Source organism: Chenopodium album, chromosome 20 (assembly GCF_948465745.1).
Source record: "Chenopodium album chromosome 20, dcCheAlbu1.1, whole genome shotgun sequence".
NCBI classification, from domain to species: domain Eukaryota; kingdom Viridiplantae; phylum Streptophyta; class Magnoliopsida; order Caryophyllales; family Amaranthaceae; genus Chenopodium; species Chenopodium album.
In genome coordinates, this window is record NC_137853.1 from 35,952,861 (window position 1) to 36,024,064 (window position 71,204).

At 33.0% G+C, this 71,204-nt stretch overlaps 8 protein-coding genes across 9 annotated transcripts in view; 2 read left to right on the top strand and 6 right to left on the bottom strand.

Annotated features, from left to right (window-relative positions):
- The window catches only part of LOC145598399 (LRR receptor-like serine/threonine-protein kinase FEI 2), an 8,577-nt gene extending 4,820 nt beyond the window's left edge, over window positions 1-3,757 (bottom strand). The window contains exons 1-7 of the mRNA XM_081654745.1: window positions 3,449-3,757; window positions 3,203-3,338; window positions 3,020-3,091; window positions 2,852-2,923; window positions 2,624-2,695; window positions 2,441-2,512; window positions 2,267-2,338 (exon numbers count right to left, since the gene is read on the bottom strand). Of these exons, the coding sequence (XP_081510871.1) occupies window positions 2,267-2,338; window positions 2,441-2,512; window positions 2,624-2,695; window positions 2,852-2,923; window positions 3,020-3,091; window positions 3,203-3,338; window positions 3,449-3,530 (578 nt within the window). The 5' untranslated portion in view covers window positions 3,531-3,757. The remainder of the gene's footprint in view (window positions 1-2,266; window positions 2,339-2,440; window positions 2,513-2,623; window positions 2,696-2,851; window positions 2,924-3,019; window positions 3,092-3,202; window positions 3,339-3,448) is intronic.
- Window positions 3,758-6,803: 3,046 nt separating this feature from the next.
- On the bottom strand, window positions 6,804-10,940 carry LOC145598102 (lysine-specific demethylase JMJ29-like). Its single transcript, XM_081654408.1, has one exon. It carries the CDS (start codon window positions 10,711-10,713, stop codon window positions 7,051-7,053), a length of 3,663 nt encoding a protein of 1,220 aa, XP_081510534.1. The 5' UTR covers window positions 10,714-10,940; the 3' UTR covers window positions 6,804-7,050.
- A 9,082-nt stretch (window positions 10,941-20,022) lies between these two features.
- On the top strand, window positions 20,023-22,899 carry LOC145598395 (protein NRT1/ PTR FAMILY 2.11-like). Its single transcript, XM_081654742.1, has 4 exons — window positions 20,023-20,225; window positions 20,778-20,995; window positions 21,128-21,681; window positions 21,867-22,899. The coding sequence occupies exons 1-4, from the start codon at window positions 20,138-20,140 to the stop codon at window positions 22,765-22,767; spliced, it is 1,761 nt and encodes a 586-aa protein (XP_081510868.1). The 5' UTR covers window positions 20,023-20,137; the 3' UTR covers window positions 22,768-22,899.
- Window positions 22,900-25,487: 2,588 nt separating this feature from the next.
- On the top strand, window positions 25,488-28,194 carry LOC145596658 (protein NRT1/ PTR FAMILY 2.9-like). The gene is made up of 4 exons (XM_081652877.1): window positions 25,488-25,744; window positions 25,824-26,041; window positions 26,536-27,095; window positions 27,231-28,194. Exons 1-4 carry the CDS (start codon window positions 25,615-25,617, stop codon window positions 28,147-28,149), a joined length of 1,827 nt encoding a protein of 608 aa, XP_081509003.1. The 5' UTR covers window positions 25,488-25,614; the 3' UTR covers window positions 28,150-28,194.
- A 1,191-nt stretch (window positions 28,195-29,385) lies between these two features.
- LOC145596655 (ATPase 11, plasma membrane-type-like) lies at window positions 29,386-35,804 on the bottom strand. Its single transcript, XM_081652873.1, has 22 exons — window positions 35,657-35,804; window positions 35,372-35,505; window positions 35,114-35,233; window positions 34,818-34,916; window positions 34,594-34,731; window positions 34,371-34,505; window positions 34,100-34,279; window positions 33,770-33,976; window positions 33,561-33,680; window positions 33,353-33,472; window positions 33,146-33,268; window positions 32,949-33,053; window positions 32,702-32,846; window positions 32,425-32,589; window positions 32,057-32,295; window positions 31,886-31,918; window positions 31,696-31,777; window positions 30,870-31,030; window positions 30,513-30,719; window positions 30,223-30,405; window positions 29,954-30,132; window positions 29,386-29,685 (listed from the first exon to the last, which is right to left on the bottom strand). The coding sequence occupies exons 2-22, from the start codon at window positions 35,423-35,425 to the stop codon at window positions 29,589-29,591; spliced, it is 2,892 nt and encodes a 963-aa protein (XP_081508999.1). The 5' UTR covers window positions 35,426-35,505; window positions 35,657-35,804; the 3' UTR covers window positions 29,386-29,588.
- Window positions 35,805-48,869: 13,065 nt separating this feature from the next.
- On the bottom strand, window positions 48,870-55,547 carry LOC145597644 (uncharacterized). 2 transcript variants are annotated; one of them, XM_081653859.1, is made up of 2 exons: window positions 54,718-55,547; window positions 48,870-49,706 (listed from the first exon to the last, which is right to left on the bottom strand). In XM_081653859.1, exons 1-2 carry the CDS (start codon window positions 55,326-55,328, stop codon window positions 49,268-49,270), a joined length of 1,050 nt encoding a protein of 349 aa, XP_081509985.1. In that variant the 5' UTR covers window positions 55,329-55,547; the 3' UTR covers window positions 48,870-49,267. The 2 variants fall into 2 exon arrangements, with proteins under 2 accessions (XP_081509985.1, XP_081509984.1); XM_081653858.1 differs by having other exon boundaries at window positions 48,870-49,709.
- Window positions 55,548-56,110: 563 nt separating this feature from the next.
- LOC145597124 (putative aspartyl protease At4g16563) lies at window positions 56,111-57,610 on the bottom strand. The gene has a single exon (XM_081653291.1). It carries the CDS (start codon window positions 57,608-57,610, stop codon window positions 56,111-56,113), a length of 1,500 nt encoding a protein of 499 aa, XP_081509417.1.
- A 2,490-nt stretch (window positions 57,611-60,100) lies between these two features.
- Window positions 60,101-64,678, bottom strand: LOC145596497 (calcium-dependent protein kinase 10-like). The gene is made up of 7 exons (XM_081652672.1): window positions 63,901-64,678; window positions 62,944-63,087; window positions 62,154-62,306; window positions 61,885-62,000; window positions 61,617-61,784; window positions 60,842-61,072; window positions 60,101-60,731 (listed from the first exon to the last, which is right to left on the bottom strand). Exons 1-7 carry the CDS (start codon window positions 64,535-64,537, stop codon window positions 60,558-60,560), a joined length of 1,623 nt encoding a protein of 540 aa, XP_081508798.1. The 5' UTR covers window positions 64,538-64,678; the 3' UTR covers window positions 60,101-60,557.
- Window positions 64,679-71,204: the final 6,526 nt, after the last annotated feature.

Consider the following 71,204-nt stretch of genomic DNA (forward strand, 5'->3'; position numbering starts at 1 on the left):
GAAAAAGCCATATTATGTAGTGAATATTTTTGGGGCAACTTGTGTAGTTTTGGCCTGTTTTGTTGACTTTAGTGTGCCTTACCATGGAAGAGAATGGACAACAAAGTTTTTAGTGGTACTCCCTCCGTCCCTAAATTACATTCCTCTTAGGAAATTTACACGGGAATTAAGGAGGGAAGAATAAGACAAATAACAATAATTAGATAATGCAACGGGAAGTACAAAGATAGAATAATTATTACTCATGACATGTCATCAATCCTTTGCAAAAAAAAAGGACCAATCACATGCTCCTAATTGAAAATTTTTAACCAATCATATTCATTGTAATTTGGCACAAGGATTATGAGTGAGATTAGGAAAGGATGAGTGAGAAAGCATTAAATATAAAACAGAAAAAGGGAGTTGATTGATTAAAAAAAACTTACCAAAAATAGAAAGGAGGAATGTAATTTTGGAATACCAAAAATAGAAAGGAGGAATGTAATTTAGGGACGGAGGGAGTATCATTTACTTGCTGCCATAGTTGAGAGGAGAGAAGCACTGAGAGTTTACAAAAGCAGCCACTTCACATTTTTCAAGTGCGCGGTCCCGGAAATCAACCCTGATCGAAGTTCATCCATGGTCCGATTCAGCTCAAATTTTGACTGCTTGTCCGGAACATCCAAGGCTTTTCAACAATGTGATTGTCATTTGCTACTACGGTTTGTGATCACATGGTTTGTGATTTACGGTTTGAGATATTCTCAATTTCATCATCCATAGTTTAGCTCTTCTGTTTGTTGTAGTTGGGTAAATTAAGTACCCACATTTAAGACTCAGAATTGTGATTGTGTACCATCCCATAAATATAATAAAAGCAATTTGGGTAGAGTCCCTCACCGTTCCGTGGTTTTTACTCTTCTTATTGAAGGAGTTTTCCACGTAAATATTGTGTTTTTCTTGCTTGGTTAATTATGCTTGTCCATATGCTTTATGTTACCGCGTCTATGTGTTGATATTGTTGGAGTTGTGTTTATCTTCGAGATATTGCTGGGTTAGTGTGACTTTGAACAAATTAGTAGCTAAAATATGATTGTGCTTGTGTTAATATTGTTAGAGTTGTGTTTATCGTATTAAAGCCACATCTTTATTATTGAGTTCTCGTGATGGAATTTAGTTTGAATGGAACTATCTTATCTTTGGAAGAGGAAGATGAGGAACTTGTGGTATGTCAAGAATTAACCAGAAGGTTAAAGTGAAGAACTCCATAAAAGTGAATGCAAACTCAATTAGTATGAAGCCTTTTGGGAAGGTGCCAATGCGGGCTACACCCAAAGCGGACAATATCATACTAATGTAGGGCGGAGTGTGCGTGCAGCCCAACAAGGTAGGTGACCCAGACCCAACAACCTCTTTGTTTTATACTGACCATTAGTTTTTAGCTAAATAAGTAGTTATTGAATCTTAACCTGAAGGAAAGTTGAATTCTTTTTATCATGAATGCCTAAATAGAGCAAGTTGATTTTATTATGTCAAAAAAAAAAGGGGTTCTTGTGGAACTTTGCATTGATGAAATGTCAAACTCTATTGTATTTGATGCTGGGATAATAGGCATGAACCACATGTTAGTTAAAAGAAAAAAGCATCAATTTAGATGCATAAGTTTTTAGTCATATCTTGAAATTTGGGGTAGGGATTATTGATTGCTTTGGGATAAATTGGTAGGGATAATTAACTCTGAATTTCCATACCCACTAATAATTAATTTCACACATTCTTGTCATTCGAATGTTTTGTATACAGTAACTAGATTAATAGTTCATCATTCAATTCCAATATCTCGGATAATTACAATCTAGGTTTACTAGTACTCGCTGATGCTAGCTACAATCATCCCAAACATGTGGTATATATATAAAGCTACTAACAACACTCGAATAAAACATTTGTTTTTTTACAGCTTAAGTGGTTGACTACTTGTGGCTGCTCATGAGAAAATAGCTCCATATTGTATCATTGTGAATATCCTTCCTCTCTAACTTATTTTTGCATTAATAACAGCACTGAGGCTAGATGTATGGTCAATCAGAAAGTCCTAGTGGAATAATTTATTTAGAGTCTATACATCAACAAGTTCAGAATTGTCCTGCTTAGGAGTAGCAGGCACCAAAGACACAAATACAAACATAATCAACAGAAGAGCCCAAGAAAAAACAATAGCTATCCTAAGCAATGATCTTTCACACATGATAAGTTAATTATAATATGAACGAGCATAACATACGATTTATTTCCAAAAGAGCTGAGAGAACCAAAATCTGGTATCTCCCCTGAGAAGAAATTTGTTGACAAGTTCCTGTGGCAATGTAGAGAATATAATATGCGAAGTAAGTATTTAACAAAGTAACCTGAATTTGGTATTAATTTTCAAAAATCATCAGTTCATCACAGAGCTTACAGATAGTGTAGCCTCCTTAGCCGCCCCAGGGAGGAAGGTATAGCACCCTTTAATGAATTACTAGACAAATCCCTGTATCAACATATATAAGCATTGTAGTACTGTATAAAACGTAAAACAATGCAAGATTTGAAAGCTAAAATTATTTAAAATTGACAAAATAAGCTCAGATTGTAATCTTACAGTATGTTTAGAAAAGAGAGATTTCCAATCTCAGATGGTATGCCACCCTGCAGATAATTGGCTCTTAAGTACCTGGAATTGAAAGACAGTTATATAATTAGACATTGTCCAGCATTTACTACAATCTATGCTATCCGGGCTCTTCATTTTACCTCAAGTACCCGTGTCATATCCTCAACACTCGAGAAAACTTGACCACAATAAGCAAAAAGAAAGGGTTTCACTTACAATGCTTTGAGCTCAGTACAATTTGCAATTTCATGAGGAATAAAACCATGCAGGCTGTTCTGATGAAGTGCTCTGAGCCACCATTTCAAAAAAATTATAATCAAAATTTAGGTTTTACATAATATAACAGTAAATTAAAACAAAATCAAAATTTAAAGTAATACTCACAGTCTTTGAAGTTTAGTAAGCTTCCCAATGCTTGGAGAAATTATCCCCCCAAGTTGCATATAAGGTAAATTTCTGAAAAACCCCCCAATATCACAAACATTACCAAAACAAAAATGGGGAAGAAAAAAAAGTACCAAAAATGAAGAAAATTAAAAGAAGATGAAATAAAGTAAATAGACATACATAGAAATGACAGTTTGGTCTTCAGAATTACAGGAAATCCCGATCCATTGACAAGGAGTATCATCAGTATCTCTCCAATTACCAAGGGCATTATTGGTATCATTCAAAACATTCTTCAATTCAAGCAAAACCATGCCTTTAAATACAAACAAAAACAACCAATTAATTACAATAAATTAAAACTTATAAAAACAATTAATGCAACAAGAAATCACCAAAAAAAAAAAAAAATACTGTAAATTTTACCATCTGGTGTGAGAGCAAGAGTACAAATGCTGAAAAGGGTAGTCACTAAAATAAGTTTAAAGATCAATATCAACAAACCCATTTGAAATTTCTTCTTCAAGATTGAATTTTTAACCTTCAATTTGATACTTCTTCACTCATTAAATATGAAAAAAGAAAAAGAAATTCACTAATGTGAAGAAAAAAAGTTTCTTTTTTTGGGGGGACTAGTAAAGTTTTGAACTTTGGACAACCATGATAACTGTGAAGAAAGAAAAGAGTGGAGTGAGTAAGTGTTATCATGACAGTAGATTTTTCAAAAAAAAGTTAAATTAATAAGTTAAAATAAAGGAAAATACACAAAAAATAAGATAAAATAATGAATAATTAAATGGGGTCCTTAAGTTGAGTAGTCTATAGCAATGGGGACAGTAAAATGGGGTAAAAGACACTTGGGAAGTTGTGCTTTGCAGGGAGGAAATAGAGGGTGACTGTCTCTATTTTGATTGGGTTTTTCAAATGGCGGGATTTTTTTAATTAAATACCAACGTTCATTGATTCAAATAAATAAAATATATTTGTAGTGGTGTTACTATTTGAATAATCATTATTATTAGGTTCAAATATTGGTACGAAGTATTAATGTATGTGTTGAAATTTTGAAACCGGGGGAACTAGAAAAGAGATTTGGAGTTTGGTGATTGTATCTTAGATTTTTTGTCTCTTTGTTGTTGGTGGATAAAGGATTCTGAAAATAAAGATTGTTTCCCTTTGTAGTATTTAGTGGGATAAAAATGGTTACTTGAAATAAAACGAATAGTACTCCGTACAAACTTCTTTCGTTATAATTGCAAATTAATGGGCGTACAGTTTTTACAGCAAAGATTTTTTTTTTTTTTTTTTTTTTTTCATGTGATGAGAAAAAAAAAAAATTGAGATTAACGTTGGTCAACTAAGGTAATTTTGTAATTCATGTTATATTCATCCGTCCGTAAAAAATTGCCCTAAACCTTTAACTTCACTTTTTAAAGAAGCAAAATCTAATTTATATACATAAAACCGCACATATCAAACTAAGAGATAGAGAGGTTAGTGACAAATTTTGCCAAATAAAGTAAGGAGTAAGAGACAATCTTTTAGGAATGAAGCGAGTAACTATTTTACAGATTTTACAAAGAAAACAATTGTGTTAAAGGCACTTTTTGATGTAGCACAACTTATTTGTGAGTATCAAAAGATCAAACCTTTTGAGCTTATTTAGAAATTAGAATATTGTGTTCTACGAAATGTGACCTTATGTTGTTAATACGTCGAACCATAATCAAATCAGCCTGAAATAAGTTGATTGACTCATCAACCGACACCCCTATAAAACCCAAGCAAAACCCAATAAGCCATGAAATGGGTTACTCCATTGGGGCCATTGGCTATTGCTTCCTTTGAATATGAGTCCAATAACAAACACCAAACAAACTAACTACATACTGGAAAAACTTAATTTCACTATGCACTTGTTTGCACACATTCTAACAGCCTTACCGCATTCTGTCCACACAACTAAACCAAGCCCAAACAGCCAGCATCACCTTCGGTCTCGAAGAATTTGTCAAGTGGCTGGCCTGTTACTTCAGCCGGCATTAAATGTTTAACCAGATACAACTATCAAAATTCCAAAAACTCATGATACTCTCTAGCCATAGCAAACCTGGTTTCTAATTTCTATGGGTCATAAAGAGGTGCTTCTAGGCATCTAGCATCATGCTCTGATAATTTGGAAAAAACAAAAAAACGGGGCTAACAATTACATGCTAGCTCTAAACCATACTGTATAGTTGTATCACTTGGAACACGTCACTTAAGGACAATCACAAAAAGCGCAAAATAGCTGAGGCAAATACTTGGCCACTTAACAGTTAGCAGTATCTATATCCAAGATAGTACTAAGTTTGGGTAACATAATCTATATAGTTGTTCAAGATGCATCAGATGTAGCCACATTTGATAGTTAACATTCAATAGTCAAAACTATTTCCTAATATTAAAGTGAGATGGATGCATAATATGCAAGCAATAACACACGTATGGCTGAATAACGAAAATGGTTTTCTTTTGAATCAGTCAAATGAATGCAGCATCTATCAATACAGAAATAAGAAAGTAGTGATTCGGTCATATTCTAAATTTTGATTTATTCATGCAAAAGAGTATTATTCAATTTCTCAGAAGTTCAGTCCATGGAGATTGAACTGACCAAACTAATCTGGTAGAAAGTACCTGACAAGAATTAGCTTCAAGACTCCTATTTTAAGATAGAGAACGTAGCAGATCATCAGTGCACCTAAGATCGATCCATCTAGCTCATTTCTGGAAAAAGGAAACACAATCAAGAACATGGAACCTAGAAAAGTAAGGACGGGAGCTCAATAAAAGAGGAAATTCTAAGCGCAGACCACAGTAAGACTTACAAAAAAAACAGAAAATAGAAGCCAAAAGATATATCAAGGAGCAGAAAAAGAGCACAGAAGGCATGAAGCTACGTAAGTGAATTGCCTGTTGGGTTCTGTTCTACCAAACACGCCCATCCAACCAGATTTATAGAAAAAGGGCAAAGGTTGCAGCAAAATTATAGAGCCAATGTAATATCAAAATTAGGGTACAAGATAAGTTGTCTGCTATGCTTCAGAAGAAAATTAGATACCGTTACCTCAGATTAATTGTACCGGTTTTAAAAGAAGCAAAATGCATTGGCTGACAGAAAGTGGTTTGCATAAAATTCTCAGCTTACACTGTAAGACTACCAAACAGATCCATTCTACTCATTGCTGAAGGATAGGAAGGCATTAAGCAACTCCATACCATCCCTGTCCCAATAGATACCAAGACAGGGACAGGTATAACCGTACAAGTAACTGCACAAAAAACACAATTTTTCATATGTTTATTGGTACACTAAGTATAAAAACCAGGCAGACGTAGGCATCCTAAGAAGGACAAGGCTCATATTCCATAATAGATAAATACATGAATACTCAACCTAAATTATAGAATCCGCACACTGAAGTGGCTGCTTCAATAGGCATGTCATGACACTAGATAAACGAGGGTAGATGTTGGAATTGATGCATGCAACTACTGACTACCCAATTAATGGCATCAGAAGCCAAGCAACACAGACCAGAAGATATCAAACTCGGAGCAGCCACAAAATTTGGTCATTCTTGAATGAAATCAATGTAAATGTCATAATCTTTTACATGTAACAGCTACTAAAGCTGAAAATGAAAACTATCACAATACAACCTCTACAGAGAGATATTGTAAACATTAAAATAAAACATGGACCCAAATATACCATCAAAGGCATAAAACAGAGATCTGGAAAAATTAAAGCACACAATCTAAATTCATGAGCTAAGGTAATTTACAAAGGGAAAGGATAAAACGTAAAAGGATTCTGAAATCTATGAGAATATAGCATGGACTTGAGGGATTCACCGAACTCCTTACATAGATTACAAACACACATAAAGGTAAGGTCAATCCTGAGAAAATTCAAGTATGGACCTAGAAAATAAGAATGCTACAAAGAAAGAATATAAACTAGCTGAATTCTGAAATCAAGGTCAGGATTTCAAGTCTTCAAGAGCCTTTTCCACAGCATAAAGAACCATCTTCTTTATCTCTAACTTATCCTCCTTCGCCTTGTGATTTGGGGGAAGGACTCGAAACTCTTCTGTCAGACGCACACATTCTGGAACATTTTCAGGTGAGACAAAATCCATAGCAACCTTAATACAGGACTTCAAGTTCCGAACCTGATGGGGACAACCAGCAGGTATGAAGACAGCTTCGCCAAGCTTTTGTACAAATGTCCATGGCTCAACTCCATATTCCTCCTTTAGCTTCCTTTTGTGCTCTTCAGTCAAGTAGAATGTTTGATCGTGAATTGGATGCACAACTTGCTGCACAAGAGACCCATATATGTGCCTGAATTCCTTATAATGCTTCTGTAGATACTCTTGCAGCTTAGGTGTGTCTTGTCTCCGGAAGATATCCCATAAAGCAGCACCCCCGGATTCTATCTCTTCGTTTAACTTATCATCACTCCTTGGCTGTGCAGTCGGCAAATCTGTGTCACTCTCCCCATCACCACCACAACTGGATGTACTAGTCACTTTCACTGATTTCCGGGAATTTACAGCTTCCCCTTTCTTCTTCCTGCCTCTTTTTCTCCCAGCAGCAGGCTTAACCTCTTCAATCACATCATCATTCATTTTATCATTATTGTTGCTGTAGTTTTCATCATCAGCTTTTTGCTTCACTTCTATCTCAACATGCGTTTCAGAACCTCTTCCTTCATGATTTCCGGTGCAAGATGTATCTCTTCTAGGCCCTTCAGTGGAGCAAACAGCCACAGCATTTTCTTCCTTCACGCCTGTAAGGCCATCAAATAGCTTATTAGAGTCCACAGTCACTGCAGATTCTGCTGCTAATTTTATGTCCCTCGAAAGCAATTTTTTATCATCTTCCAGCACTGGTACATTTGAAGGATCTTGGTTAATTAAAGGATTACCATACTGAAGCTCCACTCTAGGGGTACCATCAACACCACATTCCCCATCAAATATTCTAAGCTTTTCTCTGTCAATTTCAGTTACATTTCTCTGCCCAGATGTGCATGCAGACTGGCAATTATTAGGAAATTCAGGAGCAGCATCAAGCGACTGACTACTTCCCAAATCAGTCACACATCCATCTTCATTGGCAATTGAACGACTGCCATTTATTTCTTTAAGATCTTGGGCAATGTGCTTCTGCTTCAATCGTCTGATCCTCTGGAGCTGACTAGCATTAAGCTTCGTTTCTGCAGTATGTGTCAAAATGTTCACTGCATCAGACATATCACAGTGTAGTTTAGTCACTGAATCTCCTCGCCCTAGCTCTTGTGCAACACCATAAGCAATATAAGTCTTTGGCCCCAAATCTGGCTTCAGATAGTCATTTGGCAACTTGGAAGCGAGATTAAGAATGCCACTTAGGTGATGAGTGTACTCCTTGAATGGCAAAGCCTGAACAAATTCAGCACCATGCCTTGGTAAATTTTGATCAAATTCAGTAGATGGTGGCCAGTCTTTCAATTTCAATAGCAAAGGCCAGTAGTAGGGATCAAATTGACACTTTGTATACCCATCAAAAAATTTATGAATATTGATATCTAACTCACACCAATTAAGGCAATTGATGGCCCTTACATTCAACTGCCTGGCAAGCTTTGGATGTTTCAACTGACGAAAAGCACGCCACATGACCATTGGCTCCCAACTCAAGCCACTTGTGGTCTCAAGAACGTCTCTGACAATGATAGGCTCAGCTCTGGCCCAATGCCATTGAAAATGTTCCAGATCTTCATTTTTTATGTCAATGGCAGCAGGGTAGTACAGATAGTTGTCATCAGAATCTTCTCGGGAGGCTGCTTTCCTTGAATTAAAACCTCCATCACCCATAGAACTGGTGCAGGAGCAGCCTTGTGAAGTAATTGCATTCATACTAGCAACATTGCAGGTTCCCAATACTTCTTCTACATTTTTAACCAGCTCTGAAACTTCTATTGGAAATATACGCCTTAGTTTCAGCACCCCATTTCCACACCCACCAAGTCCCTGTGGAGGGCAAGGTATGCTACCATCTTCATTTGATTTCCATTCTACTGACACTGGCTGAGCTGGAGTGTTAGTATTTTTCAAGGGTTCTGCACCAGCATCATTGCTAATATCATCAAGAACGCTCTCCTCTTTCAAAGGTTCCGAACCCGTATCCAAGCTAAATTCAGGAATGTTTTCAATTTTCAAAGGTTCTGAGCCAGCATCCATAGTAACATCATTAGGAAGGTTTTGGTTTTTCAAAGGATCAGAACCAGCATCCACACTAACATCATCACAAAGGTTCTCATTTTTCTGAGGTTCAGCACCAGCATCATCCAAACTAACACCATCAGGAACACTCTCATCTTTCAAAGGTTCTAAACCAGCATCTATGATAACACCATCAGGAACATTCTCATCTTTCAAAGGTTCTAAACCAGCATCTATGCTAACACCATCAGGAACATTCTCATCTTTCAAAGGCTCTAAACCAGCATCTATGCTAACACCACCAGGAATTTCCTCATTTCTCAAAGGTTCTAAACCAGCATTCACGCGATTATTGTTAGAAGTTTTCTTAGTTTTCAAAGGCTCTGGTTCTCCTCCAAGCATGTAACTATATCCTCTATCCACAAAATCCACAACCACATCCTCACCACCCCCTCGAAGATTACCATCCCGAATTTCCCGGCAACAAACAAGACATAAATCATAACAACAATCCACACAACTCCTATGCATATCAGCAATTGAAGTTTTACAATTATTACAAAACATACGTTCATTAAGAGGACAATCAATGCGTTCAGCTATTACCTCAGATGGCAGCACACCTCGAATTCGAGCCTCGGCCTCTTTCTCCATCAACTGCTTCAAATAAGGCAAAACAGTTTGCAACAAATACAAAGAGTGTTTCTTCTTATCATTATCACTAATCTTCATCTCTTGTTTCTTCAACATACCTTTAATCACCCCTTCTAACCTCAAACAAGCTTTGCAATTACAATTCCCTCGACAAACCGGACAAGATTCAACAAAATACTCCTCAGTCTTAGTAGGATACCAATTTTTGATACAAATCAAACAAAATCTTTTCCTTGTACATTTACTACAATTCACAGTTCTTCCCTTATCATTCCTCTTACACTGATGACAAGTATTCGCTCCAACCTCATTCCCATCTCCATCCAATACCTTCTTCCTAACTTTCTCCATTCCCACTCCCATTCCCCTAGTTTTCCTAACATTCCTATTACCCATTTTCTCTGAGGCATTTTCACAAACACCTTCAGTGCATTCAACTTTCTCCCCAGAATCAACCCCTTCTAACCCAATACTCAATAACCCTCCTTCAATCTTCACTTCCCCATCAAAACCCACATCACCTTCATCATTTCCCCCCTTTCTCTTCCGACTTCCACCCCCATTTTTCTCTCTCTCTCCTCCATCACCACTTTCTTCCTTCGTCTTCGGCGGTCGGCCTCGCTTCCTCACAGACGGCCCCGACTTCGGCGGTCGGCCGCGTTTCCTCACCGGAATCTGAGTGTTTTCCGGCAGATTCCCGAGGGTTTCTACCACCTTAATCGACGGTTTTCGACCCCTTTTGGAAGTCAACGGCTTAGTGTGATCTTCTACTGGATTCATGATGAATTGGGTAGTGAGAAATTACAGTGCGATTGAAAATGAAGGAAGATTGAAGATTTGATTTGGTGAAAATTGAAGTAGAAGAAACATGAAAACTGGATGTTGCAAAAATTCTAACCGATTAGGGGAATTGGTTTATTTCTTGGATTTGGAGGTAGTCGTGAACTCGTGAAGTCGCACCCGGTTTTGTTTCCCACTGTTTAAAATACATCGTACTCGTGTTACCCAAAAAGACGATTTGTCCTTAAAATTTTTTGTCAAACGTGAGTTTTCGTAACCGATTTTCACTTATTTGAACTTATTTTTAACTTAAACGAAACTTTGATATTGTCCCGTTTATATATTTTACGAGTAAACTAATCTGTATGAAATTTTGTAATTATCCACCTCAAAAAGCACCCTTTATTGAAGTGACCACCTATTTTTTCGAAAATAAAAAAATCACCTATTAAAAACCAAAACCAATAGATAATATAGATATCACCACTCTTCTCCTATTCCGGCCAATATTCCGATTTACCCAATAGTTTTGTTGACTTCCATATGATACAGAGTAAGATCTAAATAGGAATGTAGAATAATTGAGAAATGAAAAGATAGTTGCAATACTTTATCTTTACTATTTGATATTGTAGTATACATCAAAATTCGTATTAAGGTCTTCTAAGGTGGACACCACACTATCCCTCTTAGCTTATATACTTGATCTGTATTTTAATAAGTGTTACACTTTGACCGACACATAGTTTAGCCAATTTAATTGATTTAAATAAAATAAGAAATAAGTGGGATAGATGGAGTATTAAAAAATTGTAAAAGAAAAATAGTGGAGTTAATAGTTTATTGAAAAATAATGAATATGAGAGAAAATAAATACTCGTAATAAAAAAAAATACTACGTAATAAAAAAAAAACAAGTAATAGTGGATTTGGGTGGGGACTATGAAAGGAGAAAAATATAACATTAAAATATACGGCCGCATTTGGTAAGTGTAACACTTATTAAAACATGGAGGGATAGTAGAGATGATATATAAATATAGATAAGATTCTTCATTATTACAAAAGTTAATTACAAAAATCAACTAAGGAAAATCCTAGCAAAGGATATTATTTAAAGAGTTGTAAAAATATACTCCCTCCGTTTTGTAATAATCATAACACTTTTGACTTTTTGCTTACTTTGACTATATTTTTTATTACTCGTAATACATAATAAACATATGTTGCCATTGAATTAGTCTTTATTTATATTTCCATTATATTACGGAGTAACATTTTGTCTAATAATATATAATTACAAATATTAATGTTCAAAGTTGAACATTAACATATGCGCCAACTAAAGTGTTGTAATTATTATGAAATAAGGGGAATAGTGAAAGCATTCACCTAAAAGAAGACAATCATGTATAAATGCTGGTCAAATATATCACAAGTGTTTCTTATTAATGGAATTACTACAAATTCATATACAATCATCAGCAATGAGATAATATCAAGGAGGATTTCTATTAACAGCCACATATTCTTAAGTTCTTTTACATCTTAAACTCTTAAATCACACTTATTTTTCTCTTTTTTTTTGAAACAAGAAATATTTTTCTCTTTTAAAAAAAATAATAATAATAATTAAAAGCTTATCCAATGATTTTTAATATGGAGAAAACAACAATTTTCTCTTTTGTATGTCTCCCGATTAGGATTACAACTACTCATGTATGAATGGTTTGGGCGCTCAATAAAGCTAATCAAAGTTAGCCCGGTCCGCTGGCCCAACCCAAATTTGTCCGGGTTTTGGTCAACTTTTTTAGTTGTCGAAGTGGCCCAGTAGTTTTTACTTTACTCTCTTTATTTTTTATAAGGTAAATATACAAGTAAGAGACTCTCCTTTGATCTTACCTAATTTCTCGGTATGAATAATTGAAAGGAGTTGCGGACTTTATATTATAAGCATCTATGTATAAAGAAGAATAATTTTCTATGCCTGATGTTCAACTTTTTTTATAGAAGCAACTTCATGTTGTTGATGAAATTTCTTGATCTTCGAACTTTTTTTATAGTAGCAACTTTATGTTGTTGATGACATTTTGAATCTTTCCCAAATCCACGGAGACATGAAATATTCCATTTACTTTTAATTGTGTTTATCACTAGTATGTTATCGCCTTCTACCCTAATTTTTGAGATGGATGCCTTGGTTGGTGATAATTTGTACATGGAGTGCTAGTGCTTCTAATATGTTTGTTGAGGTAGTTTCTAGGTTCAAAGTAAACTTTGTTAAAATTATGCTATTTTTGGAATTGAAGTCAGTTACACTCTTGAGAAAGAGTGAATTGCTTGGTAAGGTTTTTACGGTTTTATCTAGGTATTTTGCTTTCACATGACGACTAAAGTTGCCTAATTATGCCACATAAAGAAAATTCATCAACTTTTGCTGGACTAGCATACCATATCGTCTTCAGTTTTCATATCAATTGACATTTTTTTTTTTTTTTGGAAACCTCATATCAATTGACATGAATATAAGATAAAGCATCAAATACCAAAATAGTATATGTGCTTGACAAATTATACTTTATTCAAAAACTTAATTAAGTGGATGTAAATCAAGGATAATTGGTTAAAGTCTCGATGGTATCAAATACCTATAATTATAAAATTTCATCTACATGTATATTATTACTCTTTGTCACCCTCTTTCTCTCTTTTTACTAGAAGATTGAATACTAAATTAGGATATTCGTCTGGGAATCAAAATTTTATGATAATATTTTGATATGAAACAATATTTACCCCATCTACTCTTAACCAACGTAGAAAATTAACATGTCTAGGACGTTTAGTACTTTTTCTGACTCTTTATAGTTGCAACACTTCCCTAAAATGGAAATGTTATAATAGTTGCAACACATTATAATTAGAAAGTATCTCATGACCCACTAAATTATACTCTCAACAATCTCTCTCCTCCATTTTAAGTGTTATAAATCATATGAGACCTTTTCTTAAATAGCGTTAAAAAGAGTGTGTTGCAACTATTTAAAAACAGAGGAAGTATATTATAACTAATTCCAGCTTACATAGCATTTAATCGACACAAAATAGGACTAAATGACTCACTATTGATGGTAATTACACATGACTCGAACGGTACAAACACAAACAACAATTGCTTACCACATCTACCATTATATTAGGAAATATCTCTTAAACTTCGTGATTTAATTATCTTGAAGGATAATTATTTTGAAATAAAAAGAATAATAATACTCCATAGTTTGTATTACAACTTTTTGTTAACTTAACATTGTATTACATGCTGTTGAAAAAAATATTTAGAGACTTTTCTTACGATGGTAACTCTTGATGCGCTTTGTATCATTGACCGTGGACAATCCTAAAGCTACAATCAAATCAAAGTGTTGCCTAAAGCTACCATCAAATCTAATTGCCTCCACCAAAGAAAGAGACGTTGCAAGAGTCTTTAATTGACCCGTTTCTTAAGGACATTACTCCCTCTATTCCTATTTTTTTTTTTTTTTGCTCCATTTGACTTTTCATGATCTTCAAGGCGTGTCTTCTACCGTAATACCATATATATCTCCATTTTTATACGCGTTAAAATTTCAAAAACTTGATATATATAATAACTTATACGTTAAAGTTTTATAAATTTGACCCATAAATTTGTAATGAGGCTAAAAATAAAGGACAGAAGGAGTATATCATATCCACAACAATAGTCTCTATTTTTGTCCTGCATTAGCAATATCTAAAGTATACTTTTCTGGGTCATTGGAGTTATTGCAAGATTTGGAACTCAAAATCAATCAATCACTCAATGACATACATATATATCATTTAAATACAAATATGATTCTATCAATCATTAGGCTTCTTAACAGCACTACTTATTGCAAACATTGGACGCACTCTCAGAAATTAACTACGGAGTAGCTAACTCCTTTCACGAGTCATCTGTCAATATCTAGTCAATGTTTAGAAAAATTCTGCATTCACATTTTTTAAAAAAAACATTGAATTTATTTTACGTTCATATTTGAATTTAATCTTCGCCGTAACCCAATACTATCTTTTGCTTGAATGCACCTAATATCAGATGTGTATATTTTTTCAAATTTTCACTTCCTTAATTATTTTTCTTTGTTAAATTACGTTCATGCTCTGATCTTAACCTTTTGTATTCGATGCTATGGTCATGTTCTCTTTATCTTAAAACACTTGTTTAATAATAAGAAAAAAAATTTAATCAATTTGTTTCGATCTGAGTATGGAATGGAGGATAAGAACAAGGAGCTGTCTTTGGTCCAATATCAATCTTGTACAATCAATATATGGAGTGTGTTAAATATCTTTGGTGTGATTTGAGGCCTTGAGGAAACCTATTAATAAATAATTTGAGGAATCTTATTCAATTATTTTCGGTCTTCATTTAGGCTATATACTATTCACTTGATTTTATCTTATTTAAACAAAATTGAACTTTTTCGGACTTATAAAACCTTATAAGACTTATTCGAACTTATTCATTTGTAATCTAAACTTTATAAACCTTATTAACCTAGAATAAGCTAAAGGTTAATAAGGGCTACCCAATTTCAATTACAATTATAAACAATAAATTTGTATGACATACAAATACTAGATAAATTCAGATAAATAGTAGCAAGACAAGATAAGAGAAGTTGATAAATAGAAATGAGTTAAATCGAATTCCTCTATATGATATGAAAATTTTAGGTAAAGTAAGACTCGACTCAAATTTTGAAAAGTTAGGCCCAAGTGTGGCCCATGTCCATGGTACATCGAGGCTAGGTCGGCCGAAGGGTTGGTCCAAAGGTTGGCTCGGAGGGTTTTATTTATTTATTTATTTATTTTTATTTTTTAAATGCATTACTAATTACTTGTTACTCCGTATAAAATATGCTAATTTATCACACCAAAAAAACATTCATATTAACCGTCAACAATAATTGTACAAGTACAAAATAAAATACTCCGTATAAAGTAATGTATATACTGACATAGACTAGAAACATAAAGAATGATAAGAGAAAATTAAATTGGGTAAAAATCCTTATGCTGGTGACCAAAAAAAAAAATAATAAAAAAATAAAAATAGTAGAATGTTTAAAAAAAGGTAAAATATAAATATAAAAGACGAAGATAAGGTATGCATTACTAGGATGTTGGCCCATGATATGGGCTCAAATAGACCTATAACGAGCGGAGGACTGAGCCCAAAAAATTAGGCTCGACCTAGGGTGGTGCCGGCCTAGCCTAAAGCCATCTTTAATCTTAAGCTTGCAACTATCATTTTCTATTTCTAAAAAAAACTATGTATATTAGTATTATTTTATTTATTTATTTTATTTTTTTATTGAGAAAAGTGGGATCAACTATCTTTTTTTTTTTTCTTGCTTTTTTTTGGACGGGAGCTATCATTTTTCTTTTATTATCAATATTGTTACGTAGGGTATCTTCTATAAACATCTAACTAATTAGTCTTAAATGGTTCACAACTCACAAGCATCAACAAATTAGAAGTGTAATTTAATTACCTATTATGTTTATTTGGGAAGTATTATTGAGATTTGACTCCACACTATAACACTAATTAGTGGAGCTTGTAGGTTAGAAATTAGTTGGATTCATCAAATTAGTTTGTGGACAAGCAAACAATAATAAGCCATGAATTTCGTCCAAGTTGATAGCCGTAAAATATAGGTAATTTGTGCAATTCTTCATTATTATTGTCAACAAAGTAGTGAATTACAGATGATTAAGCATCATCCATGATGTCAACAAATTAATTAATGATTATGCATCATCCATGTATGATATTACACGTACGCATTAGTGACTTGGATAAGCTCAAATAATGTTAACTTTGTGATTGGCTACATATGGGATAGTTTTTTTCCATTCCTCAAAATGTGAAAATATTAGATGAAACCCGTGCGATGCATGATTTGTTAGCTTTTTTTTAAATAATTTTTTTTATATTAATGTGCTAAAATTTGTTATATATTTAAATAATTCCTAATATTATAAGATAATATATAATATTTAATTAATTTAAACTTAAAAATTTCATTCGTCAATTTTTTCTATGTGGCATTTGAATTATTTAATTCTAAAATTAATTAATAATCTCTTATTTAATTGGCTACAACAAAAATTTTTAATTTTACATGGCACGCTAAGATCCTACGTGGCTCTCTAAAAACTCGGGAAAAAACTCCCTTTATATATATATATATATATATATATATAATTGAGATAAGATTGTGTCATATTATATTATTATTAAAATAAAAAATATTGTCATATTTGTTTCATGCATCTTATTAATCTTATTCTAACTTATTTCGTAAAAAAAAAAAAAAAAAAAAAAAAAAGTTAAGAATTAATATTTATTCTGATTAAATATTTTTTAAAAGATAATTCTAGACAATAAGGTAATTAGATTTAAAGGCTTTTTTTTCTTAATCTAATAATTCAGACAATCAACATAGGGCCTAAATTATAATACTTTATAAATTATGTTTACGTACTAGGCCTCGTTCACTTCACCTTATTTTTGCTGAACATAAATTATTTTTAGTGAAACAAAATTATATGTGCTGAACTTAAATTATTTTTACTGAACCTAAATTAATTTTACTAAACTTAAATTAATTTTACTGAACTAAAATTAAATTTGCTGAACTGAAATTATTTTTTTACTGATTTTGTATTATAATTCTTCTTTAAGAAAATTGATATTTACTGAACTGAAATTATTTTTACTGAACTGAAATTATTTTTTACTTAATATTATTTTTTTAAGGTAAAATGAACAGAGCCTTACTCCTCATATTATTATGTAAAAATCGTTAGTTGACTATTGACCGACATTATAATAAGACTTAAGATCGTACCCTACAAGATTTTGTTTTCTTTATATAAAAAAAAAATTGAAATGAAAAACCCTTTACATTTTATTGTTTGAATCTTTAGTGGACTGGTCACGTATGTTCTTCATTCATGCATGTGATATAAAGACACTCAAGACAGCAACGAACACTAGTAGATCGAGTCGATGTATGAACACCATTTAACTCTGTATTTTGGATTTGTCTTGAGATTCAAAGCTACAAACAAATGTACCAATAGGCACACTGATAGAAACTTCCTCTCAAGTTAAGAATTGGATGGTCCATTCTCTCAGTGAGATTTAATCACACATATTACTACCTCCGTACATATTAGTTGCAAATTTGAAATATTTTATCTCTCACAAATAATCCCCAAATAAAGTTGCAACTAATATGTAACGGAGGTAGTATTAAAATAAGTTATTATTAGTTCGAAATAATTAAAAATATAAATAGTAGTAGTTCATGTGGTTGTATGCACACACAAAGATCTCTGTCCTACTTTTTTTTTTTTAATTATTTTTTTTTTCAGGTTAAGTATGTTGAGAATATACCCTAAAGTTAATTCAAAGGAGTAAGTAGTAAGTATCGTAGAGTTTAGGTTTCTAATTAATTGATTGATTAATCAATTAATGTTCCCACCTAAAAGAATTAGTGCTAATATGCATGGTGCGGCTAAAAAGTGACCTTTGGATCTTATTTTCGATACAAAAATGTTTCTCGTTTACGCAATTATTATAGAGACACGAGCTTCTCAATTTTATTCTTCCATCCAGTTGACTAGTCTTAGCGTCTGTTCTCATTGACTGAAATGATCGAGCTGAACTAAACTGAATTGAACTGAACTTATTAGAGCTGAACTGAACTGAATTGAAAATAATTGTATGAGAACAAACCCTTACTTTTGCATGTATTCTCAATGATGATCAAGAAAGTATTATACGAGTATACTCATCATGCATGGTAAGACGACAGGTATAAGTTTTTGAACATTCTTAGCTTATCTTATGATTATAGATACATGTTTTAAGTTATTGGATATATCAGATGCATGATAAAACTGGCTCACCCAATACATTTTGATTCTCAATTTCTCGATCATATTATAGTGATATAGTATTACATAAATAAGTTTGTAACTTTGTACCTTTTCTGTTTTGTTTGAAATATTACTTTACTTGGACAATGATTCTTTCTATCTTTCTCCTCGTCACATGAGCTCCTCGTTTATCTTTTTATCCTCTGGCCTCATCTCCTAAAATATCATGGTACTTCACTCGGCAATCAAAAACGAAAAAAATACTTATATGCAGCTGCCAAACATTAAGTGATGAGTGAGAGATCATCATACCCAATTGTACTGTACATTTAATCATATTCTTGACCAAATTAATTAATTAACAATAATAAAAGTATTCTTAATTAGGTAGATAATGGTTGGAGTTTTCCATGTATGTCGATAACAAGAGCCTTGTACTATGATTAATTGATTTAAACAAAGGCAGGATGCAGGAATTTGTCATTCACAAAATACATGATGGATTTATTATAATTTGTCCAAATTATGATATTTTGATTGATAAGACATCAAAAAGCGTGTATATGTGTTCATCCTATAGGCAGGAATTCCTCATTTACATAATATCATTCATATGCATAATGCATTATTGTAAATTGCTGTACGCAAGAACAAAATAAAATTTGAATTCTTGCATTAATTGTGATGTTTTAACTAATTTATATTAATTCCCCATTTTTTGTAAAGATTGTCTCACGTTACTTTTCAAGTTGTTTCTAAACGATTGTTACCATGGTAATCACGATTTCTTCCTACTTTATAATTTATATACAACCACACATGTTAAGTAACAGATCTACTTACCCTCTTAATACAGCAATTTATAAAATTATTAAAATTCAAAATGGAACATATTTTAAAAACCAAACGGAGTACTTAGGGCCTGTTCTAATTCACTGAGCTGAACTGAGCTAATTGGAGCTGAAATGAATTGAACTGGATTGAACTGAATATTTTATGAGAGGAGTATATTAGGAACTGAACGGAACTAAAGTGAAGTGAAGTGAACTGGATTGAACTAAATTCAACTTAAGCGGAGGAGAAGAGGCCCTAAACTTGTGTACATCATACATCAATCATGCATGCATTATTGTGGACCATTATATTGGAAATGACAAATTCCAATTGGAAACTACTCCGTTTTATCAAAAGTTAGATAAATCATATACACCACATTATTAGTCTCTAGTTGCTACAAAGTGACAGCAAACATTAATGTCAGAATAAATTTCAGGATACTTGTTCATTTTCCCCATCTATATAAACCGATCTACATTTTCAAACAAAAGTATTTCGAAATTAATATTTCCTAACACTCTCATCTCCCAAAAATCATATAGTATATATAAAAATAAAAAAAATAAAAAGAATTCTTTTTCATTCATTGCTAGGTTGCAATAATATGGAGATTGACAAGAAAGAAAGCATGGAGGAGAATAACAAGAAGAAAATTGTGTATAGTGGTGTCAAAGCCATGCCATTTGTTATAGGTACCTATGTCATACCCTCACCTTTTTTCTCTTTTATAATACTTTTTCGGTCTTTAAAAGCTCTTCTTATTTGGACGGTGATTGTCTCTAATAAGATTAAAACAAACAAAACTTTTAGAGACGAAAGGAATACTAATTTTTAGCTTGAGTTAGCTTGTAATTTGTTTAGCAAACACCATTTTATAAAATTGTGAAAAGTTAACATATATTTCAAATCTCATGATTATTCCAAAATTTATGCAAATTCAATTCATTAATCACAATAAATGTAGGAAGATTATCATCTATGATTTACAATGGAAAAAATATCTTTCATTTTTTCTTAAAGAACACTTATATTAGCTAGTACTAAAAAATGAAGGGAGTATATACAAGTAGTTATGATTTCTCGATCTTGTCTTGGTCCAGTGGTACGAGTTGAACATTGTGAATGTGACATCACAGGGTCGAGGAAAGTAAACATGAACAATAAAATTGTTGTTATTTTTAGTTAATTATTCACAAAAAAAATTGATGCTAATATAGTTTATAAATTGTTGTGCATTTATGCAGGAAATGAGACGTTTGAAAAGCTAGGAACAATAGGAACATCACACAATTTGTTGGTGTATTTAACCACAGTATTTAACATGAATAGGATGAATGCTACAAATATTCTTAACATCTTCAATGGATCAGCCAATTTGGCAACCCTCCTTGGTGCTTACCTTTGTGACACCTACTTTGGCCGGTACAAGACCTTGGGGTTCGCTAGCATCGCCTCATTCTTGGTAACTTACGTTACTTTACTCATACACGTAACACATTTTAAGTGGTCTAATCGTTTGGTTGAAATTAAGAAATATATTATTTTCATTCCGAGAAAATTATAGGAAGTTAACATATGTCAATTTTATTTGTAGGGAATGTTATTCCTAACATTCACAGCAGTAGTACCATCGTTACACCCTCCACACTGCGCTACAGGCGAAAATTGCGTAGGAGCAACAACAGGGCAGCTAGCATTTTTGCTAGGAGGATTAGCATTTTTGATCATTGGAGCAGGGGGAATTAGGCCATGTAACTTAGCTTTCGGAGCAGATCAATTTGACCCGGAAACTGAATCGGGTAAACGAGGGATCAGCAGCTTCTTCAATTGGTACTACTTCACGCTTACATTCGCAATCATGATCTCTGTAACCTTGGTTGTGTACATTCAGACTGATGTTAGCTGGGGTATAGGCCTTGCAATACCGGCTTTTTTCATGTTTCTTTCGTGTGCGTTGTTCTTCTTGGGGACTAAGATGTATGTTATGGTTAAGCCTCAAGGTAGTCCCCTTGTGAGTGTGGTGCAGGTCACCGTGGCTGCTTTTAAGAAACGCGGCTTGGAGTTGCCCGAAAAGCCTTCCCTCTCCTTGTTTGATCATGTTCCTGATCAGTCTATCAACTCCAAGTTCCCTCATTCTGATCAATTCAGGTATAACCGTTTAACAGTTATACTTTATACTATTTTTAGATGTCTGGAAAAAAACTGCCGCCAATCCTAAAGTAACAAAATTATTAGTAGCTGGCGAAAAATGACTTTTAGTAACTGGCATTGTTAGTTGCAATAGCCACCGTTACAATTAACTAATCTGACATTGTTTTTTCTGTGCTTTGTAGATGCCTTGACAAAGCAGCTATTATAACAGACGAAGACAAACTTAATCCCGAAGGATCAGCAGCAAATCCCTGGAAACTCAGTCCTATACAGCATATAGAACAAGTAAAATGTGTAATCAGAGTATTTCCCATCTGGATTTCTGGAGTTTTCTACACTATATCCATGGTAACGACAGGAAACTACGTCGTATTCCAAGCCTTACAGTCCAACAGAAGCCTAGGAGGGACTAACTTCAAGATTCCAGCCGCGTCCTACTCCATATTCTCCATGCTAGCCATGACAATCTGGATACCTGTCTATGACAGAATCGTAGTTCCGAAACTCAGAAAAATGACAGGAAAAGAAAATGGGATTACAGTCCTGCAGAAACTAGGAATTGGTATTGGTCTCAATATTATTACCCTTGTTGTTTTCGGGCTAGTTGAGCACAGAAGAAGAGTAGTGGCTCTGACTAAGTCGAGTCTTGGAGTCGATCCTCAAAGAGGTGTCATATCATCACTCCCAGCAATGTGGTTGGTGCTTCCATTAGTACTCTCAGGACTGTCAGAAGCATTTGCAATGATCTCGCTTGTTGAGTTTTACTATAAGCAGTTCCCGGAGAATATGAGAAGCATTGGTGGCGCGTTCTTGTTCTGTGGGATGGCTGTTTCGAGTTACCTAAGCAGTTTCCTGCAGTCTGTTGTTGATAAGATGAGTAGGAACTCGAAGAGTGGAAGTTGGTTGAATGAGGATTTGAACAAAGCAAGGCTAGATTATTTTTATTATGTCATTGCTTGCTTACAGTTTGCTAATCTTTTCTATTTTTTGGTGTGTTCAAAGTGGTATAGGTATAGAGAAAGTATTAGTACCTCTAGTGATGAAAGTTTAGATGAAATCAAATCCGAAATACCTCTTGTTTGAACATAGAAGAACATACTACAAGTACTAGCTTAATTAGTGGCTTAGTTTAATTATAAATGTCATCTTAATGCATAATCTTTAGTTCTTGTTCTTCTAATTTGTACTCAAGTAAAGAGAGTAAGAGGTTCTCAAGGCTCTCTAAGTTCAATCTTATGATGTTACACTTTTTGTGTGTTGTAAATCAAATGATGCGAAAAATGAATGATTACAAATTTACAATCCCTACAATTCCAAGATCAAAGCTTTGACTTTATTATTATTTTTGAAACCTAGAAAAAAATGTTCAGGAATAGGCTCCACCAAAATTCAATCCTCAACTAAAAAGCTCGATCACTCAGAAAAAGTAACGAGTACGTATTCAGCTAAATTCAATTAAAGTAAGCTCGATCATATGAGTAGCTCATAGCCTCATATAAATCCATACAATATAAAGATTTTTCAAATGATAAAAATGAAATTTTGGCGGATAAAATATATTTTGATCTGAATTGAAGCTAAGAAAATTCACCGATAGAGTCTTTCAAGTAATATCTAGTACTATGATTTTGCACCACGAAAATGCGTCTTTTTTACCACTATAGCAACACATGACATGGGGACCAAAAAATAATTAATAGTGGTGTCACTAAGCGTAACATAACTTGAATTGTTTTTCAGAAAGTTGGAATCTTATCATCTTAAGATGATAGATAGATACTATCTTGTTAATGGCAATAGGTGATTTATTTAAATTTAATGCGCACTTCCCACAATTAAAGGCTATGAAAACTTTGGGGACCATAGAAACGTATAATCAACCGCAAAAAGATAATTATCAATGAGAAATTCGTCTCCATATACTGTATAAATTACTAGTAGTTGTCAATTTAATTAAATAGGAACAAAAATTTGATGGAATATCCCATTAAATTCCTTTAACTTTTTGTTTGTTGAGGGGATGTAAGATACTTTAGGTTTTGTTTTAGAAGAAAGAGATTGTAACCAAAGGAGAAGGTGGAACCAATGCAAGGGGGTGTCTCTCACACGGAGAATATTCACCGACACAATTAAGATAGAATTTTTGCTCATGTACGTACAAGAGTGATGAACTACATGATTGAATAAATAATAATGATTATAACATGCACAAGGTATAATCAGTTGTACATTATTATAAACAATATTGTTAACAGAATAATAGGTGACAATTTGATGATCATGAAACCCAAAACTCGTTTTAGTTGTGATGTATCATGTGTTTAACACTTTAACACTAGTAAAACATGTTTCACTCGATCTAAGATCATTGATTGTATTGCGTACATTTGAACTTCCAAATCTTATCGTAATTCATTATTTCGAAGGGGAGGAGGAAGCAAAAATCAAAGAGAACCATCCAAGCTGCTCAAAGACCATTACTGGCTAAGAGACAGAAAATGCAATGTACCAAAGAAGCGTAACAAAGCATTCAACCACAAGGCTAGGCCGCGTGAGAAGATAAATCAAAAGCGGCATAATAGGATTGAGAAGTCACTATCAGCCTATACGGTCATATAAATAGTCTGCATGAATTGATTTATGTGATAGTCATCTCCAGCTAGAGCCTAGAACACTAGAGAATGAGCTTCTAATTGCGGACGTTCAATTAATTTAGTCGGTAAAGTCTTAAATAAACATCAGTGAATTACTTATACCTAAATAAAAGTGATAAGTGACACGCTAGCACAATCTTTATTCAAAATCCATCAACTTTATTTAAAAGTTAATATCATCTACGCCATGTTATCTTGCCTTGCTGACACCCTTAAAACGCCTTTTAACATTATTCAAAAGCGCTTTTTTAATTTAAAACTTTTGTTTTTTTCTTTTTTTAAAACCACTATTTCATGTTTTAATCATGAAATGTACGTTTATCTCGTTTGATAGTGAATGCTCATTAATCAGTAAGTGATTGCCAACCTTGATACTAGAAATCTAGAACACAACAGAAAGTGAGAAAGGTGAACTGAATTATACACAAATATATGATGCTATATGATATCTTAAACTTTATTTAAACCAATTTAATATACTATTTAAGATTCTTAAGATTTTGTTTGACAGCATAAAATACCATTAACAATATAACATGACATTTGCATTTCGGCTGTCACGGTGATGACTCTAGTACTCGTATCGTTTTCAAGCAACATTTTCATAGTGTGAGCGCAAAGAAGTATGGTAGGAATGGCAAGCTGACGTCTAGTCAATCTTGTAAAACTAAAAATGTCCTACTCGACGTACTCTCAAATCAATCATATTAGAAACTTTGTTTTCTATTACGGAGTATAAAGAACATCGATTCAATTCAGTTTAGTTTAACCCCTTAATTGTGGAAAATCCGTTGAGAATGATATTTGATGTGTGGTTGTGACCATGATAATGTGGCACTCCTAGATGCAGGGGATTTTATTGTATGAACCCCAAGAAACAAGGTAGGGATAGTTGTTTTCTAGTCCAAGGAATAGAAGTGTCATACTCCGTCCTACCATACTCTAAATCCAGTCATATTCGGAATTTTATAAGTTCATATAAGCTAAAGTCTGAGTTTATAATTTCAAATAAGTTTAATTCAGGACTTCAATTTAAAACTTAAAGGTTTTAGTTGTTGTCCGTATGACATATTTTAACCCACCGATACAATATCGTACAATTTGAAAAAATTATAGAGCAAAATGAGGTGACATATAGCACATTTTTTTTTAAAAAAAAAGGTCCAATTCTCTTTTTGGAAAGAGGTCAAGGTAGGTAAACCTTATATCAAAGAGCCTTCAATAATTAAACTTAGCACCAATATTTCTGACTTATAAAGAGCTCACTCAAAGCACTATGAACATTATCAAAAACAAAAGAAACAACATAATCCTAGGAACAGCCATGGAAGAACCTAAAACAGTTGTAGATAATGAAAAGCCAAAGTTCAACTACAAAGGATTAAAGGCCATGCCTTTCATCATAGGTAAGAATATACCGCGATTTTTGTTCATACTACTATAATCACAAGTAATAATCGAACTAATCGTGTACAAATATTTCAGGAAATGAGACATTTGAGAAGCTTGGGGCAATTGGTACCTTGTCCAACTTGTTGGTGTACTTAACAACAGTTTTTAACATGAAGACTATAACAGCAACAACTTTGATCACTGTCTTCAATGGTACCACCAACTTTGCAACTCTGTTAGGTGCTTTCCTTTCTGATACTTATTTTGGCCGGTACACCACCTTGGGATTCGCTACGATTGCCTCGTTTTTGGTACTTTTATCTGTCTCTTGCATAGTCTTATCAGTCAGTATTTTCATGTTCAAAGACCACAGTTGAACTAAGGTGCAATAGTACAGCAATATAGCAGGATTTAGTGTCAGATTATGCTTGCAGCTTACCTTTCACTCCTAAAACTGCAGAGTTCTCAGTTTGTTTAAATTTCTGCAGTCATTTTACAAAATTAACATAAGTAGTAAAGAAATATACGTATGACTAACTTAAGGTTGGTTACGCAGCTTATATCATACGGTATACAATTTCCGAAATCTCATAACTGACAGAGATACTGAACAAACTCAACACATCAAATTTAGGATGTTTTAGTTCCTGTTTTTTGCTGCTTCATTTTCAAGTTTCAGAGTTTCATATCTTGAAAGATACTAAAACTAGCAATGATTTAGCAGATTATTCGAACAACAGAAAACTCAAACTAAGAAAAAACTCTTTCAAACAGCAAAATCTTACTTTCTGCAAACTTTTTTCAGGGATTACTTGTGATAGACCTAACAGCAGTAATCAAGAAACTTCATCCATCACCTTGTGGCGACGAAGCAAAAGTCTGCAATGGACCATCACAAGGGCAGTTAGCATTTTTGCTGATGGGGTTCGGACTACTGATAGTAGGAGCAGCAGGCATAAGGCCGTGTAACTTAGCCTTCGGGGCTGATCAGTTCAACCCAAATACAGAATCAGGAAAGCGAGGGATCAACAGTTTTTTCAATTGGTACTTCTTCACTTACACTTTTGCACAAATGGTGTCTCTGACACTGATAGTTTATGTGCAGTCCAATGTGAGTTGGAGTATTGGGTTAGCCATTCCCGCGGCTCTTATGTTATTAGCTTGTGTACTGTTTTTCATGGGTTCGAACATCTATGTGAAGGTTAAGCCCCAAGGTAGTCCAATGGTGAATTTAGTTCAGGTTTTCGTTGCTGCAGTCAGAAAACGAAAACTGAAGCACCCGGATTCTCATCAGTTTGGTTCTCTGCTCAAATATTTGCCTTCTGATTCTATCAATTCCAAGTTATCTCACACAAATCAGTTCAGGTAGAAACTCTTCTAAACTATTAATCGACGTGTATGTTCACGAAAAAGGACTAGATTAGAAAGTTGACAGCATTGTTTAGATTTTGAATAGATATTGTGTTACACCTACTGAAAATGTAATGAAATCTTTTACAGATTTCTTGAGAAAGCCGCGATTATAACCCCTGAAGACCAAATTAAACCGGATGGTTCAGCAGTAGACGCCTGGAAACTCTGCACGATGCAGCAGGTAGAAGAGTTGAAATGTGTACTAAGAGTGTTACCCATATGGGCATCAGCCATAATATATCATGTTCCTGTTGTGCAAATGCACACGTACGTGATATTCCAAGCACTTCAATCAAATAGACGCCTTGGAAAAACAAATTTCCAAATTCCAGCTTCATCCTACATTGTTTTCATGATGATAAGCCTCACTGTTTGGATCCCAATCTATGATCGAGTACTAGTCCCATTCCTCGAAAAAATCAGGGGAAAAGAGGGTGGAATAACAATCCTTCAAAGGATGGGAATCGGAATAATATTATCTATTCTAACCATGCTTGTGGCAGGGTTAGTAGAAAGTCATCGCAGGAACCTTGCTCTTACACAACCAACACTCGGAAATCTCCCAAGAAAAGGAGAGATTTCTTCAATGTCAAGTTTTTGGCTGGTTTTTCCTTTAGGCATAGCAGGATTTGCTGAAGCATTCATGGCAATCGGACAAGTAGAGTTCTACTACAAACAGTTTCCGGAGAACATGAGGAGCATTGCTGGATCCATCTTCTTTTTAGGCATCGGAATGTCTAGCTACTTGAGCAGTTTTCTGATCTCCATAGTTCATAGAACAACAAAGAAAGGCGCATCAGGAGATTGGTTAGACGAGGATCTTAACAAAGGGAAATTAGATTACTTCTATTACCTGATAGCTGCACTATGTACCTTCAATTTTGCTTATTTCCTTGTCTGTGCTAAATGGTTTAAGTACAAAGGCAGTAGCGAAAACGCCAAGAAAATAGATGTAGAGCCTATTGGATGTGTAGAGCTTAGTGAGTCTCAAAAGGGAGCTGTATGATTTTCACAGTAATAAAATGCAGAAACAAGAAATTTCTGTTACATTTTTACTTTAGTACTTCGTATATACTTGTATAATTATATGATGTCTTAACATAACAACATGTTTGGTAAGCGTAAAACATACGTTTGGGGATGAAGTTGCATTATTGTGATCCATGTACTACTTAGAATAATTAGATATGAGGGCGAGCGACGACAAAACAAAGGTAAAGATGGTCCCAAACCTCCTACTCCTCTAGTAGAGAAAATGGCAAGGGACAATTACTGCAGTTTTGGCTTTAACAACCAATTTTGTACATGTCTTGTTCCACATGCTACAGATTACAAAATGTGGAAGAAATGGATGGAATAGATAGAAAAGAGTCAAAAGACAAGTGCTATCAATCACAAGAAAACAATCCAAAAATAAAGCATGACTTTTAAAAACTTGAAATCTATACAATCTTTGGACAATAATAAAACTAGAAACCACAAAAACGTTTGAAACGAAAAAAGGGTCTGTTTATACGACTAATAACAGTGGACGAAAAGTTCTAAATGCCAATTAGTGACAAATTATTGTTAGACTTGATACATTTCGCACCTTGTTAGTTACCGTAGTGTTAGGTGATTAGTCGGACTACTCGTCTGAAAGTAGACGTATTCCACTCTCGAAAAAACAGCTTTGAAAGTTATAGCATTCTAACATAAGTATCAAAGAACATTCTGCTTCAGGAATAATCGTGCACAAACAAGCATCTTAACATTATTAGAAAATAGGCTAGTGTTATCCACCACAAATGCACTTACAATGTCAAAAGATGAAAAAAACAGACTAAACTAAATCAAATGCTGATGCAATGATGCTTTTACCGTTCTTTCTGTTTTGCTTAACCATTTTAATGATGAATATACACTCATTCTATACCTGAATTGCAAATTATGTCATGTAACTTTAGTTATGTTACAGTTTAATTGGGTCTAATGAAGATCGGTGTTGTCAAGTCTTGTAACTTCTAAGAGATGTTAGTGATCTTCCAAATCACAAATAAGTTCCTTTTGAGTATAAAATAACCTTGTTAGTTAATTAAACAGATGTTAGTGACATTTATATACGAAGTACTACTTACGTACCAATGGCAATGGAACTTCAAGGACGACGACAAATCTAAGGCAGCCCGACTATAATAGCTTGTACGATTATGTTATAAGCCATAATTGCATATTGCAACACCAGTGTAGAGAAGACCATGAATTGGAAATGGATGGCAAGAACCACCCATGAGAACTTTTCATTTCAAAATAGCAAAAGCATGTTTACACAAATAAGTTGTTTTTAAAAGAAAAAAAAATTAATAAAAAAAAAAAAAAAAGACTAACTCACAACTACATGCTGTACTAATCTTTACGCTCAGCACTTTATACTTAACGCTATTGTATAACCACATGGTTTTAACCTCAGACAGTGTATGATCCCTGGATAGTCTCGATGTCGAGCCCCTTTAGTTTCACCACTGAATCCACATGCCCTTTCAGAGTAAGAAGTTCCCTTAACCTGCAACAAGGCAAGTTCAAGTGAGCAGAAGAGAATATGTATATCTCCATTATATGCACAAGGGCGCGCAGCAAAGTTCTGGTTTGGGGTCAAAATCTTTTTTTTTTTTCTTCACATATAAAGTGTGGTTTAGTACCAATTTTTTCATGTATCTTTTTACTATCTAGGAAAAATGAAATTTAGGGCATCCCAAAACCACAGAATTCTGAAAACAGAAAAAGAAAACGAGGGAACAGTCTATAACATTCTTCTGCACAAGAAAGGTTACCTAGCCATTTCAGCTCTTCTCTTGGCCTCTTCAGCCATTTGATTGAGTTCATGGTAGCTTGTTCGGTCGGTGAACATCTTCGCTTCTGGTGCTTGTAGTCCGTGGAGAGTTCTTTGTGCATGTGCCCACTTAAGCTCACGTTCTTCCTTTCCAAAATCTTTCTTTTTGGTGAAGGCAATCTGCAAATACAGAGAAAACAGTTAGTAACTGCACAAGTAAAAATAACACTTTTCAAAGTTTACACCAGCAATAACTTGCTGCAACCATACCCTTTGTTCAATAACAAGATCCCAAGCTCTTCCACTCAATACATAGCGGATGAAGAATTTGACAAAATCAAGTGGAATGTAGAAGATGAGGTTGTATAGCCAAATGACACCAGCCCAACCCCAACCAATCCCTTCAATCGCAGCAAAGGCCCAATTTGCATATACCGCAATCAAAGTAGCAACCTGCAACGTCGAAATGCTGAATTAAGATCTAATCTAGGAATCAAAGCAAATGAACTTTAAAAGTCAGTCAGCCTAGAAATGAGCATTATGACATAAAAGTTACTTACCAGCTGGGCGATTATGAAAGCACCAACTAGAAATAGACCAGGACGCTCGACAAATGACCAACTTCGAGATCGAGTAACAAAAATAAGAGCCTGACTAATTGTGCTGACTTGAAGATATATAGCAGATGCAAGCTTGTGCGTGATAACCGAACGTGCACTTTCAGTCATAGCTGATTGTCTGTTTAAGTGTGAAACCCCAAACGTTTTCTGCAGAATGGCCAGGAAACTTAGTCAACTTAATGAGCTATGAAAACTCAGTGCAGAAATATGGATGCAACTACACAAATAAACAATTATCAGAGAAAAAGGTAGAAATTCAACACTTTGTTCAGTCAAACTCAAAGCATCACCACATACCGGAAAGAAATCAGTCTCATATGCTGCCCAGAAAAATATCACTGTCATCATAGCTAAGTAACTGCCAATGACAATTCCAGTGGCAAAAATCTCAGAGAGCTTCCAGCTGTCTGGCATAGGAGATGGCTTCACCCTATCCTTTGATATGGTCATAATGGTACCTGAAGGCCAAAATCATAATCAATCAGCAAGAAATTTACGCCACTTATATTTGAGAAGCTCTTTAATGGAACAATTGATTTTAGGAACAAGGTATAAACTTCCACAGAAAAGGATCACAGTTTCGAAAGTCATCAAAGTGCTTTTGGAACAAAGTAATCATTCCTTCCTCTGATAGGGAAAAAGGAGTATTCATCAGTAGTACTGGAGAGGTGGGAATTAATTGTCAGTTTTTCTTCTTACAGATGCGTAGGGGTAGGGTATTTCTTCCCTTTTTTCTCAAACCACCCAGGATAATGTAGATTAGAAAGTGCACTAGCACAAAACTCAATACAATTGGCAAATAGATGAGAAGCCAGTATTCCATGCTCCTGTTCTACAATGGTAAGCAGAGTATCTAGATAGAACCCAAGCAAAGAATTTACTCCAGCAGTTTCATGATTAAAGGTCTTCTAAAATGTCATTACCAACTATAAGCCTCTATATATCAACAACACAGGGTTTGCATCTTCTAGTTAAAGATTGATAAAATATAAAATGAGATATAAAGGTAATATTAACATCTATAATGAACTACAAATGATAACTTGTCAATAGTTATGAGGGGAGGAATCAGATAGAGAGAAAATGACACATGAGAACACATAAAACAAAAGCAAAAGCATACCATCATTGAGAATGGCAATAATAAGAACCATGAAGGGTGGAAAATCGAACTTCCATATAAGAGCCAACAGCATGAAGCCAAGCTGTCATTAAAGAAGGAAAACTGTAAGAGAATAGCTGTGAATTAATCACATATATACCAGCCACAGGGACTGTACAACAAATCTCTCAAAACGCAGACAGTAACTTACCACAATACGAATGGTAATAGAAACAGCATAAATCTGCAAGGCAGGAAAGAAGAAACGTAAAGCCACAGAAATTTAAAGTGCCATTTAAGTAACTACTGCCTCCTTATCGAATAGACCACACAATGTGAAGAAAATATTTACACAGTCTTCCTTTTCCAAGAAAAAACTTACTGTATAATTTTTCATTCTCTGGAAGATTGCTCGACTAGTCAAAACAGCACTAATAATAACACTAAGACCAGGCTCAGTAAGAACAATATCTGAAGCACTGCGAGCAGCATCAGTTGCATCAGCAACAGCTATCCCAATATCAGCCTTCTTAAGAGCCGGGGCATCATTCACTCCATCACCAGTCATTCCACAAATATGTTTCCGAGCTTGCAATCGCTTGACAATTTCATATTTATGCTCTGGATTAATTTTAAAATGTCAAAAAGCCACAAACATATGCCGATAAATCCAACATGCAGATAATCTGCCCAAAAATGAACATAAATGGAAGAGGCTTTAATGTGGTTGCAATAATAGTAGTAAATTACCAGGGAAAACACCAGCAAACCCGTCCGCTTTTTCAATCAGATCATCAATGGGTAAAGAAGTAATTGAATCATCCTTACTCTGCCCAAGTAAAGACGATGAAGGGTACATGTTAGTACCCATACCCAAACGACGACCAGTTTCCTTTCCAATTGCCAGCTGATCACCTGATAAAATTTCAGCCATTGTGGCAATGACATTTGCATTAGCTTCTAGTGCACACACCCCAAAGGCTCAAAAAGAATGTTCTTACAGAGTGTTGAGTTTAGACAAACTTACCAGTTATCATTTTCACACTTACTCCAAGATTCAAAGCTCTCCTTATAGTATCTGCACTGTCATGTCTTGGTGGATCAAAGAGAGGCATGAGGCCAATAAATTGCCATGGACTTCCAGGACTCTCTTTCCTCCCCTCTGGAACTTCCTGAAAGAGCATGTACAGAGTATTAAAAACTGTTCGTAATTTTTCAAAAATAATTAGGTATCCCTTTTGGAAAAAAAAAATTCGTAAAGGATAGAAAATCACCTGGTATGCAACAGCAAGTGAACGCAAGCCTCGTTCAGCAAACTTGTCTATAACAGCATGAACTCTTCGTTCAATGTCTGACTTATTGTGAGCCAGATTCAAAATCTGAAATGCAATAAAAAAAAAAATTTATGATGTGTGTCACAAAACAACATATAGTACTTGTTATAAGGAAAAAAAGGACTTTACTAACATACCTGCTCCGGAGCACCCTTGCTGACCCTATGCATTTTACCATCCCTGTCAATGTAAGTCAATGCTGTTCTTTTGTCAGTGGGGTTGAAAGGTAGAAAGTGAACCTCTTGAATGCCAGCCCGAGCCTGTAAAAAGTGATAATATTAGCACACAAAGTGCAGAAGAAGCAAAGGAATAAAACAAGCACAACATGAGATCAATAAATCAACCTCTTTTGGATCAGCCAGCATGCCAACTATTGCAGCATCTATTGCATCCTGGTTTTCTATCCTGGAGGCTTGAGCAGCCATCAGCACAACAGTATCTGCATCCACTCCTTTGGCAAATACCTGCAACAGGTTTCAGCATTTCATTGAATATGAATAGCATGAACCATGATGGGTTTTTAAATAAAGCAACAGAGGCTACAGAACTTGCCTCGATCAGGTTTTTGTCTACTGTGAGCTTGTTCAATGTCAAAGTTCCAGTTTTATCACTGCAAAGAACATCCATACCAGCCATCTCTTCTATTGCAGTCATTCTCTTTGTAATGGCACCCTGCAGTTTCATTGCATAATTTTAGCATAGGACTGCAGTAAAGCTGTAAAACTAGTCAATATAAATATCACGTGCTAGGGAAAACCAACCTGCTGGGCAAGGCGATGTGATCCGATTGCCATTGTGACTGATAGAACAGTGGGCATGGCAATAGGAATTCCTCCAATGAGAAGAACAAGCAAATTGTCAATTCCAGGGCGATATGCACGGTGTTGAATAGGATACATGACAATGATTTCAACTAGCATTCCAACAGCAATAGAACAGATACAAAAGTTCCCTATTGCCGTTAAAACCTACACAATTGCACCACATTTCAGCATCACCACAATTATAAAAAGGGCAATGGTGATAAAATGCTAATCACAAATGACAAACTATCAATAACAAAAGAAACACATCATATTTGTTGCACTTGCCTGTTGGAAATGACCAACTTGATTAGTGGAATCTACAAGGTGAGCTGCCTTTCCGAAAAAGGTGTGCACACCAGTTGCAATGACTATAGCTTCAATTTCTCCTTGTTTGCAAGTAGAACCAGAGTATACACCATCCCCCGGGCCTTTAGTAACAGGAAGGGACTCTCCCGTCAATGAGGACTGCAACCATTACAGCTTCCAGTTACTAATTGCAACTAAATTATCATCTAACAATATTCTATACTTTCAATAACATCACCAATAAGCCTACCTGGTCAATCTTCAAAGGATCTCCGTCCATAAGACGAGCATCTGCTGGAACTATGTCCCCTAGTTTGATACTAATAATGTCACCAGGAACCAATACTGCTGCATCTTCCTCACTCCACCTTCCATTTCGTAAGACCTTTACATAGCAATTGTTGCAACTTAATATAAGAACATACTCAATAAACGGATATTGTTTGATGATAAACAAGTAGCCTAGCGAGTACCTTAGCTTTAGGAGCTAAACGAGCCATGAGGGCGGCGGCTGCATTACCAGCATTATTCTCTTCGATAAAGCTAATTGTCGAGTTAATCACCAACAATGTAATAATACCCACAAAATCTTGCCAATCAGGAGGCTTACCCTGATCAATTTAGAAGGTACAAATCACGATTCCGAAAAAAATAAATTTTTCTAAGCAGTACACCAAGCAAATTAAGAAATTCTCACCCCTCCATTAGCAAGAGCAATTGCCATAATAGCTGCAGCTTCCATAACCCATGATAAAGGGTTCCACATAAACCCCAAAAACTTCAAGAATTTGCTCTCCTAAACCACACCCATAATTCATAATCATGAGTAAATATCCACAACATTACACATTAACTAATAGCAACATAATCCATAATATTATCAAAAATAATCATCATAATTCAGCAGAATTGTACTATAAAACTCAAATTATATATAATTAATATGAAAAAAATGATTTACTAAAAATGGCAAAAAAACAACAAGAATCTTACCCTTTTCTCCTCAAGTTTATTGGGACCAAAAATTGTTAATCTTTCTTCTGCAGCATCACTTGTAAGCCCCTCTTTGCTACATCTTAGATTCTCAAAGACCTCTTCCAGAGGTATATTCTCCTGCACCCACAAATTTTTCCAAAAAAAATTTTAATAAATAACCAACAAAATGAGCAAAAAAGATTTTAAAATTTTGAGCAAAAATAATAAACCATAAATACCCATCAAAAATAAAAATTAAAAAAACAGATCCATTACCAAATCAACAGCTTCTTTCAGCACTGCTTCCAAAACTTCAGACTTTTCAGCCATTTTTTCTGAACTCAAAACTTAACTTCACCCTTTATTTTTGGACTAAAAACTTAATTTACAGATCATAACCATAAAGAAAGCTGCAAACAAAAAGACCATGAAAACTATAAGAAAGCTATAAAATTGTTAGGTATGATAAAATTATATATAAACCAATTATAATTATAATTAAAAAAAAAAAATGAGATTTTCAAGGATCAGGTAGGGTTTGGAAGGAAGAAGGCAGTATACCCAGATAACAAGTGAGATAACCCAAATTCCAAAGAAGTGGAAACGAAGCAGTAACAGTTGATAACATCAAATCATAATATGGGTCTTTCTCTCTCCTCACTTATAAATATACTAATTTCATGTTTTTTAAAAAAAAAATTCTGCTAATTTTTCTTTCTTTTTTTGTTTATTTTAATAATAAATATGATTAATTAAAAAAAAAAAGTGGGAAAAGCCAAAAATTAATTTAGAAATTGCTAAATAAAAGTTATAAACCTACCAAAAGCCATGTGCTTCCAGCCTTATTCAATAAATGGCCTAATTGATTGATTACACTTCACTTGAATTATTTTTCTTTCCTTATTGTATCGATATTTTATTTTGTTAAAACCCGTTAAAACTTGAAAACTCAACTCAAATATAAATCGAGTTATCAAAAATACTATCGGATTCTATTTTTAAAATAAGAGGACAACAAGGAAATTGTTAAATTAAATAGGAAAGGGTTGCTAAATATTGTGCCTTTTTTTTAGAGTGGCAGGAGGGAAATTGTTGTTAGTTTACCTAACCTTTTAATTTTAATCAAATATTTTAATGACAAAGGGTCAATATAAAGTACTGTGACTACTGTCAAAAATGACATATGAGGTGTTTAGATTCCGTACAAAACGGCACTCATAACAGTCATTAGTCCAACCATAATCAATTAATTAATTACATGTAATTATAAATTAATGTTTAAGCCGTGGATTTATGTGATTATATTTATGTGATCTTTCTACAGGTGTTTCATACAATATTTCATGTCGTACCAGATGAAATCTCTTATACTATAATCTTTTTGTGATTTCTTGTTCTCATGTAATCCTTAGTCATGTGCACCATCGGTCGATTGTCGTCGCGGTGGTCGATTGTGTAATACGTAGTATTTATCATTTTTATTGTCAAAATCCGTAATTTTAATGTTTTGGGTTACGTTTTTAAAAAAATTTATCATTTGTACTATGACTTGTTTATATTAGGGCCTGTTCTCTTACGTTGAAATTCAGTTCAGTTCAGCTCCTAATTTTCTTCTCTTATAAAATATTCATTTCATTTCAGTTCAATTCAGCTGAGTTGAGTTGAGTTCAGTTCAGTTCAGTTCAGCTCCTAATTTCCTTCTCTTATAAAATATTCATTTTATTTCAGTTCAGTTCAGCTGAGTTCAGTTCAATTCAGCTGAGTTCAATTCAGTTGAGTTCAGCTGAGTTTAGTCAATGAAAACAAGCCCTTAGTATAGTACATTTCTTTCATTTCGACAACATGGCACATTACACACAAATTTCAAATGAAAAAGAAATTTAAAAAATATTAGTGATAGAATATCAGATATTTACAATATGAAAAGAGATATTTAAAATTTTTAAACAAACCGTTGCTATATTTGTAAAATTTTGTGATGCGACAATTGTTGGAATATGTTTGAAACAAATGACATTATCTCGATATATTTTCACCTTTACATTGAAGTAATTTGCCTAATCTTTTTCTAATTTTATTATTTCTCCCTTTACTTTCAATAAGGTCATGCCTGCTTTAGGTTATTTACCATGTTTGAATCTAAGTCAAATAATTTAAAAATAATTGAAATAGATTTAAGAAAAATAATTGTACAAAAATAAGATTAGAAAAAAGTTCATTGTTATTCTTTATTATAACAATGAATTTAAGTTCAACGACAAGTTTAGATAAAATTAATTATCTCATGTCTACCACTATGTATAACAATAACTAAATTATGTATTCTCTTTGTGACAAGATTTAAATTATTAGGGCCAACTTCAGGCTCAAAAATCGTGCTTAAGCCCGCTATTTTGGAGCCAGGCAAAATCGGAGGAGCATAAAATTTTAACTAAATATGAATTTTTAGATTGTTCAAAAACCTAAACCTATTCAAAATCCAAAAACATTTTCAAACTGGCCTAACATTAATCAAGTTTAAATTTAAATGATGTTATAAACCCACATTAGTCCTGTTCAAAATAATTTAGATTCAAATATACTTTTTTTTAATTCATATAAGTTTATATTAATATAATTATGCTCAACAATAGCTATTTACAATTTATGGACAATAAACTCATATATTTTACTAAATTTAATTCTAAAGATATAAAATCAATAAGTAAATAATGTGAACCGAATATTGTTGATTTGACTTTTTAGTCTACTAGAAGATATAAACGATGAGTACTGCTACTTACTTATTCTTCTTTTGAATATATTTTGTTGTTTATGCTCTTAAGTAATACGGAGCATATTTGATTATCATAATTATATTGTATCATATTTTAAATTTTCATCGTGTTTAGTTTTAATTTTGCTAAAGGGTAATATGATTATATTCAAAATCTATTAATTGGACTATGTACAAAATTTCTTCAATTAGATTCAAGGTGTTCTATTAGTTGGTAATATATACAATAATTTTTATAGTAGCATTAGAGTAACTCTAAAACAAGTGTTGGTGAAAAATCACAAGTGTTTAAAAGTTAATTTGAAATGTTAGAGTTAAAAATATGATTGATGATAAAGTTCACAACAATTGTAGGAATGCAAGCTAATATCATAACACACTATTTGTTCTGCAAGTAAGTTTGAAGATAGAATAAGGATGTTCAAACCAACCATAATTTTGTGTTAAAACTACTAAAAGATCATTGTAAATTTGTAGACAATATAAATTTGAAAATTATATAATTTTCAAATTTTAGTAATTTTTTATTCCATAATTTTCAATCATTGCCCGAACCTATGATAAACGAAATCTCTTATTTCGTGAAGTTATGTTATTTGAGTATACTCATATTAAGCTTTCACATTTACTGAACTGAGGTGAACTGAACTGAACTGAACTGATTGGAGCTGAACTGAACTAAGCTGAAATGAATATTTTATGAGAGAAGGAAGTAAGGAGCTGAACTGAACTGATTGGAGCTGAACTGAACTGATTGGAGCTGAAATAAATATTTTATGAGAGAAGGAAGTTAGGAGCTGAACTGAACTGATGTTAAGTAAATGTGAACATGCTCTTACTTTTTAATTTTCTTGAGACTTATCTTATTATTATGACGTATTGTCTTACGTACACCATTTTTTTTCTTTGAAATGAGTAAAAATAAGAAAGAATTTTCGATTTGCCCTACGAATAGGGACTTTAATTTCCGCAACATAAAGTACATTCCCATCCAAACAACTCTACCAAATGACATAGAAGTCTTCCATTTTGTAATTCTATTGGAACTTTAGAAGATAAAACTCACAAGTGATTACCTAGACAACACGATTATATAGAGAATAGAATCTGAAAAAACATGAATCCAACTACACAAATACCAAAAGATCCAATAATAATTGAAGGGAACATTGATGGTCATGTGGCTTATGTCTTTAGTTAGACATAATATCTGTTTGGTTGCATATAAAAGAGAAAGAGGGAAAGATTTGCCTCCACTCATAAACCCATCCAAATTATGCAAATGCCAGGCTATCAAATTTATCTACACCCACATGAATTTTGTCTCATCCAAACTACGCTTAAACGTACCAATCCGTACTACTAGTCCTTCATCTGCGCCAACTTTTTAATTTTTTTGTTTTTTGGAGTATAGTGCCTTTAATATTAATTAAAATTTCACCAAAAAAAAAAAATATTAATTAAAATTAATTGCATTTTTAACAAAAGGTACTGGTAAGAAAAAAATATTTGGTAACTTCTCTAACATAAGGTAGAAGAAATTCGATCTATTGCATCATTAAATTCAAAAAAAAAAAATGATAATTGAGAAAATTACAATGTACGGAGTACAATGATATTCGCGGTATCAATTTTACATGGAGTTTGCCAAATTTCAACCGATTTGATAACACATAGGTTGTCACTTTCAATGATTAATTTTTTGATGTCTCATCCATTGTAACTTGTAGATATTATGGTGGCTAACACTCGCAACTAGCATGTTTAGAGAATCTTTTTAGTTGTAGACAAAATTAATGAGAGAATATATGCAAACAAATATTTTTAGGGATATAAATCTCATACATATATATATATATATATATGTACGAGGGATCCGGTAAGAACCCCACCTTATATAAGAACCTTTTCTTATGTAAGAACCCTAATTATGTTCTAAACTTTTTCCTATGTTCTAAATTTTTTTCAACTTATGTTCTAAAGTTTTTCCTATATTTCGAAAAAACTTATGTTCCAAAATTTTTCCAATGTTCTAAATTGTTTTTTAGATTATGTTTTAAATTTGTTCCTATGTTCTAAATTATTTTTTTAGCTTATGTTCTAAATTTTTTTTCTATGTTCTAACTTATTTTTTCAGCTTATGTTCTAAAGTTTTTCCTATATTCTAAATTTTTTCTACTTATGTTCCAAATTATTTTTAATGTTTTAAATTGTTTTTAGATTATGTGCTAAATTTGTTCCTATGTTCAAAATTATTTTTTCAGCTTATGTTCTAAATATTTTCTATGTTTAAAATTATTTTTTTTTCAGATTATGTTATTAATTTTTACCCATACTACGATTATTTTTTTCAACTTATGTTCTAAATTATTTTTTCTTATGTTCTAACTTTTTTGATTGTTTATGTTCTAAATTTTTGCTATCTTTCAAATTATTTTTCTTATGTTCTAAAATTTTTTGCTTATGTTCTAAACTTTTTCTACTTATGTTCTAAAATTTTCTGCTTATGTTCTAAACTTTTTCTACTTATGTTCTAAATTTTTTTTCTATGTTCTAAATTTTTTTTTCTATGTTCTAAATACGAAATTCTCAAAATTACAGAAATGCCATTACTAAAGGATCATTTTAGATGGTTAGATCAAAACTAATAAAGGGCTGAGATTGGTTCTTATATAAGATTGAGTTCTTATATAGAGGAGGGTTCTTACATGAGCCTTCCTCTATATATATATATATATATATATATATATATATATATATATATATATATATATATATATATATATATATATATGTAGAGTACCAACATACTACACTACAAAAAAAACCCAGAAAGACACTTGCATTCTAGCCAAGTTGGAACATTTGAAGTCCACACTACTACACTAGCTATGCCATCGACTTTGCAGTTTGCACCCACAAGCTATATTGAAGTTGGATATAAAGAAAATGTGTACAACTTTTGCATGTGTTGTGTTGAAACTCACATTTAGTATTGAAACAGGCAAATGAGATTGAGCATTGACAAATAAAAAGATGTATTCTATATGCTTTGATGTTTTAGGAACATATAATAGGTTTTTTTTTTTTTTTTTTTTTTTTTTGTAGTTAAGGAGAAAGTTTTACCGGATTATCAAATTAGGTTCTCTCACAGTTTAATTTGAACAAAAGCATAAAATAAGAGATGGTGTATCATACGTTATGTAGTTGTTTAATTGTAACTTTGAAAAGTTGATCACAAAAGTTATACTACTTGGTATCGATAATACAGTAGCAAACTCTAAAGTCACAAGCAGCATAATTAGATACTTCGCATAATCCTATAAATCTATATCAATATCAATTATCAAAAACAGATAGAGAGACAACATGCCTAGTTGTAAGGTGGGTTGATCCATTTAAAGTAAAGTGTTTGCTGAGTGGGTATACTATTTATTGTAAGGGATAGTTTATCCATATTATATTATATTTTGATCCAATCTTTTAGCTATAAATAAAGTAGAAGCATAGAGAGGAAAGAATATTTAAACAATTTAGAAAGAAGATTCTAAAAAAATAAAATTACAGTGATTAACGTTGTTGATAAATTTAGGCAATAAAAAATTGGCTCTAAATATAAAATACAAAAATTAGATGAGAACTACTTCAAAGAGAAATTACTAGTTAATTATTTGATTTTTGTTAATTATCAAATGTCAAAACTGTAAATAAATCGATACACTACAAGAAAATAACCTTTTCGTAGCGATTATTTTAACCTTTAATATCAATTGTAATTGCAACAAAAACCTTTCCCAACGAATGGTCATTCGATACAATATACCCTGTTGCCTTAGCCTTTAGTAGTGGTTTTCAATATCGCTGGGGTTGGCCTCAATAATCGATACGAAAAACTACGTCCAATCGTGGTGATTATTGTAGCGATTACAATCGATATAAATGTTGAACTCATTTTCTTTAAAAAAAAAAATAAAATAAAGCATGCATATGATCTTTATAAGATTCAAACATGCAACCTCAAACTCTTATAGTAAATGTTTCACCAAGAAGCTATGACATATTTTATGTATTCTATGTCAAACAATATTTATATATCTAGTGTTGAAAAGGCTTTTCTTATCGATTTTTGGGATTTAGTGGCGATTGTAAATGATACAATTTCTCAAAATTATATAAATGTGTAAAAATAGTGTGGATATGTATTATTATGTTTTCCGTATCGATTTTATATGGGAAAACGAACCATGGCGATTGTAAAATGATACGACTTCCTTAATTATTTCACAAACATACTTGCATATTGTAGCGAATGTACAATCGCTACGAAAAGACATTTTTCTTGTAGTGATAATTTTATTTATTTATTTTTTTTTTAATAAATATGGATCCATAATCATTCATTTAATTACTGATATATCATTTTGACTAAACTTTTTTGTTAATTTATTTGCGATTTTAACTTGATAAACAAATTTTTAAATTTTGTTTTTGAGCGTAATAAACTAGGGCTCACTCCTACTTAAAAGGAATATCTCCTTAATTGTGTTGTGCTAGATGGTTAGTGAATTATGGGGCATATTCTTTTACTAGATTTAAATTCAAGTGGTGTTAGTAGAAGAAAACAAAAGGGATTTTATAACCTAAATCATTCTTTCAGATAAAGTAGGATGCATGAATATGAATAGTGCATGTGTTACATTTCTTTGTGGTTATTAGATACTAGCACCTCAAAGGTTCAACATCAATCTATTACGAGGGTCACCAATAAGAGTTGGCTCAAGTGGTAAGCAATTTGATGTCGTTTAAGGGAGGTCTCGAGTTCGAGCCTTACCGTATGCATAAACTCTTGTTGGGAGACTCACCTACCATAAGCCAGGTGTGCTACCCGAATCGGATCCGAATATAGTCGGAGCTAAGCTCCGGTGCACCGGATGGACGTCCTAAAAAAAAATCTACTACGAGGGTCACATTATGCAATTGTTGTTTACTGTCGTCAATTTGCCACATAATTGATTGTTTCTCCAATGAGTCAAATACATCACATGCAATTCAAGTTAAAAGGATTATAAGACTTGACATGCCACGTGGATTTTGGGCTTTTACAAAGTTGTAACCAAAAAGCCTACTTCTAGCCTTCTAGGCGCTACAACTAGAAGAAGCACTAAAATGTGCGATAATGCTTGCTTTGTCTTCATTGCCTGATTGACTCCCAACACTACAATCAATCACCATATCAAGTATCATATCCTTTTCAGGGTTTTTTTTAACGAGCTGAATTGAGCCGAGCACTAATATATTCATGTCCGTTAATTTAATTTAGAGAAAAATAGATTAAGAATAATATGATAGATTTAGAAAGATAAACTTGCATTCTATTATTTAGATTGAATTATTCTGTATTATTATTTTTTTGAGTTGTAAGAAAAGGATGTAGATTCTGATTAGATGTGAATCCAGCCAACCCTAACATATATCTATTGATCTACTATAGATATTTAATGTGAAACAAATTAACCGAACTAAATATGACTCATTTACTACCTCTAAGCTAGACCTTTGTTCTCTTATAATCGATTGAGTCTTATTGAAGAACTTTTACTAATCTTTAAGTGGATTGATTAGGGGATATATTGGATTAGAAATTATGGAATACTGTATTTTAATTCAAATCAATGTATACTTTGAACTTGGTACAAAATTATTGTTATATAATTTGATGCATTGTACTTTGTGATCATCACTATATAGACTCCCTCTTTATTTCATCTATATATGATATGATCTTGTCAATCAGTAAAAATTTCATCATACAAATAAAAAATGATCGAGCACTAGTAGTCATCAAATCACCCCCACTAATATGTAATGTGTTCATGCATCCTAATTATTTCTACATATAGTAACTTCACTAATATTAAAAAAAAAATGATGAAGTGGGTTAGAATTTAACATTTCACATTTAAATTATTAGGTCCACATTTTTTGATAGGATATATGTAGATATAACGGGTCCACTAATATAAGGTTGTATTGTAATAAAGTGCACGTAAATCACAAAAAAGTAAGGCTTTTATCCTTTTCATCTAAATTTATTTCATGCATGTTAAGTTTATTACTCAATTATAATACTATGGTAAGATGGGTTGTGAAGATATTAGCTCAAGATTGAGTGTTTGTACGTAAAAAGATATAAATGTGCTTATCACGTCGTACTCGGATTGGATTGTCTTTGGCTTTATTGGATGGTATTGCCGTAACCTCCTATCTCTTCTTCTTTAGTGAAATTATTGTTTGTCATGTTGATAGCGAAGCCAACATTGATTGGCCGGACGGTTTTGTAGCAATTCACCGTCCAATTGTTCGTAATAGTCATGTATACAATTTTGAGAATTTTGAGTTTCGTATTATGATATTATTGTGAATCAGGCCGGGAGTACAAAAAAGTTTTTGAATTAACTAAGTAATTGAATACAATAATGTTATAATGGTAGTGCTACAACTATATAATTCTTAAATGTTGCAAGCAAATCTTAAAACTAACCATTGAAAATGCTCTAATATAATAATGAACCTTTCACTTATTTGAGAATCTATAACTAACAAAAGGCATTAAAATTATTAATAATCTAATGAAATTATAGGAGTGTGTAGGTAGAAAAAGCCACAAAGGATAACTAAAATCTCATTGATCTTTGATACCTCATCAGCTCATCTTAAAGCTATTACAAAGATAGTCACACTTATTATTTGAGTGTCATAACCAAGGTAGTGAAAGTGTTAACCTTAGGTATATAATGAAACATTTGCCAATGAGAGAAAAATTAAGTAATTATTATTAATACAGATATATAATTATAATGTTAAAGGACTTTAATTATTTTACTACGTATATAGATAATGTATTGTAAACGACTTCAGATATTTCGTAACCTTCATAATTTAAGTAATAAGAAAAATAAAGTGTTTCATTTTATTCATTTAGAAAAAAGTTGAGCTATTATTAGTACACGTCATATAAACATTTTACAATCAATGTACTATTATCATCTTTTATAGTTATATTTTATTATTACGCAAAATTGAATACCTATGCATAAAACTAACAAGCAACACTACACCTCAATAGAAAATGCCCTTTTAGTAATAGCAAGTGCATTGAACGGGTATAATCCGTATAATTTATAAAACATATACATACACGCAAGTACGCAACCATCAATCTAAATAATTAAAAGGAAATAAATTATACTGTAGAATCAAATCAAAGTATTTAAAAGTAAAAGAAAAAGTAAAGAAAAAGCTTTTTTAAGGTATCTAAATTCCACATAAAAAAAGGTCATGCATGTTCCTTTTAATCTAAAGATTCTTAAGCCACAAACTCACAAAGTGAATCCTAGGGCCTTGTACGTAGACTGATAATCATCATCATTCAAAAATCAAAATGGATAGGTGGAACTCAAGTGTGAATCTAGGACCTTAATAGATAGTTAGATGTCTATATACTCTTAATATTTTATTTTCTTAATCTAAATATAACATAAGTTAAATTAGCTCAAATTTAGGTTTTATTTAAATTAGAACAAACTTTTATTTAAAATTTCTACACACAACAACAACGAGGTAGATTGAGAACCAAAATCCACTTATTAGAGTTCATGGCATGACGGCATGTATAGTATTTTTAGTATATTTAGATTAGATTTGGATGACAACTAATTTAATTGGTTAATTTTTCAAGGATGATAATTATTAATTGAGATCTAATTTCTTCATATTACTTATCATTTGTTATTTCCTCTGTACCAAAAACAATTTACGGTAACTCGTCAATATTTTGAAGAGGTATCTAAAACTTAAAAAGGATACATCGATCATTATCGACTTTAGGTTAAGGTTAATAATACACATTACATTCAATTTTTTATTCGTAATTTTTCTTCTAGACTAAAGTTTTCTAGGCCTTACACAATTATAGATAGCTTGACGTATGTAACACCAAATAATTGACTAAGAGTTTTTTCAACTATATGCAATTTCTAGTCTATATATCTTCTATCAACATCAACCAACTTGGTCAATTTTTTTTAATACTAACCTTGACTAGTAATTACCTTGGTCCAAAAAAAAAAAAAAAAAAAACCAACTAGTGATTTAGAAACGGTCTTTTCTGTCGAAAAAAAAAATCTTAATACTGCAAGATTTTACCAACTAAAAATCTAATTTATTGTTTGCACAACCTAACCACTATACATTATTAAGAACATACATTCCAATCATATCATCATATTTCTACAATTTGACTTAAACATCACATCATCCCAACCTCACCAATTGACACTCCCAATAATTAACACTTCAATTTAAAACGAAGATTAAAATTGAATTGAAGAGATAGAAAGTTCATTAAATTAATGATGTGTGATTAATTACTAAGGTGGAGAAAAACAAAAGAAGTTGTTTAGCTCAACAATTTCTATAAAAATTCCTAATTCTCAACAATTCTACCCACCAAAACCATGTGATTTGGAATTGGTCAAAAGATTTGAAACCCAATCACTCAAATACTTTAGAAATGTTGTAAACCAAATTGAATGTTGCACATAACTCTCACATCACTTGAGTTTACTAGTCATGAGAAAGTAACGTATGTTCTCGGTAAGTAACGCTAATTTGTGGTTGGTAAGATAAATTAGATGTTTATATTAGAAGTGTACAAGATAATGACGTTAGGCCAGGAAATTAACAATTATGAATTACATTAATCAAGCAAAAAGTAGATTAATGAAGTGGACATTGACATACTTTAGAATAAAATTCTTGGCATATATATGTGGATGTACTAATGTACAAGACTCGTGGTGCAGTTACAATTTTACGTTATCACAAAGAAATTGGTTTGGAAACAGAGTTTGTGCTGGAATCAAATTCAAATATTAGATGTTAATAGTAATTCATCCTTTTCTTAACATTATATGGAGGTTTTTTTTTTTTTTTTTTTTTTTTTTTTTTTTTTTTTTTTTTTCATAGTTCTTTGAATGCACTGTTTAATCATAAACTAATTTGTACGTTCGGACGAACTGCACTAATTCCATTGAAATTCTAATTTATACGAAGTATTTGATTTTGGTAGAATGACATTTAATATGGTGATATATTAGTGGCTAACACTTTAGTTTTTAAACTTAAGCTCATGGATTCAATTGTACAACTCATATTTTTAAGCACGCAAAATGAAATACTCGATTAAGCTTATTTAGAAATGCCTATTAATATATAGTATAGATAGATAGATATATTTAACATAATAAAGAGCTAGAGCCAATATAATAAAGTTATAAACTGAGATAAATTAATAAGATTTCGAATTAGATATTTAATCTTAAATATTTATCGAGAGATTATTAGATTTAAAATTGAGCTATCGAAGAACAGTCTTAAACTCCATCCCATATGTGTGTCCACTTAAACATTACCTTTACACGTAAAGATCACTTAGTAAAGTTCTTATAAAGAACAGAGAGTCCCATTTCTGTATAAAAATTATCTCATGTCTACTTAAAAGTTAACACTTTACTTTACACATAAAGTTTACTCAATAAAGTTTTTTCATATATCTTGTAAAAAGTCACATTGTTTATGTAAGTACCTGTCTTGCTTTACAACAAATCACTTGTAAGTAATATAGAATACAAAGTAATACTTGTACATAGTTGTTCTTACAATGTTACTAAAAAAAAACACCATTCTTATCTACCTAAATTCTTTGGACAAATAATCCATTGTGTAGGAATGATAGCGGTCAAAATGAATTTGGTATAAACGAACAAGTATAAATCTGTCCGGAGATTGAATATATGGAAAAAAATCGCTATCTAATACTGTATACATCATGAAAAATAAACCAAATTGGTAAAAAAAATGTCGAGGTTGAGATGATGGAGGAATGATATGGCTCCCTGCCTCATATCCTGTTAAGCAAGGAGTATATCAATCAATCAATCAATCAATCAAAGCCTTAATCCCAAAAGTGGGGTCGGCTAACATGAACCAAATTTGATTATTCCGTGTAGTCATCAACATAAATCTTTCTCCTCCATCCCTTACGATCCAAAACTTCATCCTCACGTAAATCCATGCACTTCATATCCTTCCTCACTCCTTCCAACCAAGTCATCTTTGGTCTCCCTCTTCCTCGTTTAATCCCTCCATGGTCCCACTCTTCCACTCTTCGCACCGGTGCACCCTCGGGTCTCCGTCTTACATGTCCAAACCAACGCAGACGATTTTCCCTTAATTTATCTACAATGTATATATGTAAAATAAATCAATGCTAAAAATCTTCTATTTTCACCTAATAGATTACACCCTCGAAAGTCCAAACAAAGCATGCAAGACGACATCTGGGCGTCGTTCTCACCCAAATAAGGGATACCTGAAGAAATGTATGTCTACAATATAGTAAGGAAACCAGAAGTTGCGTAAGAATATGGCCAATGTTAATAAAAAAGTTGTATTTTACGACTAATCATGTTATATACTACACCACCAAATTGCCTAATTGTTATTAGGCTCATAAATGCCATTATATTTTATTCTAAAGCCAAGATAATTCCTGCATGCAGGGTATAAAGAACGGAATTACAGAATAAATTGTCCTCAAAAAAAGAATTACATAATAAATTATTTTAGTACGAGATTGACACCGAACAAAAACATCCTATGAATCACTAATATTCGTAAGATTAGGTTTTGTTCTCCTCAACTTATTATAATGTTCACGAAGATAGAAGCAAAGATAAGCTATAATAAATTCCGCAAAACAAGAACAGAAATCAAATTAAGTTCATGCAGAAAATCAGGGATGGGTAATTTAGATGCAAGTCTGCAAGCAATTTACCATTTCAAAAGGGTATTCTTGTATGACTGCAAAAGTGAAATCGTAATTAAGCATTATCTAGATTGAAAATCAATAGTAAAAACATAATTCTGCATGTAAGCACAAAACTGTTGAAAATGTCAAAAAACCAATGAAAATTTTAACTCACAAGCACCCTTGAATTTCCAGTTTCCTTGTACAAAAATAAAAACCTGGGAATAGAGTTTTTTTTTGGGCTTGAAGAGAATACAAAAGAAACGAATATTGCAAGCAGCAACGCACAAAATCTGCGGTAAATAAATCTAAATGTTCTAGTTAGACTATCATCACACTTCACATACTTTTCCAGGAGACGCTATCAACATAAATAATACTGAGCTTCTGATGATAATAATACTACTACCTATCCTATTCTCCTGGGTGTGGAATTCAGAACCTTCAATTACTTTCATGCTAGTATTCACAATTTGCATCAGTTCTGTATTTACACGACAGCAATGGAAATCCTTAGGGATTCTCGCTAGCTTCCACCCAACACTCTTCGTAGATCAGCCTTCTGTTCCTCGGTCAGCCTTGGTGGGTATTTCACATTGATTTTAACCCTCAAATTGCCTTTCTTATTAGGTTCTTTTGAGATTGGCATCCCTTGATTAGGTACAATAATCTCATCGCCAGGTTTAACGATATCGTTTAGAGGGATAGTGATACTCCTTCCATCTAGGGATGTCAGTTCAAGATTTTTTCCAGTGAGGGCCTCCAGAAGGGTTATCTCCTGGTCAACCACCAAATCATTACCATCTCTCTTATAGAGGGGATGAGGTTTCTCATCTACCACAAAGATAAGGTCTGATGGAATGACACCGGGCCCCTGGTTGCCTTTTTCAGGGAAAGTAATCTTAGTGCCCTTCTTCCAACCCGGCTTTATGTCAATGGTTAGTATCTCCTCTACAGTACGGACCCTACTGCAACAAGAAAACCAGCAAATTTAAACCATATATTATCTCAAGAAAAAAGCATATTGTACTATTGTGCATGACAAAGATCATGCAAAGAGTAGCCCTTTTTTTTGGGACAAAGAATAGCCTTTTTGTAACAGGAAAAAAAAAAAAAACAATTCAAAGTTAAACAAAAACATCATGACATATGTATATATATTACTTCGCAGCACGTTAGAATTACACGACAAACTAACGATACATTATACAACATACATAAACTAATATACTTAGAATGCATACAAACACAACAGAATAACTCGTAGGATGGAGAGAGTGTAGTGAACAAGCAGATGAACTGCAAGTTCCACTTTTCCACAGTAAACAGATTAACTGCAAGATGCAACTGAGCAAGCAAAATTGAGGATGCTGCTTTATACAGCCAACATCTTATCTCTTGTTCAGGAGGTAGTCTAAAGTCTCTTACAGGAATGTGCATTGATAAATACTAACTCTAACAAAGCATCAGCTCCAACAATTGCTATTGGTATCACCAAGTCAACCAGAAAGACCCAATAAAACAAAAAATCTGCATGCAATTACCACTAAGACTCTGTCACGGAAAAGTAGCGTTGCTTTTGTGATAACATAGAAGCTATTTCTATAGGACCCTCAATCTAAAACACACTACCAGCTAAGTAAAGAATTGCAGACAGAAATTGTCAAACCACCACCACATTCTTATCTGGCTAACTTGGCCAGTTGGCCGTCATAGTTAAGTAAATTTAGAAAACTAATTTTAAACCTCTACTCAACGGATAAGCAGAGCTCGTCTTTCTGTTCTCAAAGACAAGATTGTCTCTCTCAACCATTAGAATGTAAAAGCTGCAACTGATTAGTAATTGTCCACAAACCAGAATCATCTACATTAGCACATATTTCACTCCAATTGTTGCCAAACGAATATCAACCATCAAAACTCACAAAGCGATTGCATCAAAAAAATTAACAGAAAATCTATTTACATTGCCACATAATTCATGTTCATCATCACCGATACCAAAAAGTTGTACAGCAGCATAGTTTAAAAACAAAGAAGGGCATGTAGAAAGAAGGAACAAATATCTTATTCAGAAAGGGGTCTGCATAGAACCGACAAGTTATCAGCCTAATGACAGAGACAACAAGTGAGGAGTACACGAGGACGGGTATATCAACTCCAGTGCGATATAATAAGTATTAGTTGATTTCACTGAAAAGGACAAGATGTGATGCAGTGCGTGAGGGTGTGACATTGCAGCTGGAACAATGCTTATAAGCTGTGAAAGAGGCTGGTAATCAGCAAAATGGTGGCAGAAGACAATGGCCCAAGAGTGCTAAGTGAGCTCACAGAAAAAGTCAACGCATTGAAGGTTGTAAAGGGGATGACGCAATGTTAAGGATGTAAAGGGTTCTAAGAAGCTTAAAACTGTGATACAAATGTTATTACTTATTAGGGCATAAAACAGTACCAATCTATTAATTAGGTAATTAAATAGCACCAATCTATTTTCCAAATGTTATATAGGACAATCTACTATTCTACTTTTTTTTGCAAAAAGTTAATGGCAAGATAAAAATATCACAAAAATAATCATACGAATGCGATCATAGCTTAAATCTCCTGCAGCAGCCAGCTGTTGATTTACACATAATTGTCAAAGAGAGTAAAAAGGATTTAAGGACACTAAGAAGAATTCAAATGTGTCGATTCTCTGACACTAACAGTCTAGCACAACTAAAAGACACTCCATACAAAACCTCATCACCTCAAGGGACTCATATTGTTGCATTTTAATTTGTATATGAACCAATATTGTCTCTGATGAAACGCAAATACAACCAAAGAAACCATCACACCTCAAACTGCCTGAATAATTCACAGGTTAATGGACTTAAAACCCTCAAGAGAATGAATCATGAATCATCTTGACCAATTAACCGAGAAAGGAAAAGTTAAGCTCATAAATCATAACGCAATACTTGTGGCACCAATATACAAAACCTCATCACCTCAAGGGACTCATATTGTAGCATTTTACTTTATAACCAATATTGTCTCTTATGAAAAGCAAATGCAGCCAAAGAAAACCTTCACACCTTAAACTGCTAGAATTATCGACAATTTCATGGACTTGATACCCTCAAGGAATAAATCATGCATCATCTTGTCTAATAAATCAAGAAGGGAAATAAAGCTCATAATGCGGCACTTGGGGCACCAATATACAAGGGGCACAAAAGAACCAAAGGGTGAGATGCAACAAAAAATCACCCTCAAAAAAATACACACATACCACCAGCTAGAGCATCCCCCATACTAAAAAATTCCCATTTTCCCCCATCCTCATGAGCCCTCCAACAAATATCATACTCAACCGAGCTCCCAGATACAGAAGAAAGCTATCATTTATCAAACTTCTGAATTATCTTAACAAGTTAACCTAATTTAGAGCACAGCCACTCTCTCCATCCGTTTCTCACCCAAAGATTGACAAACCAGTCAAAATAACAGATCAAATCAACCACATCTCTAATGTGTCTAACATTTTTCAGCGCTTGATTCGAATATTTCCAAAATAGATGTTAAAGGTTTGAAAACACTTCATTTTAGCACCTCTAATTTTACAATTGTCAGTTTAGGTATCTCAAGTTTTGAATTTGAACATTGAAGGTGTCTGACTAACAAATTTATCTCTTCATAACTAAGGCTATGTATCTATCATCTACAATCCCTCCATTCTTACTAGACTTATTCGAAATCCCTGTTTGGGAAGCCTTTGTCAATTTTTTTTTTTAAAAAAGCGCAATTGAACCACAACTTATTTGGGCTGAATTGAACTAGATAGCTCCCTAACTGAACTTGATTTGAAAGATTAGATTAGTATCTTTGATCTAAACTAAGTGCTGACTTATTCTGAGAGTGATCATACATGAACTTGAAACTTTTTTATACCTAAACCTTTAGTTTTTTAAGAAGAAAAAAAGCAGCACCTAAGAACATGATTGGCAGAATTAATTTAAGGGACAAAACAACACTTCGATAATTTCCAAAAAAACGTAATGCTAAGCAATTTGAAATAACTTCTTGGCTAAACTACCACACAACAGGATCGAAAAAATCAGTTACTAATTTGAACTATCACATATTCCTGCCAATTCTAACCAAGTGCATCTCATATGATAACTTTTCAAGCCATACAAGAAACAATACCTTTACTAGCACATATACTATAACATGGTAACATCTGACATTCAAAAAAGGTTGTCTTAAACTTTCCTAGAGAGAGAACTCCAAATTCTACACTTAACTATCAACCTAAAATTAACCACGTTGCCACCATAGAAAACAAGTCCGTTGAGATTCCAAGACATAATTTAAGATAAAAGTAAATCTATCATGAGCTATCATAAAACTATGCATAAGCCTATAACAACCATGTATGGCTCCAACTCTAAATCTCTTAGAGGTTGTACTCTTCTTACTTTCTTAGTATATACCTGTGGCTGTAGATGATTAACAGCAATACCATACTATCACTAATACCATCCATTGCTCAAACTTCCCATGGTAAATTCTGTTTCCATCTTAGAAACTCCTGATAAGCTACCATACACTCAGTCAGTCACATTACGCCTCAGATAGTGAAACTGCAAATTCCAAACTTACCATAATAGATAGAGGTCAAAGAATTACTCCTAGGCATAAAAAAAAACCTTTAATCTTCTCCAAAACTGTTAATGTTGTGCTGCCGAAGTGCCGATGCTACCAAGTCCAAACATGTACTTCGTAACTCTAAGATGTTGAAGAAACTGCTTGAGCTAACAACCACAAAATCCAGGACCAAAAGAATCATTTAATGTCACACCATCATAAAAAACTGCAAGTCCATTGAGAAACTCTTTAAGTGTGCATGACCTTAAATTAATAACCCCAATAAGATCCAGCAATATATCTCTTGAGGTTGTAATGATACAGCTCATGCTCTTTCTAAAGTATATTGATGATTAGTAACCTCCTAGACAATCATCAAATTCATCCATTGTTTACTTCACACAATAAGTTCCAATCCAACCTATAAATTCCACGATAAGATACTATCAACCACAACTGACCTCAGATAGTGAAGGTGTACAAACTCCAAATTCCTAATTTGAATTATCTATCAGCTTTACAATGTCCACACTCCACCATAATTACAAACCCATCCACATAACTTCAGATTTAACCACAACAAAGACTCATCAACCACAAGCACTGTTAATCAATAACTACAATAGACACAAAATTAGACGTCATCATTAACCATCTTGAGTTCCAAACTCCGCTTTCACTCATTGAGAAACTACTAACTTCAAAACAAACATGATTCTTAGGTCATAATTTGGCTTTAGTCTAACTGTTTCGTTTACGCCTCATTCTCATCGAATCATAGCAAGCACTCACCAACCTATCTCACGTTTCAACAAAGATTCAGCTAACCCTCTAAACAAACAATAATACAGTGAATTAACAAACACTAATTAAATGAGCCACAACTGTGCACATCCTCAAAGACTATCCTTTTCTCGAGTATCAATCTTCAATTTCTTATTGTGCTGCTGCACAGGAATGCACAAACACACAAACACTAAAATGTGCCTAAATGTCCTTACACACCCGTGTACCAAGCACACGATACACCCACACTCATTGTTTGCTCAATTGGAGCTCTCCCAAATCAGCAAAACATCAAATAACCTTGAGTGTACGATACACCCCGGTCATCTAACAAAAATCACAAATGCCAGCAACTAACAAGATTACAAGACCCACAATTCAATCCATAACAACCCCAGAAAACCCATAATTGATCAATTCACTACACCTCAATACTCCACATAAGATTCTTACAAAACCACAAATATAACAAGTACTATAGTCAACAAAAATGATAAAAAAAATATCAGACAAATTCCAAACAAAAATCAAAATTTAAGAAACAAAATAACATACCCAGAATCATCAGCAACAGTCCTAGAAATCTTCATCTTCTTCTTAGCACCCTTATACAAATCCTCCAAACTACAAGGCAAATTATTCTCAACAGGAGGCCCTTTCTTCTGCACTTGCGGAGCCACCCCTTCTCCACCTCCACCATTCGATGTCCGAAAATACCCATCTCTGTAACTTCTCCCTCTACTAGGCGCTCTACCACCCGGGTTCGAACCCCCTCCATCACCAAACAATTCTGCATAAATATCATCTGCATCTCTCGGATTAAACCGAAACGACGAGAAATTAGGGTTAGGGTTTCCATTATGATGGTGGTGTCGATTCCGGTGGTGTGAAGCCGACGCGCCGCCGTGAGAGGCGGAAGGAGGCGGCGGAAATTGACCGGATTTGAGAACTTCTTCGCCGTAAAGATCGTAGATCTGACGTTTCTGGGGATCACTCAAAACATCATAAGCTTCGGAAATTTGCTTGAATTTAGCTTCAGCTTCACGCTTGTTATTAGGGTTCTTATCTGGGTGCCAAGTCATTGCTAATCGACGATACGATTTTCGAAGATCATCTTCGCTTGCATTTCGATTAACTTTGAGAATGTTGTAGTAATCAACCCCCATTTTAGATTATCAATTGAATTTTTGATTGAAAAATTTTGTGGGGTTGATTGATTGATGATTATAAGGGTTGAATTTCTGGGAAATGCATGAAGAAAAATTAGGGATTTTTTATTTTAGGGGAAGATTTTGAATGTTGTGTTACCGTTGGGAAAGGGAAGACGTGGAGGTGTGTAAGAGGAGGAGGAAGAAGAGGAGAGAGAAAATAAAAAAGTATGTTAATGGTGGATTATATGGAAATGGAAGAAGAAAATATGAATGAAGATGACACAACGTGTGTTGGTGGGCCTACTATAGATACGGTCGTTGAGATGGAATTTTCATGGAATTATTTTCAGTTTTTCATATAAAGCGTTTTCTTGGGTGTGGTTATACTGTGTGGCCGACTAACCGCCTGACACATATCTAAATACTGTTAGGATAACCTATGACTAATCTAGTGATCCATGATCGATCGAATAATTTTTAACTAAGTAACCTTTGACCCTGACTGATCGAATAACCTTTGACTAGGTTAGCTCTGACCATGACTGATCGAATAACCTTTGATCAAGTAACCTCTAACCAAGTAATCTTTGACCAAACTGAGTAACCTCAGTCAACCACATATGAAACATTCTGTAATAAGAACACAAAAAAGAAAATATTACTTACACTTTTTTACGAGTGATTTTTTCGTTAATTCTCAATTTTATTTCATTTTAAAAGGTCGTCTATTAAATGTTTAGGACTACAAATTACAATGATAGAAGAATTTTTTCATTTTTTTTTTATTTTGAAAGACCCTATGACCGAAGTACTTGAGAAGAAGAGGCAGCAGCACAATCCATTGGATTAAACCCAATTCTCTCATTCATCAAGTCATAAACAACCTCAACATTTTGTTGTTGAAAGTTTCCAAAAATAGCAGCCGGACCACCACTATCATTACCATCATTTTCGTCGTCCATACCTTGGTACAACAAGCATTTCACCACACTAGAGTTACTTGGAGGGCGAATGGCGTAGAAGTTATTAGCCCTTGGCAAAAACAAGCTCACATTATCTAAGAAATGGAATGTAATTGAAGGGAGATCATCATTCTCCATGCAATTACTACTACTTCCATTGTTATTAGGGCATGGGATGTAATAACAAAGGTCAAATCCGGTTTGTTTCTCTTGCTCGGTGGCTCGAGGATGTTGGATGGCTGATTGGAGGTCTAGGAGGAGTTGTGAGTACAAGGGTTCGGGCAAATGTGTATATGTGGTTCCGGAGTCAATCATCATCCCTCCGTTGCCCTTAGCATCGAACTCTCTTAACCTCATTGGGACTTCTTTCATGCTCATATTGCTTATTGTAATGGCTTCTAGGCCAATGTAGTAGTAGTTAGGGTATGTAGGGTTAGTCAACAATGGAGTAAATTGGGATGACTCCTTGGAAGAAATAGCCTCGTCGCCAATGACTAAAGGGCTCGAAATATTAGGATTACTAGCAAATTTGAAGGACACAAAGCAATGGGAGAAACCTTTATTAAGGAACCCTAGTTGTGATAGAAATGAGAGTGAGCCTCTACCAAACCCGGCTATTCCTAAAGGTTCCTTATAAGCTTGCTTTATACATCCAAAACGAAATCGTTGAAAGTCTTTCGTGGTACTAATAGGGCCGGTACCATGAACTCTTAGTAAGTCCTTGGCTAATGTCCCGGTTACAACACCGTCACCCCCATATGTGTAGGCAAATGAAGGGCATGGCCTAGAACATGTGCCCTTAACAAGGGTATTCAATGAGCATCCAGCCATAACACATGGATCATAAGAGTTATCAGAATTATGGATTTGAGTGCAAAAAGGACTAGAACAAGAAACCCTAAGAGAGGAAGATGAATTTAAGGGAGAAAATGCACTTGTTAATTTATTTATCCTATAATATTGGTCACATTCCATACAATCAAAGGATACATTTCCACAAGGAACCCAAGTAAGGTCACTTCCCGTGTCCATATAGACTTGTATGGCTTGAGGCGGTGTCCCTAGGTTTAAGGATATTAAATATCCGTCCCTAATCGCTCTTACTGGCTCCACCATATCGAACATAGGTGGTTCTGGTTGAATTTCCTTAGCCATAAGAAGAGCATTCGAGTGCTTTCGAGGGATGACATACCTTGAATGAGTTAGGCCGATGGTTAGGGTGCTAGAACTGCTAGGAGTAGTAGTATAGACTTTTGCAAAGGATTGAGAGGAACAAAATACAAGTATAAGAGCTAGCAGGATGAGTGTGGTGAAAGAAAATATTATTTGAGGCATTTTTTTTGTTTGAGTTTTCCTACACTTGAGTATATGTTTAGGTTTTATTGTTATTATCATAGCTTATCTATGGTTTAAAGAGGTTATATATATTGAGAATATGGACATTTTAATGTATGATTGATTAAGGGAGAACTAATAAATATAATTAAGGCTTTAATTTGTTATGAACAACAAATTAAATAAATAGTAATATGAATTGAAGGTGTGCTTGCTTGAATTGACTCTTTGCATGGATGAAGATGCAAGCTAAGTCTGTTATTAGTTGGCAATGATTATCGTTGTTAATGGAAACCCAGCCCGTCCGCATGCCAAATTTTAATATTAATTAATCAAGTTTAAAAGAACATCTTTAATTTCATTATCAATAGAAAGAAAGACCTATTCATCTCTTGATTTACGTTATATATGTTAGTTATCCTAGCTATATTATCAATTAGGCCTGTACAAAACTATCCGAGAATCCGAAAATCCGATTATCCTATCCGCAACCGATCCGAATTTTTGGATATCCGATCCGAAAAAGCGGATATCGGATGCGGATTTGGATATTAATTTTCATAATTTCGGATATCCGATATCCGATATCCGAAAGATATCCGAAATATAAAGCCTAAAATAGTGAAATATATATAAATTTTTTAAATTGTTCATATAAAACTAACCTCGTATTATTAACTTATTGTAATATTCTTAATTTATTTGATGATAATATTAATTGCAAAAGGACTACTATTTTTGTTAAAATATTTTGTACAACTTAGCGATAAAAAAACGGTAAAATTAGTGAAATTCAGAAAGTAATCATAACAATTTTACTTAATATTGGATAATAGATATCCGAAGCATCCGATCCGAAAATTTTGGATATCCGAATTTTTCAAATCGGATTTGGATATCAATTTTTGATATCCGAGTCTTCGGATATCCGATCCGCATTTCGGATCAGATATCCGATCCGTGAACAGACCTATTATCAATGGTAATGAAGATAATAAAAATCACCGGATCAACACCATGGATCGATGTCGAGACCAATGGTTTATAACTTTATATAAATTACTTCGTATATGATTAGCGTTTGAGAAATGCTGGCCAAATCCAACCTCAACCTGATTAGTGACTACTACCAGTCTACCACTAACAGTTACCTAAACGGCTACCTAGCTAATCAAAACGCTAATGGGTGTTTAAAAAGCTATGTAACTCAAAAATAGCCGAATTTTAGAATCACAGCAATAAACCAAGAAGTTCTTAAGACATATATACGTCAGCTCTTGTAACTTTTGGTGCTCAGCAATAGCCAAATCTAAAGAACTCATTATTATAAACTTTAATTATTCTTAGATAGTGAGTTCCATGTCAATTAGACCTTATAATACCAAGCTAATTATAAGCTGACGAGGAATTGACCCAACATTCCTTGAATCCTGGCTCCTCATTATACGTATAACTGACTAATAACCGTTGTGTTCGTACATTAATTGGTACTAATTAGCTAATTATGGAAAAGGCAATCCTTTTTGATAAGTATGTAAGAAAATATATAAAATATACAGATAATATAAAGAAAAACAATTAATTAGTGCAGAAAATTCAATGCAAAATAAAGAAGTAAAGGTTTCTATTTTGAGCAAAGTATACCTAATTAGGAATGAATTGAAGTGGGCGACTGGGTGTAGCAAGTGATATCTAGCTGTATATCCACGACAACAATCGTGCGGGCGGCAGTTTGTAATGCTTGAAGCCCAATTTCATAACCCAACAGGTTTGTTTTATCATATAATCCCTCGCTACTGGTCGCTTGGTTGCACATAAAAAGTTACCCTTAATACATATTCGCAATTGATTTGAAGTTTCACTACATTGTTAGTGAGCAATATTATTTGGGTGAACATAGCTTTCCGTAACTAATGGATTACATATACATTTTCGTTACTAGCGATGATAAATTTTACTTGGTTATATCATCTAGTAGAAAGTAAAGAGTTTTGATCCACAACTTAGTTTCTTTACTTTGTATAGTCCTACATATGAATTATAGCAATAACACTCTCCAAAAATGAAAATTCGAGTTATAAGAAAATGAACGTTAAAAAGCTTAATTATTATATTGATGAGTAAACAAGTACATGAATGGAGCATTGAAGATCAACAAACAAGTTTTGTTTTGGTTTTTTTTTTTTTTTTTTTTTTTTTTTTTTTTTTTTTTTGGACACACAACATACAAGAACTTGGTACGTACATTATAAGCTAAAAGTTAATTAGGAAGATTCCTAGACTATCAACCTGAAATTAAGGAGTAATTCAAGTGATTACACAAACGACAAACAATAACTAAATGATAATGGTGATTTAAATCATTTAATCAACATTATACTTTACATCACTCTTCTTTAATGGTACTTAGACCAAAAATCAAAATATAAAAGAAATTATAAAAAAAAAAAGAAAAAAGGCAAACTAAAAATTTCTCAATGCTATCTAACATGGAAAATCAATAAACCATTTATCATCTTAAAATTTCACCTCAACAATTTAGGCATAAGAGAAATACAAAATAACCAATAGACAATTGATAGTGTTACATGCTATAAAAAGAACTTGAATCTCTATACAGAATTAAGTATGGAATACCAATTGATCACCATAGAAAAAGAAAAGAAGACATATACAAAAACCTTTATCTATAAAAATTACTTACGAAAACTTCAAGACCAACACTTTCTCCCAACCTCAGAAGCCCCTTTAGTTGATTAAGCTAAGATGATGCTAGTAAACACACTTGAGGACACAATAATCCGAGACAACGATCTTATGGTTCGATGCTCCATGAATGAAGTAGTGTAGCATCTTTGTTATGCTTTGGTTGGTGCACTAAGAGATCAATTGAGGTTAAGGAAAAATGCAAAAAAAGAAGCAATCCGAAAACCTTCTTGCTCATATATTACACTACAACAGCATGACCAGTCATTCCATCATGAAGTTGTAGTGAACCGTCTTTCATCAAGTTAAGACTCAAGCTCTTGAATCTTTCCCTTGAGTATTGCCTAGAAGCCTTCCTCCAATCTGTCCCGGTTTTCATCATTGCCACGAACTCTTCATAACTAATTCGACCATCCTAAGAAAAACATTGAATATGTCAGAAACTGATCTGATGGACTGATACTGTCTGATAGTTTAGACAGCATCATATGGAAAAAATATCAAGCAGAGAGGGGGGAGAGTAACCTTGTCAGTATCAACTTCGCGCATAATCTCAGTTAGAACATCTGCATCAGTTTCAGCTGATTCATCAGTCAATGCATCTCGAAGCTCATCCAGCTCAATGTAACCACTTCCATCTTTGTCAAAGTACATGAATGCTCGCTGGAAGTGTTCGTCGTTCTCCATTTTCTGTAAGTGGATAGTCACTGCCACAAACTCCCCGTAGTCCAAATAACCATTTCCATCAGCATCAGCCTGCATAGAAAATTTGTATCAGCAACACATCAGCAATCAATAAATGGGAGAAAGAAACTTCTTGCTTAAATCACTTGTGTACATATTTAAGCTCTCTTACACACTCTTCATTTATACAAGCTGAAATCTCAACACTCGAACATAGGTATAGACACTTGACACTTCATTATATACCAAAAACTTGAAACAAAAGGCGAGTTTAACAGAGTTTAAATGCTAATATCTTCAAGAACAGTAGATTTTTCTTTGTTTAATGCTCGTTTCTTCAAGAACAAACTAGCTTAGCACAATTTTTAATTTCCCCTCATTTGCACTTTTCATTTTGGGTTGGATGAATCATTACAATGTCCTTAAAAGAGCAAAAGCGAAATTTTATCTTAACAGAAGCAGAGTTCATGACACTAAAGAATTAGATTGTAAAGGCTAGAAAACACATGAAACCTTTCATTAAAATACAATTTCAAAAGGTACATAACATAAAGTAGATCCATAGCATATGTTCAAGAATTGGTAATGATGACAAGTTCAATTCATGAAAGCTTACCACTTCCATGAGAAGCTTTATCTCTGCCTCGCCAAGTTGAGACCCAACTTTTCGAAGGCCAGTCCTCAATTCTTCATATGTTACTTTTCCATCACGGTCAGTATCCATCAGCATGAACATATCTCTGATAATTTCCACTTCTTCAACTGTCAAATGTTCTGCTATGACCTATATATATAACATTCAATATTCCAAGTTTAGTACAAGTAACAAATTTCAGATGATATTAACAACCACTAATGCTTATAGATCGATATACATGTCTTACCCTTAGCGCCTTCTTCTTGAATCTATTCATCCCGGCAAACTGCTTGAGTCTTGTCCTAACAATATCTCCCAATGGCACATTTGAGGCTTTCTTTGCATTCTGTATCCAAGGGTGTTCTACATATAGATAAGATATGCACATACGTTTCGATCATTTCAGATGAAATGCACAAGAACACTTAGGAAAGCGAAGAAAGGGAGAAGCATTATCGTCTCCTTTGATGCATCAAAGTGTATCTTTTAACTAAGATGAGCAAAAATAAGGCTCACCTAGGACTTGTTGAGCAGTTAATCTCTTTTTAGGGTCTGGATCCAACATCTGTTTCACAAGACTCTTTGCACTTTCTGATATTTGAGGCCATGGTTCTCTCTTGAAATCGAGCACTCCTCGTAAGATAGCCAATGCAACACCTTGCTCGGTTTCTGCAATCCAGAACAAAACATGCTTAAAATCACACAATGTAACTTCTAATGTCGAAATAATTCACAATTTATACTAACATGTCTTTTGACTGTAAAAAATTAATAGTCACACATACTGTTTCAAAATATCTTTACTTTATTTAAGATTATGGATAGGAGATTACGTAACATTAAGGTTGGTTTTCTTAAGTCAAATTTTAATTTCAGAAGTTCAAGGCAATGTAACAACTAGTTTTGAACAAATTTAGTTGGTACTTGTCATCATTTGTCAAGTGACAATAGCACATCTTATGACCCATTAGTAATGTTATGTAACATGTCTATTATACACTTGAATAACCTAGCGCTCCTAAAATAAGTACACCTACACCGCTACAGTGCTACACGGCCAAACTCAAGTTTTATACGTCTCATAAGTAACCTTACATAACAGAAAACATTAAATTCTTTGAGTCTTGACTACTCCAAATTCTTTATTATAACTTATACAAGAAGTATAACACCTATTAAACCAAATTCTTAATTCTAAACCACAATTCTAAATATCCATTATATTTAATAAATTCCAGCTAAAAAGTAAGTAAATTGAAATAAACAGTAACATGATGAAATAGGTGGCAAGCAATAAAGTAAGTACCTGCCCAAAAAGGAGGAACACCGCAAAGAAGAATGTACAGAATAACTCCAGCACTCCACACATCCACCTCTGGCCCATAATTTCTCCTTAACACTTCTGGGGCCATATAATATGGGCTCCCCACTATTTCTGTAAACCTTTCTCCTGTTTAATATTATCACCCCAAATTAAAAAATTAATCAACATTATAGATCAAAATCAAAGTTTAATTTAATCCATATTCATTTGAACACTTCCACTATTCTAGTCAAAGAAATATATTCAAATTAGATAATGAAGTAAGATTTGAATAATTGGGTAAATTGATTTAGATATTTGTGATAGATATACCGTCGCATTCATATCATATTGTATTGTATTATATCGGGTTATATGGGGTGATTTATTTGACCTTAGTCCTTAACAAGATGTATTACCTCTAGTACACCCAGGTGTACAGATCAAGAATTAGTACAAGAATGCAAATTACGACTTCAATAAGTTAATATGGTTATCATGTAATTAATCTATGAAATTAAAACATTTAGATGATTCATCATTGACATTTTCCAAAATAATTTACTAATAATACTTTTAGGACTTCTCTAATTCATCTAATCACACCATTAACAAAAGATCTTATTGAAAGTTCATCACATGATTTACACTCTCCCTCAACTTCAACTTGTAACACTTATTGAAAATATTTACAAGTGCTATAATTTCACTATTTACTCCACTTATATTTAGTACGTACTTTAAATCGTATTCATTTCAAATCAAAATAAACACGTAAAATCAATCGATCATCTAACACTAAAAACACATTCACGCGCAAACAAGCGAGAAAACTCTATGTTAAAAATTCAAACACTAACATACATCAACCTTTCTCACTATGAATATACGCATTCATATTATATTCATGTATGTGAGACTGATCAATCTCGAATAATATCAACAAAAACAAATACTAACCAGGTCGGAAGAAAACGGAGAGGCCGAAATCGATAGCCTTAAGAGGAGAATTCTCCTTCTTATTAGCAAACAAGAAATTCTCCGGCTTCAAATCTCTATGCATAACACCATTATCATGACACATCTTAACAACCTCAGCAACCGTCTTCGCAACCGTAGCCGCGGCTCGTTCCGAGTAATGTCCACGTGCAACAATCCGATCAAACAACTCACCACCTTCACACAACTCCATCACCAAATGAACCGCCTCATTATCCTCATACACCGCCTTTAGTCTTACTATATTCGGGTGAACCGGAAGAGTAGACATGATCGCTACTTCCCTCCTTACATCTTCCACGTCAATCGCGGTCCTAAGTTTTCTTTTCGATATTGACTTGACCGCGAGCCGGTCTTTAGTCTCCCGGTCTGTACATAAGTAAGTAACTCCAAACTCGCCTCGGCCGAGCTCTCGGCCTATGACATATTTATCACTAATACGTGGTCCGACCGCGGGAATAATGTCTTTTAAAACTCGTACCGGGGCCGGTTGAGGTTGGTTTAAGGAGTAGGGATTGGGCCGGGTTTTTTTCTTCTTGGTTTGTGGGGTTTTTTTAGGGAGTTCTTCCGGTCTAATGCAAGCGTTACAATTTCCCATTAAATTTTGATTGATGATCACTTAGTTTTTTTTTTGGTGGAGAAAATTTGAGGTGAGAAGGGAGAAAATGTGAAGAGGTAGAGAAGGCGGGGTCAGTTGAGAAAAATGGTGTTATTCAAAAACCAACAAAAGTTGGTGAAATTTTATTTGGTTTTTTTGTTAAAATAATTGGAAGTTAGATTAGTAGGCGCTACTTATCTAAGGATGGTGATGGTTACTAATTTTTAATTAGTATTATACTTTTTCTTATTCAAAAAAAGTATATAGAGAGTAAGAAAGGGTGTACTAATATTGATCTAGATGGTAATAGTTGGCATGACAATGTTAAAGAGTGTATATAGAGCTGGGAAGAATCGGGTCGTGTAGGTTCACGTGTTGTGTTGAGTTTTAGTGGATATATTATACTACAAATTCTCCAGTAGTTTGGAAATAGAATGCACTTAGGAATTGTTGAGTAGTGTCGAGCAACTTGAGGTAATCTATTATAAAGGAATCTCATACAAAATCTCACATGATCAAATGGGAGTGTTAATTTGAATAGGGGTGGATTTACCTTGTACAAAGAGAAGACGACACTTGTACACCCTTCTCAAAGTTAAATAAGTAGTGTAATTATATGTTGGTTATGTTGTTATTATTAATTAATATCATTATATACATTAAAATATAGTTTGAATACAATTCATTGTTCTTGGAGAACAATTACACGAAGTATATCTAGGCTTTTAAAATGGGTTTCCAGATCGATAATCATATTTTAAAAAAGTCCAATGGTGATAAATAACTCCAAAAGAGAGGTGAAAAATCCAAGGCGCGCTATTTCTGAGAGATTGCTACCCTATTAAAAGTTCAGAGTAATGTATAATATTATTTTAATTTAATTAATTTCCTCAAAATCTACTAGTATAATTTTTTCAACAAATGAATGTGCCAAAGTAATAATTTTGAATACTAAGATCAAGCACATACAAATAAATTAAACAAAATTAAAAATTAAGGGCCTGTTCACTTTAGCTTAATTTCAGTTCAGTTCATTTTAGTTCAGCTCCAATCAGATCAGTTTAGCTTCTAATTTCCTTCTCTCATAAATATTCATTTCAGTTCAGTTCAGTTCATTTCAATAAATGTGAACAGACCCTTAGTTAATACCCTTAAAAACAAAATCATTGATAATTTTGTAGTTTACAAATCATTCACCAAAAATTTGACCTTTCTATTATATTTTCACCACTTGATCAATTTGACTAATACTAAACACATTGTTTGAACTAGTTTACAAGAATTGGCCTTTGTGTTATTTTGTAGTTTATTTAAATACCAAAGAGGATGACAAAAGAAAACAAAAAAATTGTGAAAAATATGATTAGATTCTAGCTTAGAAATGTTCATGTTATTTCCTATAGTTATGCATCATATAATTTGATTTATATTGACGTGAGTCAAAATTTATAAACTTCCATAACCTTTTCAAATGCGAGTGATACCAATTTTCATAATTAGGCGGGCGGAAGGAATATTAATTTGGTTGAAATTTTTGGTAATGGTGTTTATAGTATGGGTGGATTAGCTAGAATTGGTCAAAAAAGTGGGGCCCTTCTTAATTATCCCTAATATAGAATCAAAGTCATAAACTGATAAATAATTAGTAGTTTGGTTGCTTTTCTTTGTTGAATTGGTGGAATAATTTTTGATTTGGGCAGATGGATCACGCTATAATTAAGATATATTATAGCTACCAAACTTATAAAGCTATATATTCCAACTTGGAAAATATGTCACACTAACAAGGAAACTTTGTAAGTGATGAAAATTTAAGGAAAAACTACAATTTAAGCTAACTAGTATAGGTGTGAAATGTGATTTTGAGTTCACAATGTTAAACTTATAAGTTAGGTAGGTGCCATCAAGTTTTCAATCACATTTCATTCTATATACTAATCAATTCGTCATTTTATGAACGCGTTGTGCAACTGAATGTGTTACTATTCTAAAGTATCTAGATGATTTAGTTTTCTAAAAATAAATTTCTAGCTGTATCTTCAATTCAATTGTCATACAGGTATGACTTGTCCGTTCTCGAACTCCGAGCGCCTACGTAAATGTGTTCAGAACATAACTTTATCCATTAAAAAACGCGATAATTTGTTGACAAAGCGCGATTAACGGGATCAATTCAAGGGAGTATAATCTTATAATCTAATTTAATAATACTATTATACGTTACACGGCCAAATAAAAGAAGGTTCCGTAATCCGTAGGAGTCAAATTGTACTTGTGAAATGCTGAAATCCAACGGATTTATCAGCATAACTTGAAATTCTACATGGAAGCTTCGTGTTACCAAATGTCAAACATCTTCCAGAAACACCAAAGACTTAACTAAACCATTTTTTGTTGAAGTTGTTTACCAATAATGTATTACACCACAATTTGACCGTTGACCTAGACCATTTATTCATGTAATATTAAATATTTTTCACATTTAGAAAAATGTCACAGGATTTACTAATAATCTTTCAGATATTTCTACAAGCTTGACATATAATTTAGCAAATTAGCAGTTTATTTAAGGTTAGTACTCACTAAGATAGTGCCTTGTTTTAATTAATTAATTTAATTCTTTCTCACCAACTCACTATATATTGAGGGATAAGACCTAAATATTTATTTTTTGTGTCAATTATCAACAAATAATCTTTTAATGCAGTGGTTGGATTTTGGAGTTTGCGTTTTACTTCTAGTTCGCTAAGCTAGGAGAGTAGATTGGTTGTTTGTTTCACAAATATGTCAAATAGGACTATAGGATTGTATATATATGTAAGGCGCCCAAATAGAATTAAAATAGAATTGTTTATGAACGAAGTAATTCTTATGTCTTATATTTAAAGTATTAAGCTATAAAAGTGGGTGATCGACTTGTAAATAGCTAGTCTACTCGTTTTGTTCTAAAATAACTGTAACATTTTACTTTTAACAGCTTTCGAGGCATAATTTTAACAATATATACTTCATTACAATTTGGAATTGATGATGTTGAATTTTCTCTATATATAATTATATAATGTACTCCGTATTAGTTACGGAATATAAACGATCAAAGTACATAAGAAAGATAGAATTTTTTCACAATCAATTGTTCTTTAGATAGACAGATTTTGATTACTATGGTTTTACCAAAGCTTTTGTAAAAAGTAAAAGTGATTATTCTCTTAAAAAAAAACAAAAAGAAAAAAAAGTAGAAGTAATTATTTGGTACCTAGGGATAAGGTTTCACCTGGCCTAATTAATTAAAGTTGATTACATACATGGATGATCTGATTGGATTATCTTTCATTGTTAAATTGTTTTATGTGGCTTTGGACATCATCAACATGATAATGATATGCAAAACTCTTTGATTAACCAACTAACCCAATTTTCTTTGAATTTCAATTAGCTTAGAGATGAAAAGCAAGCAAATAAACAGATAAGACATCTTTTTATCATTTTCTACATAGGTAACTCTCTTCTTATTTTTTTTTTTGACATACATAGGTTACTTAATTACAAAGAAGACAAAACCTTCATGTTACAGGATAAGGTGTAACAATTCTATAATGAGAAATATCTAGATTTATTTTTTAGAAATTAAAGCTGTTTGTTACTTTGCATTGTGTGCATTTTTCTCATTTATTAGCTACTTGTACTACTTAAGAGACAGTTTTCTGTTTAGACTTACTTTTGCATAATTAAATTAGAGAAAAGAGATATCTAGGATGCATGATTACTATAACAAAGCAACTTGATTATTTAAAGTAATAGGTATATATATCAATATATGCATATGAGTTTTCAAAAAATATACTATATGCATATGATTTTACTACTTGTGTAATGGAGTGAGTATAAAGATTTTACAAAAATCTTCTACATACAAAAATATAGTTATACAAAGAAACAATAAAATGAGCTAATCATTCAATTCATATGATCATCCATCCAAACCAATCCAAATTCCTTAAACACGATTAAAAAAAAATTAAAAAATAAAAAAATAATAAAAAAAAAAGTCTTGTTCATCTCATTTAATTTGACTTAAACTTAAATATTTTTTTTAGAGGGAACTTGATTATGTGATTAAAGATAAAGAAACTTTTATCTGGTAGTGAAGGTATATATAATGGTAAAAAAAAAATTGAAGTATGTGTTACTTGGAACATGGTCTAAGTATAAAGTACAATTATTTTTCATATACATATATTAAGGTCATGTGTGATTACATATGCGTCTATATAAGAAAGAATGTGTCCGTTTACAAAATAAATTTATAAGCTTAGGAGTTTCCGCGCCACCACATTGACATTGAAAGAGGGAGATGAATTAGTAGCTAAATTTCAATGTAATTATATATCTTAATATATTCAATACATTAGTCAAATTTTATTGTCTAAATTTGACATTAATTTAACCACATGAAGTACCTAAGGATCATATCTAAGATTAGTCCCATTATTGACTAGACTTAAGAGTGTACCCATTTGAAAGAAATACGTAGTACTAATGTATAAACAAAGAATAATTTCAACCAATCATAATGCTATGAATTAAAAAAGGATAGTTTCAACCATGTTATGTAGCCACTAAAACAGAGCTTCTAATATTTGGAAAATCAAGTTTTCATATTTTAGTAAAATAATTCAATATGTACTCGTTTGAATCCTAAGTAATGAATATGAGGCATGCACAAGTTGTTGTCACATTTACATTATGCTAAGTCCAGCCAAAGTCGTGTTTTATTGTAGAAAGGTAGGTAAGATTATCTTTTATTTAGCTCAATACATACTGGATCTAGATATTGTATGGAATCTATCTTACTTCAAAACTTTATTAATTCCTTCATTTCCATATAAAACAGACTACATTTCTTTATTTGATTATTCCAAAATAAATAGTGAGTTAATTTGCTCCATAATACTTTTAAAAGACCTAATACCTTAAACTTTCTCATATACTATATTACCCATCAAATCAAATACATTCATAAATTAAGAATTTTCAATAAAGATTAGTTAGCGTATGACGAAAATATGGAACTTAAAACGGTGTCTAATACACTATTTCAAATCGTTACCAATATCATTGATTAACTACACACGCTACAGTCTTTAAAAAGTCCAGTACTAGAAGATTTTTTTATACGAAGAGGCCATAAAACCGGTTAAATTCTCGGAGATCCGTATACTCCGGAAAATGCTTGGCAAACGCGATATGTGAGTACTAGTACTCCGGCCAAAATATGCAAAAAGGAAGGAAAACAATGCATTGGCCCATGCAAGAAAAGGAGGGCAATGTAAGAGCAATGTGTAGGGCATTATTATACACAAATTTTTTGAACTTTATACCCTGGCAACGGAAGGCTGATTGCCAAAAACTCTAGGAGAAAGGCTTAATCATTTCATGCAAAAATTTAGGGGGAATTGAATCAACCAAAAAAGGTTGTAACAAACGTGAGTGCATAATTATGCTAGCTTGATCATCATAATTATGGGATTTATTTGCAACTATAAAGTTCCTGTTGCTTTCTTCTTACTTTACAGCCTATTCATTTTTTTTTCCTGTGATTTTTCTAATAAAAAAAGGTTTAATTGGCCCTACTTTGTTACAAAAATATCTTCTTTTACATCCATTTTTCTTTTTAAATGTTTATTAGGCCTTTTACTATTGTTTTTTTTTTTTTCAAAAAAAATTGAATACTTTTTGAATTTTATATACTATCCTCAATCCTCCCTATATCAGTATATTATAAACATGATGGAATTTATCTCAAGTTCCTTAATATTTCATCTATTAAAAATATATTTTCATACTCCATTTTTCTTAATTTCCGAAAAAATGAGGAACTAGCATTGTGTTATGGGACGGAAAGAGTATTTAATAACTTGACAAACTTGAGCGCCCAATATTTGAAAACCTCTATCGAAACAAGCTAGTCCTTCTAGCCTAGCCATATAAATAATGTTGCAATGTAAAGCAGTAAACTAGTAAAGATTTATTATTTTCAGTCACCTAAACATTATAGTTTCTTAACTACTTATATCTAAATCTAAAGTCTATTAGCAAGTAATTCTGTGTTATTGGATGTTTATATTGCATATTATAAACGAAAAAGGTTGATAAAGTAGCGAGTGGGAATAAATAGTCCACGCCTAATTCGATCAACATTTAGGTGTATAAATCATTGTCGTTTTCATAGATAGAATTATGAATTACAGCTCAAGTGTGAAGGCCGTTGATGGCCCTTGTTTTATAACTCTCTTTTACTGTTTTTGCATGTCTTAGGAAAAAAAAAAAAAAATGAGAATTTGATAAAACAAAAAAAATCCCTCAAAACATCATAATATAAACTTTGATCATACCAATGATATACTGCAAGTAATCCCAACATTATTGTATTCTAAACTAGTTCAAAACCCGTGCTATGCACGGTTTTACAATAATATTTTACTATTTGTTAATTAGAAACTATACCAAACGAATCATTAGAAATATAAAAAAATATATAAATAAAAAAGTACTAACTATTCATGTTATTTTGGTTGATAACCAAAATAAATAAATAAAACTTTTTGATGATATCCTAATAGTACTCGTATTATAACATTTCATTCAATACCACTATGATTTTTAA

What these genes read in the sequence shown, in the direction of transcription:
- LOC145598395 (XM_081654742.1), top strand. Translation starts at nt 20,138, where the DNA reads ATGGAGATTGACAAGAAAGAAAGCATGGAGGAGAATAACAAGAAGAAA. An exon ending in AGCCATGCCATTTGTTATAG is followed by an intron (nt 20,226 to 20,777) that starts GTACCTATGTCA and finishes GCATTTATGCAG; the next exon opens with GAAATGAGACGTTTGAAAAG. An exon ending in CTAGCATCGCCTCATTCTTG is followed by an intron (nt 20,996 to 21,127) that starts GTAACTTACGTT and finishes TTTTATTTGTAG; the next exon opens with GGAATGTTATTCCTAACATT.
- LOC145596655 (XM_081652873.1), bottom strand. Translation starts at nt 35,425, where the DNA reads ATGGCTGAAAAGTCTGAAGTTTTGGAAGCAGTGCTGAAAGAAGCTGTT. An exon ending in TTGCTCTTGCTAATGGAGGG is followed by an intron (nt 34,732 to 34,817) that starts GTGAGAATTTCT and finishes TAAATTGATCAG; the next exon opens with GGTAAGCCTCCTGATTGGCA. An exon ending in TGCTGGCTGATCCAAAAGAG is followed by an intron (nt 33,269 to 33,352) that starts GTTGATTTATTG and finishes CACTTTTTACAG; the next exon opens with GCTCGGGCTGGCATTCAAGA.
- LOC145597644 (XM_081653858.1), bottom strand. Translation starts at nt 55,328, where the DNA reads ATGGGGGTTGATTACTACAACATTCTCAAAGTTAATCGAAATGCAAGC. An exon ending in ACTGTTGCTGATGATTCTGG is followed by an intron (nt 49,710 to 54,717) that starts GTATGTTATTTT and finishes TTCTTGTTGCAG; the next exon opens with TAGGGTCCGTACTGTAGAGG.
- LOC145596497 (XM_081652672.1), bottom strand. Translation starts at nt 64,537, where the DNA reads ATGGGAAATTGTAACGCTTGCATTAGACCGGAAGAACTCCCTAAAAAA. An exon ending in CTCCGTTTTCTTCCGACCTG is followed by an intron (nt 63,088 to 63,900) that starts GTTAGTATTTGT and finishes AATATTAAACAG; the next exon opens with GAGAAAGGTTTACAGAAATA. An exon ending in GCGAAGTTGATACTGACAAG is followed by an intron (nt 60,732 to 60,841) that starts GTTACTCTCCCC and finishes TGTTTTTCTTAG; the next exon opens with GATGGTCGAATTAGTTATGA.
- LOC145597124 (XM_081653291.1), bottom strand. Translation starts at nt 57,610, where the DNA reads ATGCCTCAAATAATATTTTCTTTCACCACACTCATCCTGCTAGCTCTT.
- LOC145596658 (XM_081652877.1), top strand. Translation starts at nt 25,615, where the DNA reads ATGAACATTATCAAAAACAAAAGAAACAACATAATCCTAGGAACAGCC. An exon ending in CTACGATTGCCTCGTTTTTG is followed by an intron (nt 26,042 to 26,535) that starts GTACTTTTATCT and finishes AACTTTTTTCAG; the next exon opens with GGATTACTTGTGATAGACCT. An exon ending in TCTCACACAAATCAGTTCAG is followed by an intron (nt 27,096 to 27,230) that starts GTAGAAACTCTT and finishes AATCTTTTACAG; the next exon opens with ATTTCTTGAGAAAGCCGCGA.
- LOC145598102 (XM_081654408.1), bottom strand. Translation starts at nt 10,713, where the DNA reads ATGAATCCAGTAGAAGATCACACTAAGCCGTTGACTTCCAAAAGGGGT.